This window comes from Macrobrachium rosenbergii, chromosome 49, assembly GCF_040412425.1.
Source record: "Macrobrachium rosenbergii isolate ZJJX-2024 chromosome 49, ASM4041242v1, whole genome shotgun sequence".
In the NCBI taxonomy this organism is placed as follows: domain Eukaryota; kingdom Metazoa; phylum Arthropoda; class Malacostraca; order Decapoda; family Palaemonidae; genus Macrobrachium; species Macrobrachium rosenbergii.
The window spans coordinates 14,961,591-15,033,679 of record NC_089789.1 but is presented as its reverse complement, the minus strand read 5'-3'; the positions used below and the strand labels follow the sequence as shown (position 1 = coordinate 15,033,679).

General features: G+C 35.5%; 2 long non-coding RNA genes across 3 annotated transcripts in view; one reads left to right on the top strand and one right to left on the bottom strand.

Annotated features, from left to right (window-relative positions):
* Positions 1-10,840, top strand: part of LOC136832118 (uncharacterized) — a 24,575-nt gene extending 13,735 nt beyond the window's left edge. Inside the window, exons 1-4 of one of the 2 annotated variants that reach the window (XR_010851067.1) lie at positions 1,327-1,444; positions 6,010-6,188; positions 6,529-6,618; positions 7,977-10,840. This is a non-coding gene — a long non-coding RNA (uncharacterized lncRNA). Of the gene's footprint in view, positions 1-1,326; positions 1,445-6,009; positions 6,189-6,528; positions 6,619-7,976 lie in introns of those variants that run through there. The other variant, XR_010851068.1, reaches the window with a different exon arrangement.
* Positions 10,841-19,071: 8,231 nt separating this feature from the next.
* On the bottom strand, positions 19,072-29,857 carry LOC136832117 (uncharacterized). The gene is made up of 3 exons (XR_010851066.1): positions 27,549-29,857; positions 24,813-24,947; positions 19,072-24,424 (listed from the first exon to the last, which is right to left on the bottom strand). It is a non-coding gene; the product is annotated as an uncharacterized lncRNA (long non-coding RNA).
* Positions 29,858-72,089: the final 42,232 nt, after the last annotated feature.

The following is a 72,089-nucleotide window of genomic DNA, read 5'->3' as shown; positions in this document are numbered from 1 at the left end:
CATGGTGTACCTAAAATGTGATAAGAAAGGAATTAAAGAATCAGTATGCCTAATGCCAAAAGTTGTATCACCCAGTGCATCGTGGTTTTATTCAGTAAACAGACTTACCAGCTATTCTTTCAATCAATGTATCCTTAACGTAACTATGTAATAATAAAAATAATAATAATAATAATAATAATAATAATAATAATAATAATAATAATAATAATAATAATAATAATAATAATAATAGGTTAGTCTCAGCTTTGTTTTTCTGGAAATAATGAAGAATCAAAACTGAACTTTTCCTACTTCTTGAGAATCATTATGCCCCTAAGAGTATTCCCCCCCGCCCCGTCATGCTTCCGTAACGGAACTCTTTGTCCTAGCCAGTCCTATAACGGCTGGAGTAAATGAAGTGAGTTTATACGATAAAATGGACCTTTTCCTTTCGTCCATGATATGAGGTGCCTTCATCTTGCTTCTATAGTTATTTACTAATGCGAATGCTGTCGTTTTGTTTTGGTATGTTTTGTTTCGTCAATGCATTCTCTTGTATAACTACCTAATGTTTATATTATTAGAGAAATTAAGATTTATAATAGCTTACTGGTGATTTTCTTCAGAAACCAAAGCTGAAAATGTATTATCTTCAACTCTGGCCTCTTCTTGGAAACTTGTCCATTATTGGGTGCAATTTCAGCTTCGATTTTGTATGAATGGAAGAAGTACGTTAAATAAACTTTGTAACTAATTAAAATTAGAAGATAAGTTAAACATAGGAAACAGAAGGTTCGAGAGTAAATATAATTAAATTTTCTTTTTTCATCCGCAGGCATTGTCATTTCCTCAGTCATAGTTGTATGAATATGCACCATTCTCTCTCTCTCTCTCTCTCTCTCTCTCTCTCTCTCTCTCTCTCTCTCTCTCTCTCAATAGCTTCATTTGAGGTAAGGAGCATTTCTTCTAGAGAGCCTCGTTCCAACACAAACCATAATTTGAGAAGGTAAAGGAATTCAAATTGTCGAAGACTTTTGGAAGTTACTTATTTCATTATTTTTATTCCTAAGGGTAAAAGTTTAAAGCATTCTTTAAAGGTGGAATCTCATTAGTTGATATCGTTTGAGTCGAAATAAAGCTGCTTCGTAAAATTTGAGCACCAGGGGAATTAGTTTTCCTTTTTATGTCAATGTTCACATCAAATAAAAGGAAAAGAAAAATCTCTGTAAGCAGTAACGGCATCGAAAATTGAACGCAGATGGCGTTACTTGTCACACAAGGACTGCTTAATTAACTCTAGGATCTTTCATGTACTACTTTCTTCTTCCCGCGTCCTTGTTTTCTTTTTTGTTATAAAAATGGTGTCGATTTGTCCGTTGTGACATATATATTTTCTTAAATGATTCAATCGAAATATATTGCAAATAATAATATCGAAGCGAGGACACTGTTGTTGAGCAAGGTTCGTAATTTTATATAACTAAAGTTCACAAAGTTAACTCGGTTACTTCTATTATTGTGTATTTTAGGTTGCTGGATTTACTTTGTTTGAGATAGCCCGTTAGTCAAATGTTCTTGATGGCTCAGAACGACAGCTGGTTTATGTATGTGTGAGGATTTTTTTTTAATCATTCCTTTGAAATATGCCGTCAGTAACTTGTGTTCGCTTGACTTTTTACCTGATTGGATGCTAGTCCTTTATGTTCTGAGAACTCTGGTAGGCTTCCTGTGTCCATCATGCCTGGTTCTGTATTTTCCAGATTCAGGTGTCTAGCCCCGTAATTCTGTCGATTTTATTTAATCGCCAATTTATACAATTTGTCATTAAATTCTTCCGAGTTTTGTTATGTAGAGGCATTTCATTTGTGCAGGTTAGGGCTTTGAAGGCCTCTGTGTAAATTTCATTTGAGGGTAGAACTATATAGTAGCTCCGCGCAGCCGACGGCGCTATAACTTGACTTTTTCTACAGTTTTTTGGTTGTTAATTATGAATTTACCTTTCATTTTCGGCGCTCGAGCCTAATTAACCTGTAATTAACCCCTGAAGTCCATCCAACAAGGGGTTTCCATACGCGATCTCCACCAGACAGAGCACGGGTACGTCTGTTTCGGACGGTTCATATCCCGTCCGGCAAGTGCAATAACTTCTGAACGTATGGGTACCCAACCGCCCCCGGGCCAGTACTAAACTCGGTGAAGGGACATTCCATTTGGCCGACAACAAACAGATGCACCGCCAGTATCAGAACCCTTAAAAGTGTAGAAAAAACCAGTTGAAAGGGTAAAAATAGGCGCGGAGCTAATGCATAGAATTACCGGCCTAGCACATATTTCATATTTAAAACTTAATTGCTCGAGGACGAGTTTATTTTTCACGAGGTTTTGGTGCTTTATAAATGAGAAATCTGGATTATAGTTTCATTACTCAGGATATACGTTGTGAATGAAATTCTTAGAATGTTTCATGAGAAGGCTAATAGTAAAGGATAAAAGTTTGTTTCCTTCTCAAGATTAAAAAGGATTAGGTTGTTGGGTGTTTACGTTATATACAAGTTCTCGCCAAAAAATGTGAACTATGTATTTTACAGGAGACACATACCTTGCTTACGCATTTCAGAAAAATATCTTTTTATAAACCTCTCGTCGTTATATAGTTTCTCTCCAAATATATACCTAAACATTTTTCAGAATGCTTCTCTTGTATGTTACGCATTTCTGACAATTATTCGTATAAACCCCTCATAATAATACCATACTTAATTGCTCCCCGAGCACATGTTGTACCAAATATTTTTCAGATTGTGTATCGTGTTTTATGTGAAATATGCCATTATTGTTAGTGTTAAGCACTTCTTTTCTGCATTGGCTCCCCATATTTAACAAAAAAGGTATAGGCTTAAAATACACTGTTCATCTCTAACCAGTATCAATCACAAAAGACGTTATGAAGAACAAGGAACTTACATGGCAGATGGCAGTGATGCCTTCCAACATGGCCTTACTTTAAACTGCTGGGTTGCATCCTAACTTTCTTGCGTCCAACCTAACCGAGGGCACCAAATGCTACATTGACCCAGGGATGGAGGGATTGGATTCTGACTTGAGGGAAGGCTCCATAAATCATAATAGTGACTTAAAGAATGCATCCCGATCTATCCTTGTACAAGACATCGTAGCGTGCAAGGAGGCCATTGTTGAAATGACTGTATATGGTGGTGAAAACTGGTAGGATTCAGAAAACATCCAGAAGTTTTCACAGAAGGTTGTGAAGTTTTTCGTGGCTAGTTTCTATTACGTAACAGAAAAATAAAGATTGCACAATAGACCTTGAACATATGCCATTTTTTCGTAATTGTATTTGTTAAATACATAAGTTATTCATCTGACACCCCTCATGTTCCCTATGGAAAAATGCCAAAATGACAATTGTTAGACGATTTCTGATATCAAGGGTTCATGTTGGGGAGATATAACAAAACTGTTGTCTGTGGATGGGGGTGTGTGGAAGAGCATGAAGGCTCTAAAGTGTAGGGTTAAGCAGTAGGATAGATATATGGTTCATGTCTATTATTGGTATAAAGCACACACAAAAAATGATAGGATCATTATCAGGGATCCCTCCTGACCTTTCGTAGATTAGTGTGTCTTGTCCTTCTGACAAGGAAGGCACGGGCAAAGCACCTGCTACCACAACTAGTGTGACTTGATGCGGAATCAGTAGTATCATATAGGGATGCATTCTAACCTCACCATCCATAACTGAAGATAAACTAGGGCACGACATTCTACCAGACTCTTGGCTTTGGGTCCCCCTTAACCCTTCCATCCTAACCTGACTTACAGTACCATAAATCATGAAAGTTAAGGTAGGAATGCATCCTAGCCTAACCTTATACATTGGATCCTAATCAGTGAGGGGTCCATCTTTGTCTTGCCCCCTGCCCCCCTTAGCACTGCACACTTGTCACACTTGACGTTTTGAGGGGAATTACTAGAAAACTCGAATTTGTGGAAATAAATTTTTACTTCACACTGAGACTGAACTCGGGACTCGACAGGAAAGGTAAAAGCAATGACCAGTCTGTGTCAGTAGGTAGCAGCCTTGCATATAGTTTCAGACTCCTGTATGAGGAAGAATTTTACTGAATTCAGTATTGGTGAAAAATAAAAAGTATTTTTTTATATTAAATGTTTTATACTCGGGTATAGTACTCAGATATTTTCTCACATTTTTTATGCCAGTGTTTTATTCCCATAAACCTATTGTACCCTAATTGAAAATCATCTAACCAATCAGCCACCCTCTAAGCCTGGAGTGAAAAGTTATAGTGTGTGTCATGGCAGGTTTTTGACATGTTGGTCATTGTTTTAGACACTTTATGTATAAGTAGGTTTCAAGACAGCCGTTTGAGTATAGCTCTTTAATAAAGTACATTGGTGTTTGGGGAAAGAGCTCTGTTACTTTGATAAAGATTGTTTGGACTGAAAATCTATTTGGGCAAGGGCCATGAATCCCATTAACAGGTTAGGTAGAGACAATGCCGCGGGGTGTGTTCAGTTAGGATCAATAGGATAACATTAAGGAGTTATCTGTTCCTGGCAATAACTGGTGGAGAATGTATAGAACTTATGGAGCAAGTTGTCAAAACAAACTCGGAACTGAAGAGTTATCTTTTAATTGTCTTGGATGGAAAAAGTGTAATTTGGTCTAATTAGCAAATTAAGACTTGTGAAAATGACTGTGGCCAACTGTGGCCAAATCAGCCAAAGTGATTCAAATGTGGTGTAATTGGCAGAATATTTTGCAGTGACGCATGTCAATGCATGACTTTTGGCATGGTGTAGTGCTATTTGTCTAAAATTGTCTAGGGGTTTCATTCTTAAGAAAAATTAATCTTAATGCTGAGCATGTCTTGGTACTTTTCTTTGAATTTTACAGCACCATCATAGAGCATGCCTAGAAAAAGTTAAGATTAGAATCAATAGGAATTACTTGTTAGTGTATTTCCTGTTCAAGTTATAATTTTGGTGATCTTGGAGATATAAAACTGCCAATGCCTGTTGGAATTTTAACTGGGGTAGTGTTTAGGCAGATAATCTCAGTGCATTTTCATTTATCTGCATTTTTAGAGAATTTATCTTCCCAACAGTCAAGCAGCAGGTGACCTTAAGTTTCAATTGATTGATTTGTTCCAGATGCCTTAGAGGAATTAGACTTCATGGGGCTTGTTAAATATTACTACAAGTAATTTTCACAAACGTAGATGTATAGTCAGTGACAATTAAAGGTATTTCAACTTCATTTCTTTGGAAAATTATAGGAGGCTGTAAATAAGCTGTGGACGAATGCAAAGAAAGGAAAGTTGTTGTTATTACTAGTGGTGAGATTCGCAGTCAAATTTTTGACAGAGACGCCATAGACTTTTACTTTTTAGAGCTTCTTTCCAAAGTACTTACTGAAACAATAAGATTTAAAGCATTTTGGATTATTTCAAACTTAAAGGGCAGTTTAGATTATTTAAGATTTCCATTTGCTAAAAAGCTTTAATATTTTTGGTGAAACATGGACTTCCCAAGGTATAAATTTAAATCATAACCAGATTTAATGACTTAACAGTCAACTGGTATTGACAGATTCAGATGACTAGGTGATACACTTGATTTTAACATGCGTATACAAAGCTGAGTATTTTTCAATAATGGGGATGAGGCAGACTGATCGTTATTACAGATTTTACAGAGACATATTGTCATGTAGATTCTATATAATTGTTTTATAGTCTCAGTAAATTGATCACATTTGTTATAGTACAAGATTGATGTTTATTACTCATATATATCCTATTTTGCTCTTTGTTTTATGATTCGATTGTTGAAGTTTGTGTGCAAAAGAACTGAATATTGGAGCTATGATTTATTATCAAACATTAATGGTGCAGTGTGTATAGTCATAAGGAAGAATTGTCAAAAATGAGAATATATTTCAATTCCCCAAATTTTGTAAGTCAACGCATTTTTCTTTGCCAGGTTTGAGTGGCTTGAGGTTAACAGGAGAAAGGACCGCGGAATCAAGTAGCCTGCACTTTACAGAATCCTAATTTGGAAGGTCAATAATTCAAAATGACTGTAGGTCAAGGGATGGAACTGGAAGGCCGGATTGATTGGGTTAGATTGACAGATTTTCCTATGTCAAGTCAGAAAATGAGGTAAAAACAGTAGAAAAGTAAACTGCAACACTTCAGTGGAGAAAACGAACCTAATCAGTCTTGGTTATAAATTTATTATTAATTAATTATGAAATGCAAATTTAAAAACTTGTGTATTGGCAAAAGTTTCTCCCTATGTGTATTTATTCAAGGGCTAAATTATGAAGATTATATAAGCTTGCTTACATGTAATCCTAAATTACTTTTCAGGACTTATCTTTCTGATGCCCATTTAGTATATTTACACAAAGTGGTTAGCTGCCCTATGTGTATTTATTCATGGATTGAATTATTAAGATCATATAAGCTTATTTACATGGAATCCTAAATTGTTTTTCAGGACCTACTTTTCTGATGCCCATTTGGTATGATTATACAATATGGTCAGCTGATGAAAACTAAAGGGTAAAGTATGAACTTCAGATAAGAGGTAAAGTGCGTTTGTGTTGAGCAGCAATTTTGCATAAGGGTAAGGTTAAGAAGTTTAATTATATTGCTTTTTCTCATCCCAAAAGCATATATTTTATATCTCAAAATGCTTAGACAAAGTGACTCAAATTAATGTTTTGGAGTAGCTTAGAGTGATATTTTAGGGGAAGATAGTTTAATATGCAATTTGTTGATAGGAACTGTTATTTTTAAATTTTAAGCTGGTGTAATTTAATACTGGAATGGGTAGTATGCATCAAAGTCTAGGCAAATGGAATAGATGGGAAGCTGAATTATACTTAATGGAACAACTCTCTGGTATGTTGGTTTGTTTTTGCCTAATTTCACGCTACTGCGTTATAATGCAGGAAATTCTTTAAAGCAGATTTCGTAGAGCAACTCAGACTGTTGCTACTTAATAATTTCCCATAACTCACTTCATCACTGTTGAATTAGTTTTGCTAGGGAATCTGTATTTTAATTATACTGAAGCCCTACACACAGCTGTTGTTAGGGCTTCATTTTCTTTTGCAGACCGAGTCACGAAATGTTTAGTTCTGATAGTCTGCAAACATGCATGAGTTTGCATATGTATTAATTAAGGAATTTTAGTGTCCATAAATCAACCAACTGCAACTTATCTATTTTTAATGTTGAAATCTTGCATACTTTTCAACTCGCGTTCAATTTTTGTTTTTGTTTAGCATTTTGAAAACAGTTTTTTTGTGTGCACATTAAATAGCTGATTGAATATTTAGTAATTAGACTTGATGATTTGCTCATGTGTAAGTTTAGCATCCGATGTTTTGCGACAAATTCTCCTTTCATTATTTTGGAATTGATATTAACCGAAGCAAGTTGACCAGCAGTTATTAGCTGTTTCTTTAGTTTCTGTGATATATTTTTGAATGCTTTGATTCCCATAGGTTATCTCCAGAGGGGAAGGAGATCTTCCCAAAAGTGAATTAATTTCAGTATTTTCTTCGGAGATTACTGAACTAAGAACATTTTACTATGTGCTGTAAATTCGATATTCCATCTGCCAGCTTGTTAGAAAACAATATCTCGCAATATTTTTGTAAGTTATAAACTTCAAGAACTAACATATGAATGTATTGGTAGTCAAACCTTTGAAGCTATTCTAAGAGGCAAGTTCATGGGGCCAGTGCAATACCCTCTTGCCGCCCTAAAGGGTTGCCCATTTATTTAGTCAATAGTTTACCTGGAAGAGATTTGCAATTTTGGTTTTGAATGTCATTAATATTTGGACCCAGCATTAATGTAAAGGTGGAGGAAGTAAATTGTTGGTCACGCTATAGGAAGAAACATTTCTTTAGTTAAAATCAGAATTTTTTCCAGGTGAAGTATTGTTCGACCTCGGGATTGTTCTTCAGCTCAAGCCACACTACTGCACAGATTCCCGTTTGAACCAAGCCGTAAATTCAGGAATCAAACCACTCCGTACTCCAGCAATAGTATCCACTATATCCGAGGGGATATTTTCTACCTAAAGCAATACAAGTGAAGATTAATGTTTAAAGTTTATTAATCTTAAAATTGAAAATACTTTCAAAACTGCTCTCACTTCATGAAATGAGCTTCATGTCCCCTGTATGAACATTTTGTTAGTATATGCGAACCTCATTCTGACGTACTGGCAACTGCAAAAACTTGAACAGTGTTCTTCAGCTACATTTATTTACCGTAATATATGCGTAATGAAACTGACAAGCGTGCAAAGATAGTACAACTCGTGCTGTTGTAAGAAGCAGGACCAATGCTGCGTTTGACGTTATGAGTTTTGATATTTTAAGTTGCTGCCAACTTAACTTTATGACACTGGTACATGGTCATTTCACAGGGTCCGTTTTGCACATAAAAATGAAACTTAAATGATTATCAGTCTTACAACCTTGGTTGATAGCATATAAAGGATTGAACTTAATTATGGTGGTTTGACAGCTACGATAATTTGGGCGCAAACTTTTAGATACTCTTTATTAATTCATTTTAATATTACAGTTAGCTTGTAAATCATTCATCATAACCTACTGAGAATACTTCCCAGTAAGTGTAATCAGTGTATTTACTGTATGTTTAAAATTAAGTCGGTTAGTTATTAGCTAGTTGGAGAAGACAACGATATGAATGCAAAAGATAAATTTCTCTCTCTCTCTCTCTCTCTCTCTCTCTCTCTCTCTCTCTCTCTCTCTCTCTCTCTCTCTCTCTCTCTCTCTCTCTCTCTCTCTCCAGCATTTCAGCTGCCAATGTCTTACATAACCCTGTTAATCTTGCTTCAAAACTTAGTCCATGACAGTTTTTCCTTTTAACTTCTTGTGCCATAAGTTGAGAGGTTTCTTGATAAGTGTTTTAAGCTCTTGTGAACTCATTTTTCATGTTTCAAACATGAGTATAGTTAGTTCCGGTAAAATTTAGGGATCTGGTCCGTCCTTCCAGACATAACAGTAACTAGTTCGTCAGACTTTTAACTTGAATTGGGAAACGATGTTGCTTTTAAGTAAACGTTATTATTATTATTTTCTTTTTTAGAATTTTACCAAGTCAAGAGTGAATTTTGTGGTAGCCGACATGAATTAGATAGAGGATTATACTTACTTTCACTTAACTTCATGTGTCAAGTAAAAATCTAGGTCTTAGCACAACAGCATTTCAGCACTTTCTATCAAGACTCTTTAGCGTTTTACCCGTCTCTCTTCCGTCTGTTGCTTTGTATCAAAATTTTTTTTTTTTTTTTTTTTTTAGAACCTAACTCAACTTCATAACATCATGCTTAACAGTGCCAATATTCTTCCGTTATCCAGTCCCGGTAAGTTAATCACGATACCTCAATAATTATGAATAACATAGCCTTGGGAGTGAATTAAGCATAAAATTTCTAAGCCTTCGTGTACTGTCAATTGATTTTTTAGGAAAAACTTCTAGATGAACTACTGACCTCTCCCACACGAAAAATTTGTATTAAATGTAGTAGTTTAATTACCGGCGATATTTTGGAAAACATTTCTATAAGATCTCTAATTTCGGAAATTAGAGAAATTGCGTTGAGTGCCATAAATGTGGGAAGGCCTCTCATCGAGGGAGTCTGTGTCCCTAAATTGAGTTTTTCTGTGATACTGGCCTAGTGTTCGACAATGATCATTTTCAAACTAAAATTTGCAGAAATAATGTGCTTAACTAGAGTAGCTCATACAGTTACAAGTGTTTCCTGTTTTTATTTTTGCCAGCAGACTTTTTCAGCTTTGAAATGGATGTCAGTTGCCAGACGTCAGTAAGAGGTTCACATTTTTCAGTGGTAACTTCTAGATCAAGGCCAGTCAAACCCACCTTCATGTAAATAGTAACGCGTGATATCCAAAGGCCCTGGAACTACTTCAAGCTTTATTTCTCTCTGTCGAACCTTCGCTAGCACAGCTTCTTGGAACCTTAGCTCAGCATCCCTGTTGTGTAATTTGTAGGTTTCGCCTTTTTTTCTTCTTGAAAATTCTCTCTCTCTCTCTCTCTCTCTCTCTCTCTCTCTCTCTCTCTCTCTCTCTCTGTTTTACCTTTTTCATTTGTGGGTCATTTATTTAATAGGCTGGCTTGCCCTCGCCGCCCCCCCCCAATTCCTTCTGTCTGGTATTTTACCTTTTCATATGTACTTCAGGTTTTTCAGTTCTCTCTCTCTCTCTCTCTCTCTCTCTCTCTCTCTCTCTCTCTCTCTCTCTCTCTCTCTCATTTCCTCGTAACATTGTCCCTAATGAGCGTAGCCTTCGTTTCTCTATCTCCTTGACATTTGCTGTTATCTTATACTGATTTCTCTCTCTCTTTCTCTCGTCTTAACATTGTCCCTTACTTATTTCATATCTTGTCTTCATTTCTTTATGGCTGCAGCCTCTCTCTCTCTCTCTCTCTCTCTCTCTCTCTCTCTCTCTCTCTCTCTCTCTCTCTCTCTCTCTCCTTGGCCTTTGCTTTTATCTGTTACTTGTCGCCCTCTCTCTCTCTCTCTCTCTCTCTCTCTCTCTCTCTCTCTCTCTCTCTCTCTCTCTCTCTCTCTCTCTCATTGCTCTTTGCTTTCATTTACCACTCTCGTCTTTATTCTTTCTTCAGTTTAATTTCTCTCTCTCTCTCTCTCTCTCTCTCTCTCTCTCTCTCTCTCTCTCTCTCTCTCTCTCTCATTGCTCTTTGCTTTCATTTACCACTCTCGTCTTTATTCTTTCTTCAGTTTAATTCTCTCTCTCTCTCTCTCTCTCTCTCTCTCTCTCTCTCTCTCTCTCTCTCTCTCTCTCTCTCTCTCATTGCTCTTTGCTTTCATTTACCACTCTCGTCTTTATTCTTTCTTCAGTTTAATTCTCTCTCTCTCTCTCTCTCTCTCTCTCTCTCTCTCTCTCTCTCTCTCTCTCTCTCTCTCTCTCTCTCTCAGGGCTATAAGATCACGAGACAACTAAAATCTTAAATACTCGTGATTACCTATACTAGTTCAGTGCTATTATGAAAGAACCCCCTCTATTTGTTTAATCATTGCCAAAGATTTTGTTGTAGATTCTGGCATTTTCAGAGCTCCATTCCCAACCCTGAATCCTACCCTCTCCAACAAACTGGAAATGTTTAAGCACCCAGTCAAAAATTATATGGCTGACCTTCCCTCCCCCCCACATCCCCCAACCCAACTCCCCGGCACCTAGCTCAGTGGGTTCCTTTGCCATACAGGGATTCAGGCTGTATGAAATAAGTTTTGTCTAAACTTTTCGTTTTGGGTTGCTTTTCATTTTCTGTGTACTAGTTTTGCTCAATTACTGGTGGTATGATAGCAAAAACATAAGTTATTGACAGTCATAATTGTCAACTGCCTTTGAAATACCGGGTAAATTTGCCACTTCATATGAATTGTCAGCATTCAGTAGACTTTATCTCGATGCATTTAGCTGTGAATATTTATGTACATCTCATAATTGTAATTTCTGTGAGCCTCATGATGATATATATATATGAAGATTAAGCTATAGTTACTGACAGTCAAAAGTTTTCCAGACTCTTGAAGTATTGTTAGAAGTTAATTTGCTTTAGGATTTACTTTTTCTTTATTTCTCAATTATTCAAGTCTTGTATTGTGGAAGGTTGGAGTGTTCAGCGTACGTACTGGTACTGGTTATCTTGCATGGAGTATTCCTTTACATGTAAATATGTAATATGCACGATTCTATGGCATAATTTTCAATTTGTAAATTGTAAACAGATTTGTCAAGGACTGTGTGTGAAATTGGCTTATAAATTGGTTCAGTTTTAAAAGGACATTGTCTGAGGAATAGTTTCAATTTACTGAAAATTACTCTTTGAGAGAGCAATAAGTAATTTTGATATTTAACTGATTTAAACTTCTAGACATCTAGCCAAAGAAGTCTGCAATCGTTTTCCTTCTATTGTACTGACACTCAGGCTCTCTGAAAAGGGGTCCAGCTGGGCTCATAAAAAGTCGCTGTTGTCTCCGATTTTGCATCATTAATGTCCATGACATAAAGAAAGGTAAATGTCGCGATAATCACATTTAGAGAAATGTGTGATAATTTTACAAGTTGTGATAAGTTTTCCTGTAGTGATTCAAGTTTGATGTTGATGGATTTGAGTTGGTTTGGTCTGCAGTTACCCTGTGAAGCTGGAACTTTCCTGTTCTGCTGGAGTGATGGTTTTGTTGAGCTGATGGGCTGGATTCTATATACTAGTGGAGGAATGTATCGGAATTTCTCTAGAGTTTGTTAGAAAATGAGAAAAATTACCCTGTTGGTGCGTTGTGCAAGGATTTTCTTAATACGTAACACCGGATTGTTGTTGTTTTAGCAAGCAACTAAATTCCTACTTTTTTTTTTTTTTTTAGAATGACACAGAAGTGCGCATCATTTTCTAGCAGTCTTTAATGTAAATTTACTACCACCTTTTGCTGTAACAATAAGAATTTAAAGTTACACTGTAATTTCCATCATATCCTTGAAGAGGCAGCAGTTATTCCACAGACAACTTGATAAGAATTGCAAAGTAAACTTCTCCGTTACTTCAGACTTGTACCTTGGATCCAATCAGATTGAAGCACCATTGTTCACACACTAGCAGTGTGACCTTTTTCGCTATAGTTGCATAGTAGAAGCTAAAATATCCTATTCCGAAGAGTTACCAGATACATTGATTATGTAAATGAGTGACAGGAATTTGTAAGCTCTGTGCAATATAGTAAATCTTAATCAGATGGAATATAGTTGTGGTTTCAAGGGCAATATTCATCTATAGAAAGGCCAAAATTAGTGCAAGTCACGATTAAAGCACTAAAATACACCCAAGTCAGTAAACTACTGACGTGTAAGTTTGAAAAGCTAGCAAGATAAGATTATTGTCATTAAAGTTAGCATGACGCTCAGAGTGCCAAATCTTTTGATGAGAAAGTTAGTAGAATCAGCTTGACCTTTGTTTGAAATATCAAAGTTTTGAAATTACTCACGTTTTATTTTATATTTTTCTGGAATGCAAGATTATTTGCTAATCAAAAATTGTCTGCTTAGCCTAGTGATGTTTTTCATTTGAGGGTATTAAATGGTATAGTTGTAGAACCCTGAAGAAATATCCACAGTTGAAGGGTTTACAGATAAAAGGATGCACAGGAAGTGGTAAGAATGTAAATGTTAGGTCGGAGTTCCTTGTAACCAGTGTATTTTCATCCAAAAGTCTTTTTCAGACTTTTAATAGAAAGTTTACTGATAAAGAACGGACAAAAATTTATGTTCTGGAATGCGTTTCCAAGACTCGCTAGCTATTCACGGATTATTGAGAGGAAGGCAACCGAGAGCGACTAGGTAACAGTGATTGTAAACAAGAAAAAAACAAATTCCGGCCCATAAGATGCAAATTTCATGCCTTCATTCAAAGCCGAGGGAAGACCATGAATTATTCATTATTCCTCTCCTATTACCATCTCCGTCCAGTAAGGCCTTAGTGTAAAATCATTATTTCATGCCCCCACCTAAAATGAAGTCGTACTGGCAGTGATCTCGAGAAGCCAAGAATTAAAAATATACCAAATAATGGTGAACCTCATGTCGGTAAGTCTTATTTGCCTTCGGCTCATGAGTTTATTTTAGGATTCTCAGTCTGTTGGTTTTGAGCTTCGTGACAATAATGTCAGCTGGGCAAACTTTAGTAAATTCCAGCAAATTTTAGCTGTTAATCAGATAGGATGCTGTTGATCAATGAACAGACTGTAATTATGAAAATGTAAATTGCTGGAGTTTGATTATATTATCACATCTGTACTTTAAGAGTATCAGTGAAGGCCATATTTCTCATATTTTTATTATCCCTTAAATTCATTAGTTACTATATCTGGTTTTGTACTAAAGCCCGTCACTGAATGATTATTGAATGATTTTAACAAGGCAATCCTTGCACATCGCTCTTGGTATCTGAATGGATGATTTCAAGGTTTAAGCTTGAATGATGACACTTGGGTCGTTTAGCGCAAGAATTGCTTGCTTTATTTTTATGTCTCGGACTTTATTCTGTGAACCTGATAACGTTTAAAGTGTGCAGTGTGGTTTTGATTATAAGCCCGTATCTTTCAAATAAGTATTTTTCTTAAACTGTTCTGTATCAAAATATTTTTTGATAAACACCATATCCTTGATTGTTGTTCCAGTCCTCAATGTTTCTTGAATAGTGATTGTTGCTGTTTAGATAGCAGTTTTTGGGTAATGGTGGTTGTATGCCCCATGTTTCCTGGTCACTGTAAGTTGCTTTTCTTCTGGATAGTAGTTGTAATGTAAAGTTTTAAATCCTTTGTTGTTGCAGCTGCTGAAAACTCTTAGGTGCTTTGGTAATTTGTTTGTAGCCGCTATATCCATCAGATAATATTGTTTTCACTTAAACACCATGTCCTTTAAGTACTTGTTTAATTGTAATCTCCTTATCCTCTAGTAACTGCATTCATAATAAGCTCCATATTAGTTTATATCAATATAAACGTCATCTACTTCGAATAGCGTAAGTGCAAGATTGATGTCCTTCACAGCCATTGACGTTTTAGGAATTATCAGTTTTGTTTGATCATTTGCAAGGCACCATCAATGAATCTGTCATCCTAAATACTTCCGAAGCCGAATGAATTGGCCTGTTGTATATTAAATTAATAAATTAGTTTACCAAGAGCACTTAACATGAAGTTTGTTAGACGAGTGAGAATTTATCAAAAGGAATGTGGAAAATGTGAAACAAAAAGCAATGCTATAACAGGTTTAAGTTGATGGAATGCTGTGGAGAACCTTAAGCAATAACACTTCAGTCTTTCATTGATTTGATTTTTTTTTTACTTTGATATTTTCTTTGATCTACTCTAACCTCATTACAGTATTCAGCGAGTTGCGTTTTGGTTTTCTATCCGTAGGAAAGGAGAGGAATTTGTTAATGGCCTATATAAAAAGATTCTTAGCCTGAAAATGGCTTAATCCCAGTGGTTCTAGTGGCGATCCAAAGTTCACTTAAATCTTGTACGAGTTAATGTAAAATCCCAGGTCTCCCTCCTGGTGATATAGGTCATTTGTCTCTAGTCCGGAAGAGCATAATAGCATTTAAATCTAGCGTCTGGAATTTTTTTTTTTTTTTTTTTTTTTGCTGCCTCTGTGCTCCGTGAACCGTTGAAATAGATCTATCGTTTAGGAACTGCCTTTCAACGATCGACCTTTATTCTCTTAACTTGAATTAAGGACTATTAAAATGATTTCAAGCCGTTACAAATAAAAAACGGGTATTCATTATCTCATTGGTTTATATTGGAACTATTTGTACTTGCTTCCAGTGCGATTTTTACAGGATTACATTCAAATCACTTAATTTTTTTTCTTTATAGAGGGCAGTCATATTATCCATCTGAATACTGATTAATGGAAAAATAAGATTTTGTCACGTGACATCAATCTTATATGAGGTTACCATTTGCAGAGAAACGAAAAACTGTTTGCTTAGTGTTCGTGGAGTCTGTTTTAATGTGGGGTGTGAGAAGGTCAGATTGAGAATATGAGGATAAACATTTAATGAAAGAACTGAGAGAGAGAGAGAGAGAGAGAGAGAGAGAGAGAGAGAGAGAGAGAGAGAGAGAGAGAGAGCTAGCTTATGCTGGTAAAAGGCCAAGTACCCATAAGAGCAAAAATGTTAATTTCGGTTATTCAAGTGGTGTTTTATGGTTATGTTGCTCTCGCGAGGGAAGTGTGGTTGTATTTTGTGCAAACTTTTATGTTTGGGGTTTTTACGTTGTTTTAGGAAAGGTGGTGAGTTCATGTCTGTATTGTCTTTTGGGTCTTTACTCGCGTGGAAAAGATTGCGGTTTCTGTACAGTATTTTCCATTATTATGGTCTCGTGATGGAGTTTCGAATCCTTGGGAATTATCACACAGATGAATCTGAAGTGATTCGGTGGTCCACGTGTACCGGGGAATGTGACTTCGGTCCGATCTGGCTGCTCCGTTGGGGGAGGAAACCAGGAGTGGTCGGGGCAGTACCCGTGCCCGTCTCCTTCTCTTTACCCGACTCAATCAGGGACAGGCGATGGGGCAGAGTCCAGGGACGCAGTGACCTTTTATGTGACCTTGTCTGCTTTTGAGGGGGCTTTACGTGTCTTCATTGTACTGTAGAATGCGTTAAAATTGCACAATAAGGCTTCAGAATGGCATTTAATGAGTTTTGAATTAAAGTGATATGTGCATTTTCAAGTTTATCGTAAAAGTAATAAAGTCTCTAGTGTTGATAATTTGTAATGTTAGTGAATTTCACAGAAAGTTGATGTTAAAGTTCTAAATGCCAATTTCCAAAGACCTTTCATCCTATTCCTATTGTCTTTTAATTCATTGTCGTGAATTAGTTATATGTAAAGTTTACAATAAATTTGTCAAAAAAAGAAGGAAAAGGAAAGTATTCAAGGACCTAGTAACTTTGCTTATTTAGACGCTCAATAGTTGCTCCAGTTTTCTGTTACTAGGCGGGACAGGGGAGGGCCTTGGCGGGCTTTCCTTTTCCTTTTTTTTTCATATAAAAGCTAATAAACTGCAGTCATGACAAATCTGATAAAAGTGATGAGCTGTAAGCATGATGGCACAAGTACAAAGAGAAAAAGAACTTTTCAGGTGCCTGTTTCAGTGGGCTGGGTTGCGGGGATGTTCACGTTTTCTTCAGGGATGAAAATTTCCCATTTTCTTTAAGTGGTCAGTTTTCATCGGCGGTCTGACGTTTGGGGTTTGTTCAGAGCTTCTAGAAAACTGAATCCCAATTTAATCTTTTGTCATGATCTTGTTTATCATATTTACAGTTGAACAATATTCCATGCAAGACTAATCGTACTTTGATGGCATAAAGCTTTCAATCTTCTACAATAAAGGACTAACTAATTCTTATACTTTTACTCCTTCCCATTTTTGGTTTCACTAATAAAGTTCTTACCCATGTTTAGCTTCTGTTTAAGAACAATAACAAACTCGAGTTGAAAAATAATCGAATCAGATTCAAATTTTGAGGCATCAGTTACCTTGACGATAGCACACATGACTTTGTAGAGATTTCGTTTTACCCGGAAGTAATTTTATTAGTGAAAAAGATAAAACCACTTATTAGCGGGGTTCAGTTATCTTGACTCAGCCGTAAAAATTAAGGTTCCTGCTCTCACACCACCAGTGAATGGACGAACTCTAGTGCATTTGAAGAGGAACAGCAGTTCTGAGTGAAAAATTTAAAGTATTTCATAACCTTTAGTCCTGTTGAGGCAGATAAGGGCACCTGCTTATGCTAGGAGGAGAGTTGTTGGCAGGAGGGGGGGGGGGGTGTTGATTAAAGAGAACACTCGGGCTCGCGAACTCTAACCTAGTGGAATAAAGGATTCCTGACTTTGTCTCACTTCCGTAATATATGTTTTTGTTCAGACTTGAATGATAAACAAATATATCCAGCGTTTGTTTTATTTTTCAAATCTCACTGATGGTAAAAGTATAGTACAAGAAGCACTAAAACTGTAAAAGTATAGTAAACATACAGCAGCAATAATATCATCTAAACACAAACATCCCAGAGGGTAATATACCAACCAAGTTTCCTAACTTACCTTTGGTTTGAGCAAATAAACCGTAACATCCGTAACTTTAATAACTAACGAAAATGCTGCTCATTTAGTTCTATATTCTGCTTATGTACACATTTCAACAGAGGCTTTGAATTTGTTTTGCCATATACAAATGCTTAAACTATTTTTAATGGCTATATGCAAGACAATTGTGCATTTTTAGAGCAATTCAACGCTAAAATTAAAAACTACTCAACCATGCGTTCTCAATAGCTTGCTGTGTTTTCTGGTTGAAGATGGGAACAAAGGATACACTCGGCTCTCTGCTACATAATTTTCAAATCCGACCCTTTACTACATGAAATAATATAGCAGACAAATCAGTTAACCGAACTCATGCTCTCAAGCAGGATTTCGTGTCTTCCAATTGGAAGCAAGTTTTGCCGACGCCACTACGATTCCCCAGCCCCCCTCCCCCCGTTCGTTAGTGCTACCATACGTTCCTACCTGATGTTTGCCTCGAGTATATTTCTAAAGGAAGCTCTATAGCACGTCAGTATTGATGAAAATTACTTTTCACGTGATGAATAATGCTTTAAGGATTAATAAATGTAACGAGTGATTACGTTATCATATCAATACTGACGTGCGATAAAACTTTCGATGGGGTCGGTCAAGATTTGAACTTGCACTTCTGAAGACAAGAGTTCAACCCTGCTTGAGAGCAGTAGTTCAGCTCTCACTTAATCGCCATTTATAGAATCCATATAAAAGTTTTAAAATGTTATAATTACGGGAATTAATTCTCTCGTTTTCACACTGGGAAAGTTGTGATGCATTTTTTGCAGTACATACCAATCAAAACGACCACTCTTGGAAATCTAAACAAGCATTTTACAATAGTGCAAACATGACACCTTTGCTTATCAAGTTTTGGCTCGCCATTGTCTCTTCATTTTCTAAATCTAACACTGGTTCTATTTATTCTTCCTACCGGTATTAAAGTGCAACTTATACCACAAAGTTTTTTTTTTTTTACTCAATTTTCTTTCTACTTGTTACTCTAGTGCTAATATTGTTTCCAGCTTCTAAAATGCTATTTTTCATAATTTGTTGAGTGTACCTTTAGGATATTACACTATTACTAAACATCGTCATGATAATTAGTCAAGATATGACATTACTCAAAAAACTTCATTACTAATACAATAGCAAACATGAAATATAAAGTTCAGACATACTTAAAACCCCGAGATCACAGACTTCAAAACGTAATGCTTAAGAAACATTCCAGCGGTGTTCACATTTCCATTTTAGGATTTGCTACTACTATTGATGACATATCCACAAACTTTTTTCGGTTACTTTAAACAAGACTTTTGAAACGTAAATTTTATTTAAATAAAAGTTGGACAAAACGTTCGTATAAAGAAAACAATTGAACAGGCAATATTTAGTTGAGCTTTGTAAAGTAGTGGAATTACTGTCTAATCTTAAAGAGAAAAAATTTTACAAGACAGACTTGAAATATACAAAATGCTCTATATCTGACACTACGGTTAGTCGAAACGATAATAAAGGTGTTAAACCTACGAAAATAAAGCTTGAATCAATAGATCTAAGGCCAGTTAAGAAGAATGAAGGAGACTGTATAGAAAACGATGTGAAAAAAAAAATGGAAATTTAGGTCTTGACTTGATAGTTAATAATTAAATCAAACACCCCATTATCTTGAGGATAATTATCTCGAAAGTTAAATACTTGACCACGGATTTACAACCGAGGAACAAAGCGCAGACGAGCTTCTTTGAACTGAAATTGGAATATGAGATTTAGGCTTGATGCCAAGCGCTGGGACCTATAAGGTCATTCGGCGCCGAAAGGAAATTCAAGAGTAAAGGTAGTTTGAAAGGTGTAACTGGAGAAAAACCTCGCAGCTGCACTATGATACAATTGTGAGAAGAGGGTGGAAAGTAACATGGGAGGAGGATGATATGAACGGAGGTACAGTAAAAGGAATGAATGGGGTTGCAGCTATGGGCCGCAGGGACGCTGCAAAGAACCTTAAGTAATGCCTACAAGAGCTGCTTGTAATTTTTTTTTACTAGAGAGCAAATAACTCCAGTGTATCTTCCTAACAGGTATGTAATCAGTAGCCTTTATAAATATACATTTCCCTCGTAATTAAAAATGCCTAATTTCCCATGCAAACAGTAAGAAGAGTGACAAGACCGGAAAGGATACTGTAAAATGCACGCAGCAAAAGATGCATGGAAATACTTACGAGTTGGGGGACATCAAACAAAATTCTTCTCGCGAAAGAGAGGGCCAGTAGTTGAAGGCAAGAAACGGCAAAACATATGTAAGAAAAATTAAAAACACCAAACGCACAGAAATGAATAGCAAAGCAAGTGCTGAAAGGTACTTTTCATTGTGTTAAGAGCCTATGTCAAAGAGAGAGAGAGAGAGAGAGAGAGAGAGAGAGAGAGAGAGAGAGAGAGAGAGGTACTTTAATTGGATTAAAAGCATGTGTCAAAAAGGAAGAGAGTGGTACTTTAATTGGATTAAGAGCATATGTCAAAAAGGAAGGAGAGAGAGAGAGAGAGAGAGAGAGAGAGAGAGAGAGAGAGAGAGAGAGGTACTTTAATTGGATTAAGAGCATATGTCAAAAAGGAAGGAGAGAGAGAGAGAGAGAGAGAGAGAGAGAGAGAGAGAGAGAGAGAGAGAGAGAGAGAGAGAGAGAGAGAGAGAGGGGGAGGCTACTTTAATTGGATTAAGAGCATATTTCAAAAAGGAAAAGAGAGCGCGCGAGAGAGAGAGATTGCACCTCCTAGTCTTTAATTATGACATACTAGTATGTTTGTAATGTATTTAAAGATACACGACAGACCCTTTTAATTATGAATTTCACTGACCCCTTTGAACAGTTTTAATCTTTGATATAACAGCTAATGCTAACTGATGTAAAGATGATGCCAGCTAAAGTAAAAGTCAATGTTAACGGATGAACAGTTAAATTTCAAGTAGGGAGAAACTAAAATGACGCGGTTTTAATGACAACTGAGGACTGAAATACCGGTAAAGGTTAAATGACTGGCCAACAGCCCCAAAATGGACTGTTGTTAAGTCAATATGACTGGGGAAAAATGAGGTAATTATATGCCAAAGAAAGAGGGTATTGACGGAGATTAGTATGGAAAAACTTTACTGGAAAAAAAAAAAAGAATGGCGAGATATTGAAAGGCGATGGAAGAACTGGTTGAAAAAATTAGAAGAAAAAAGCAGCGACTGAGAAACTGGAATCCTTCAATCAATAATAACGGATAAATAAAGCTTAAACTTTGAAAAGGCGTTTCTATCTGAAAATTAGAAAAAAAAAAAACTACTGGAGAATCTAAAGGTGTAAATGTACATTAACATAACTGAAAATTTGGTAAAAAAAAAAATAGTAGTAAACTGTGGATTGAATGTTGCATTGTGGGTAAAAAATATGGATTTATCCTGTCAAGGCTCACGTTAGCCAAAGCTTGTTTAAAGTAATGCATAAAGGAAAATGACTACCTGCAAATGCACAACACACGCAACTAATTTTGCCCACGTGAAGGTATGGAGCCTGGTTGCTTTGACTTCCTTTTATCATGCAGTCTTCGAATTCATGATTTCAGCATAAATTCAGAAATTATCTACGAACTTGACCCTAATAACCATGAAATTTGTTCCCCCTGAATGTAAAAACAAGAGAAGGAATACAAAGTTCTACCTACAAAAACTGCACGAAAGTTATTACATAGCAAATAACTTTATACGAATTTGAAAGTAAATTCTGAAACATACAAAATTTTTAATCGCTGCATAATCACCTACAAAAAGCGGCGACCAATTTTTACATTTCTTACACGATCAGGTGCTAAGTATCCTAAGACCAATTCTAACTACTTTGAATTTGAGGCACGTTAACATTTTTTCTCTTCCCATATCCTCAATCTTTAGATTTGCATCTAGAAGATAATTGAGTAATATTAAAATCATATATGGAGACAATGGCATGTGAACAGCCAGCCTGGTCTGGTTACTCCATCTAGTTTGAGTACACAATTTACTGGTGAGCCTGATTCTTGCTGAATTCAGGCTGTCTAGACATTTGTTCTTATGAAGCTATTAGATCAGTGGAGGCCATGTGAAGGATGAAATAGCATGGGACTGGGGTGCAGATATACTGCGTAATGAGATCAAAGCAGTAAGGAGGAAAAACATTTTTAATACTTACACCTACAAGGTAACTGCAATTATAACGTGTAATGGCTACCGTCAAGAGCCCTTCTACAAAACAAGAGAAAGGAGAATTGAGATATTAAATGCTAAATTGTAGTTACATGTAGTGACAGAACCCCCACCTCATAGACACCCACTAATTGACGGCAAACTAGACTTCCCCCAAGACAAAGACTGAGTTTAATCGATGCTTTATGTTGAAATACTGATTCCCTTTTAGGGCGCTGCTTAACGAAGCCCTTCACTTGGAATTTTACGAGTGAAGGAATAATTGTAAGCAACAATGCAGACAAATTAACTGGGAACAGAGGACAACAGTTATGTGCATGAATGTCCCAAGTTATTGCTCTTTTTTGCATAATCCTTTGGTCTAAAAAAAAACCTCTACCCCCTAATTCTTACCTTACAACTAAACTCACTGACGTTGTTTGCAATCATTTCATCGAAAAGATAGTGTTCTTAGAAACTGCCAGCGTCATAAAGGAATTTTAATGAAGTAATTTCTTGCGATGACAGTTTTGGACTTGAACATTACATTAGTGCAGCAAAGTGGACCACTTTCATCAACCCCTAACTAAAAAGTGCCCGTTTCCAGAGCTTTCTTATTTAGGAATTTACACCATAACGTCACAAGTAGTCTAATTTTGAAAAATTTTGGTGGGGGGGGGGAGAATCATTACATAATGCGGTCTCACTTCCAAGTTTGACGGACTCATTAAAAGCGGATAGAAACAATCAGTACTGGCACATCAAACAGTTCATGATCAATTACTCAAGAAATCCTAGGTTTCTGAGTACACTATATATATTCAGTGCACTACAGTCAAAACTGCAGCAAAACGTTTAGTATGTTGGGTAACCCCGATTTCCAGACTAAGTTAATTTCTCTCTTCTAGACCACTAAACTGATTTAATATACATTAAGTACCTTAAGTTTTTACATGTTGGGTGTCTAGACACTGGCACTCTTCTTCTAATTATTAGAAATATATCCATAATGCCTAATTTGTGCTTCATACCAAGAATGAATTCCTAAGCGTTTTCGAGATCTATGGGGGATCTTAGAAACTAAAGAACAGCAACCACGTATGGAAATCTGGACTGAAAAGCATTTCTGGGGAATAAGCAATCTACACTTAACAGAATTTAAGTTAAGATCAACGAGTCCGGAAGATCTGACATATTAACAGATACAAAAGTAACCTGAACATGTTAAGTCTATGAAAGAGAGGTCGAGTGGGGCCAAGTCAGGCCTGTTTAGGATACTCCTATTATTGATTATAAAGGGTATATTATTCACAGGTCTCCACTAAATCATGGTACCTGGCTGACTTTCCTACCCCATTGTCTAGATGCATACATTTATAAATACTTGGCCATTTATGTAGGTCATCCTGCTGGCTAGGACTCATTTTGAAATTCTTATACGTCTCATATTACCTCTAAAGTTAGTCAGTAAAAAATACAGTACAATTCTTAACTAAATCGCAGGCTCACAATTTATGTATTATTGTTATATAAAAATACATGACATCTCAAAATGACATTCTACATGGCGTTTCATCTTCAGCTGTGGTGTCGTTTCTTTAAGTGAAATTGCCTTCTTCACCTAAAATGAGAGCCCGGTAATGGGTTTTTAAACTTTACAACAGCACAGTAATAATTTTAACTCAGCCTATAGAAATCGAAAAACTCGGGAAATCCGATTTCACCTATGACACATGTACCAAAAATTATTTCAGTAATTTATATTACTACTTTTGCAATAGCTCAATTTACAATTGTACCCCCAAAAATTATATTGCTATTCAAGTCATTATCCAATAATTGATATGAGGGAATTTTAAAATTATTTTCATACAAGGACATATCCATATAAAACTCGTTCTTTAAAAAATACAAGATGGCAGAATTGATATTCAAGTTAACCATTCATAACGTAGTTTAAAATATACCATGTACAATTTATGAAACATGAATATTCCTAAAGTACTTCTGGCGAACTATTCAAAAGGGAATTACAAGCATTACATGTTTAAACATTTAAAGAAATAATCCATTTTGACGAGCTTAAGCAATGGTATCACGGTTTAATTTTCTATTTAAATAAAGCACCAACGAGACAGACTTTCATTCTCAGAGTATACTTTAAGATGAAAAACTACTTTAATACACGGCCATAAAAGCTAGCTTATTATCCAGCAGCCTTGCTCAAGTAGGATAACTTACTCATCACCTCTTGGAAAATAAACAATTATAAAATATCGATCAATATTTCTGTAAAAGTTAAAGTTTGCTGGGCAAGAAAAACCGATTTCTTGCTAATTTGCTGCTTCTGAGCACAGCTTCCAGTTGGATGAAGAGTAAGCCTGATTTCTTCGTAGACTGTTGCCCTGCAACTCTTATGTTGTCATGGCGACCACATCAGTCTTGATGGCATAGGTTGAAAGGTCATTTCCTGTAAAGAATCATTCCAATCAAAAAATTTTGTTACAACAATCTAGTCATGTAACATTTAACCGGCAAAATTTTCAGGACTATTGGCGTGAAATCGTTCATCCAGTTCTTAATAACTGAGATCAGGAAAACAGTATGATTTAATGAAAAGCAAGCAAATTAACCCATTATAATTTCCACTGGAATAATTTAAGTATAAGATTTTAAGTTCACAAAACTCTTGACCACGAACTAAAACTGTTGTTTGGACGATTTTTGTTTTGAATGAATCAGTACTTGTGTTAATGCTTTCGATTTATTCTAAAGGATGCTAGCCAATAACAGCCAAATTTCAATTACTGAAGTTTTTAATCCCTGCGAACCAGAGTCGTCAATGTGTTGAATCTTACCTCAGAATAATCCTTTCACTTCCTTTACACTATATAATAATGCTACAGTGACAAACTCCAGCCGGCACCTCGTACAAAGTCTTGGCGCTAACCCCATTTTTAAATTTGACATCAGCTGGAAGCGAGGCAGATTTTCTGAAAAAATAAATTCAATTATATTTTCTATACGACAGAACTACCATTACAAATAAAAACCCTCTTTAAATTTCCGACATTTGGTTATACTTCGTAAATTACCCTTCTTCCAGGGGCAACTTCCTGCCATCATTTGCTTCCAATTGGGTAAAGCATTTCAATTGGTTTCTCTAGAAGAGTGCCAAACAAAATCGAGTTAACCTACCAATTTGTATATACTCAGGGCTTCATCTTTACGTTAACTTAACCTAACAATTTGTGTATGCTCAGGTCTTCACCTTTACCTTAGTATAACTTTTGAGATCGTTATATTACTTTTTGCAAAATAAAAAGGCCTATGAGTTATACGTAAATATTAAATTATTCTCCTAGAACAGGCTAAGCAGACTTCATGATTACTGGTAATAAGTATTCTTACCAGTTGTCTCCCTAAAACGGGTAGCTATCATTCACCCAACAATAACCTTTATTCTTGCCTTTCTTCAACTTTCCTTCCTTCCTTCCTTCCTACCTCTCCCCCCACCCCTCTCTCTCTCTCATCATTCCCTATCCCCTCTTTCATTCCTTAATTTTCCCTTCCTTCCATCTCTCTCTCTCTCTCTCTCTCTCTCAATGGATATCCTTAAAAGCCAGACCGTGCTTACAATTTAATTCGGGTCAACCACAGACTACAGCTTGAGGTTAAAAACAAATACCAGAAATACAACATTAAGGAAAACTGCTGTCCAAGTTAACTTAGGAGTTACTGACTAAGGCAATGAGGGAATTCCTATTTAAATACACCTGAGTTTCTATAACGCTTACAAATGAATTACAGTAGTTGAAAAACTTTAGTTACACGATGGTGGCTATTAAAATTACGCCGATTTGCAACATAGTTCTCTAGAATGCGTTATTTTCATTATATTTCTTTGCTCCAACTATTCCGGATATCCAAATATGAATAGGGTTCAATTCATAAAACCTACTGGAAGAATTCCGTTAGACAATACTTGGGATGACTGTTACTGTGTTTCAACTTCTAGGAGAAAAATCTCTTATTACTCTCTGCTTTCTGTTACCCGTGTTTTAAATGGAGTTCTGTTTTTGTTACCATACAAGAACTCAAATGACCAGGCTGTTAAATATGTGCTGCACTTCTGATTTAACCATGAACAGAGTAATTTAACAGCCCCAGACGTGGAGGTAATGAAGCATGTTTATTTTCAGCTGCAGTATGATTTAGGATTTACTCAAAATGTCACAATTAATTTTAGGAACCATCACGAAATTCAGTACAGTAGTAGGGATACTAATTTAATCCTTAAGGCCTTTGACTAGAAGCGAAGACAGTTACTCAGCCTGTTCAACAAGTAAAGTATCTGATAGAACCTCCAGTTCTTAAATGACTTTTCCAAATCATGTCTAATGCATTATTTACCATAGGAAGGAAAGTAAAGGAATATAGAGTTTAGGCCAAAGGCCAAGCACTGGGGCCTATGAGGTCAATCAGCACTGGAAAGGAAATTTTGAGTAGGTAGGTTTGAAAGGTGTAACAGGATGAAAACCTCGCAGTTGCATTAAGAAATCATTGTTAGGAGAGGGTGGACAGCAAGATGGAAGAAATAATATGAATGGAGGTACAGTAAAAGAAATGAAAGTGGTTGCAGCTAGGGCCCGAAGGGACGCTGCAAAGAACTTTTAGCAACGCCTACCGTGAACCCTTGAGGTGCACTGATGGCACTACTCCCCTACGGGATTATCATGGGAGGTAACTAACTACCAAGCTAAACTCTAAAAATGTTGCATTTCAACTATCAACCTACGAATTCTGTTGGCAAGTAGTGTACCTTAATTCTTATAATTTATAACTTCTAATTTTCCTGGAAACATTTCTATCCGCTTATTTTCAGGTTAAAAAAATTTAAAGCAACGTATCTCCATTCCCAAAAATCCAAGCAAATATATGTACTCCACCATAAATTACCTTTTAATCACACGACTCATTCTATAAACTAAAGTTCCACCCAACACCGTATACATTATCTTTTGTACAATACCAAAAAAAAAAAAACTGGAAATCCAAATAAATAAAGCGCTGGTTTCTTGATTTAATACCGCTTTTAGAAAATTAATGTTGTATAAGAAAAACTAAATCAAATGAGGTTCACATACGTCAAGAAGTCACTTAAGGTTTGAAAAAATATAGCCCTTTCAAGTTATGCCTATAATTAGTTAAATAATAAAATCTTTGGCAAGGAAATCGGACTAGTTTGTTTTGATCAATAATATCTTTATTTTTAGGGTTTCGGTTTCCTACTAACCCACACATTCGACACTAACATTTCTATATTGACCATAACCTAAATTTTTGCTAGAAATCTGTTTTAATTTATATTTAGTCTGGGCTGCATACAGTCGACTCTGCCAACCTGTCAGTGTTGTAACATTTATATTTTCAAACAAATATCAACAGATTTAACTTTAGAGAAAAATTTTTTTTGAGTATCAAACATTGGAACAGAGCATATGCAATGGTTGAAATGTTGTTTGCAGCATATTTTCCATTACGGAACATGTAAGACAACATGCTAAAAGCTAGTGATCGCTTACTATACTTACTCTGGAAGTTCTCCAAAGATCCGTTGCATCTCAAAGTTATTTCTTGGGCCTCCGTTACCTTTTATACATCTTTGCCAAACTTTTTTCTTGTTAATAACTTACACAGATCTAGTGATTATGGTTACAAATTATCCCAAACTGCACTCACTTTCTGTAACGTGACATGTTCCCCAAGCCTTTCAGTATTTTACAGTCGGGCTAAAACTATCAAACAGCCAAATCTAATAAAATACCCAAAGTCAAAAGCTACGTCTAAAGTCCAAGTGCAATAAAATATGAGGGGGATGCAATTGCTCCGTTCGAAACAGACAAAAAGTCATGCATGGTTTTCCCACGGCCATGTTTTAAGATAATTGGGAAAAGAACTTCGAAGCATTGGAATTTTTTCATGGATAATTTAAGAAATTAGAATCGTGTATTCCCTACTTGTTGCTTTTAACTGCATAAGTGCACTCCCACCACAACATTCCCCTCATTCTCTGGCTACTGATGAACCACTACCTATGCCTTCCTAAGATTAAGGTAGAAAATATACTAAATATGGAAGGGTAAGGGTTGGCATAGAAGTGCAATGTTATCCACATAATTACAATGATGTGCCCTAGGTTCAACTGGAATATAACCTTTTTACCACTAGTTTAATTTTCAGTCATAGTTAACATGGAGCCCAGTGGGAAAAGCCCCTCGATGTAGGACACGGCACCCAAGGTTAGATTAGGATGTACCCTGTAATCACCATGAACGTCTTGCATTTTTTCCTTAATGATTTCCCTTGATTACACAATTCATACATTTTCTACACCAAAACCCGTTTCCAAATGGGGTGTCCCTTAATACTTAAAAAATGGGGACGCTGCCAAAAAAGACTGGGATGTTTCAAACAAGATTCTAAAAGTTGAAAATCTAATGCTTAATGTAGTTGGAGTTAAAAATTTATATTACCTGCAAGATGTGTGGCACCCAAAAATTTATCAAGTTGGTTGTTAAGACCGAGTACGTCACTTTACCTATTATTTTTCATACCTAATTTTATTTTCTGTATGCGCGCTATAGCAGCTACAAATCTGACTCGCTATACTGATTTACAGTTGAATTAGTTGCAAAATTTTATTGGCACCCATAGTTTATACAAGTTAATTTCTGCTGTAGTCGAGGTGGTTTAGCCTAAGCCTATCAAAAACATTATGAGAAGCCAGTAGAAATCAGTTTCCAATACCATTTTCAACGCAGCATGGCATTCTACTTCAAAAACCGTATGCGTTTTAAAAAATCTTTCATGTTGCCTACTATTTTAAAATAAAGTTTATCAAGAAACCTAGAGCAATTTCATACCATATCACAATGTTTATGAACAGTGAGAAGCTCAGAAGCTGTTGATATATAAAAAATATATAAAACTGCCTCCAGTTTACGCTACTTTCAATTAGTAAAATTAAAGTAAAATTTTCTTACTATGCCCTAGGGAGATTTATGGGGTAAACAGTTCAAAATTTCTGACACGTCAAATTTCGATCTATGCATTTCAGATTAATAAGTAAAAAAATTGCTGACTTAAGCTTGGATTCATAGCACTTTCGGATACCACACGTGCATGAAATGCATTTCACTTACAAAATATGAGTTACGGGCATTACATGTAGATCTCCGAAATTATGCTTTCATCAAGTAGCTTTCCGCTAATTAAGTCTTTTCAAAATTCTCAGACTTCCAACGAAAACTGACAAACACAGCTGGACAAAGCATTTGGGAATGGAGAGCCACCAGAAGCAAACATTGAATGTGAACATCATTATGAGCGATGTTTAAACGACTGCTGCACTAAACCAATCAATGGAAGTGAAATTAAACGAGAAAACTGAGTAAAATCACCTTCACAAAAACCGACTTTGCTGAAACCACAAAATCTTACAAGTTGTCCCAGTACTAACAGGCTTACTGATAACACAAGACTTAACACAATACACATCTTCCTTCTGAACAGATTTTCGGCAATCATTAGCAGTTTAAAACTTTTCATGAAACCTTTTAATATTTGGCTTACCAACTAGATGTAAAATCTGGATACTTTTCTTTGCACTGAACAAGCCCTATCACTACACAGGCTTAATCCAACAAAATGGTGAATTACAAGAACGAGACCTATTTTTCACACAACCAAAATTCATCAAAAACCACAATTATTCCCGAAATAAAAATACCTTCACGTAGGTGACGAACCACCGATTCCACAAGACACTGGCACAAAGAGAACATTGGAACTTTCTTGAACAACTTTCAACCCGTCAAAGATATACGAAATTGTCCTCCGGGCCGAGGAAAGCGATAATGACGTCTGGGAAGCTGAGAGACCAACAAGGACTCTCCAAAAATAGCCTACTTTCCAGTGAAGGTGACCACAGGACAAACGACTCTGACATCTGGTGGCTAGTGGTTAATTACGGTGAACAAAGGAACGCAGACAAAGCAGGAGCAGAAGTAAAGAAAATAAAAAAAAGATGAAATAAGAGGAAAGTTAATACGATATATATATCTCCCTTGTTTCTTTTACTTAGGACGTTAAAATTCGCTTACATTTGTCGGGTACTTTGATAGATTTATAACGATTTTCTTCCAGGAAACTTGGCAGCAAAAGAGACTTTATCAAGTCACACTTTTCATGATTTTATGATACCTAGTCAACATGACAGTGATTATATAAATCCTATGGTTCAGTGATTAGATTTCTTTATGATAATAAGAAAATTCATCACCCACCCTCTCCCTACCCGCTCCCCACCTCCTCATCCTATTATTACTACTGTACTACTGCTACTGCTACTACTACTACTTTATCCACATACACTACCTAATTTTCATTTCTATTCTCTCTCTCTCTCTCTCTCTCTCTCTCTCTCTCTCTCTCTCTCTCTCTCTCTCTCTCTATGCTTCCGTGTAGTGGGCATTCAAATCTTTTGAGAGAAAGATTTATGGAGGAACAGATGAGAAAAGCCTGGATAAGTTCTAAGAATAAGTAAAGTGACGGCCAGTAATATGTGAAATGGCTAATGTCATGAGATGGTAAAGTTTCAATTACTGATGATAAGAAGCTACAGAGACCTGTGGCAGACTGAAATTTCATCCCTCAACACCGTTACTACATTTTTCATTCCCTTACATTCATTCACTATATATGGCACTTCAGTTTTTAGTTTTCTTAAAAGAAAGCTGTTGTGGCGGGTTTGTCTGTCCGTCCGCAATTTTTCTGTCCGCGTTCAGATCTTAAAAATAGCTGAGGCTAGAGGACTGCAAATTGGTATGTTGATCATCCACCCTCCAACCATCAAACATACCAAATTGCAGCCCTGTAGCCTCAATAGTTTTTATTTTATTTATGCTTAAAGTTAGCTATAATGGTGCGTCTGGCAACGATATGGACCAGGCCACCACCGAGCCGCGTTAAAGTTTCATGGGCCGCGGCTCATACAGCATTATACCGAGACCACCGTAAGATAGATCTATTTTCGGTGGCCTCGATTATACGATGTGCAGAAAACTCGATTGCGTCGAAGAAACTTCGGCGCATTTTTTACTTTTTTTTTTTCTTGTATTATCTTCACCGATGCCCATCTCATATGATGCCATTCATCTAAATTCTCATCCTGCCCAACCTTCATCTTTTCCTCTGTCGGATCTCCAGCTGTTGCAAGTCAACGTTTCGCTAATAATAATAATAATAATAATAATAATAATAAAATGCCCCGAAGTTTCTTCGGTGCAATCGAGTTTTCTGTACAGCTTATAATGCTGTATGAAATTTTCAGCTACGGCCCGTGAAACTCTTAGGCCATGAAACTCAGCCACGGTCCAATGGTGGCTCAGCCACGGCCCATGAAATTCAGCCACGGTCCGGTGGTGGCCTGTGTTCTTGGTACCTATAGCGCTTCCAGAAGTACGATTATGGCTAACTTTAACTTTAAATAAAATAAAAACTACTGAGGCTAGAGGGCTGCAATTTGTCATGTCTGACGACTGGAGGGTGGATAATCAACATACCAATTTGCAGCCCTCTAGCCTCAGTAATTTTTAAGGTCGGAGGGTGGACAAAAAAAGTGCGGACGGACAGACAAAGCCGGAACAATAGTTTTCTTTTACAGAAAACTAATAATAATAATAATAATAATAATAATAATAATAATAATAATAATAATAATAATAATAATAATAATAATAATAATAATAACAGTAGTAGTTTTAAGAGTGACACTTTTCTCCTGCAGTCTCAAAGTGGTTCCAAACGCATCTCCGAAGCCCTCAAATTCAAGGTCTCATTCATCCATCAGCTCATGTTAATCGATGTGAGTCTTGGGGGAAAAAACGGGAATATTAATTTTCAGTAATTGATAACCAGTTTTATAAAAACTTCATCGGATAAGAAATTCAATTAAAAATGGACATTGGTTCATTACCGTTAGAACAATACATTCTGAAAAAAATACGCTTCTGAAAAAGAAAATGATTAAGGTACAAACGCTTTTTATTGAAACTTAAAAAAGCGACATGTGAACAAAGGGAAATTTTACACTGAGATCAAAGTCACGATCTTTAATACGATATACATATAAAAATATCATACCTTTTGAAAAGAATATTAATGGATTATTGCCGCCATACAAAAACTAACATATGAAAAATGAAAAGCAGAAAATTCTAGAGTGAATTTAGAATGCTTATCGTATGGGAAACACATGATTTTATGCAATAAAGAGTTCACATGCTAAAATTGGACATTTAAAATGCATATAGTAATTTGGGCATTTTAGTGAACAGTTGCCAACAATGTCGCTCTGTCAGCAGTCTCCACAAACATCATGACTTTTAACTGAAAGTTGCTCTCTTATTATGAGTAAATGTTTCGAATGAAACCCCCAGTAATATCAGTGGCAACTGTTAAACTTACAGTCTCTTAGTAGTGTGCAAGTATCCACCCGTCATTTGCTTAAGAGCCCTGGATGTGAGTTGTGAGGTAAACCATCAGAATAAAAACTGAGAAGGAATTTTAAAGACGACAACATTTTTATCATCGTCGTCGTCACCACCACAGAAATACCAAGAAGCATAAACTTTATATCAACAACAGGAACGTCAGCCGGAGTAGAAGTAATAATAACCTTGATAAGAATAACAAGTCTTGAAAGCCTGTCGTGCTGAAAAAATCCCGGCTCTTTAGAATACGGCACTTTTGGTCACTTTTACTGAGACCATGGCACTAGTTGACTTCGTAGCGGAAATTGCATGTGCTCTCTCTCTCTCTCTCTCTCTCTCTCTCTCTCTCTCTCTCCATAAACAACATATATAAAATCAAAGAACGCAATTTTTCAAGTCAATAAACGTGTGTTTATAAATCCTCAGGCATATGAATACATATAGTACGATAACCACATGAAATGTATGAATACCTGAGTGTCGGTATTTTCTGAACTGGGATTCTTTATATTTCTTTTAAACATCTGAGTATGATATGAACTACTGATGGTTAAAAGGGTGAATTTATTGTTTCCATCATGGTTAACTGTATAACTGTCTTCTGTTGAGACGGAATTATGAAAGGACAGATTGGCCTGCATTCAAATAAAAAGCAAAACACCGAGAGCACCTATTCCTGACTTGAAGAAAGAAGTAATAGAAAAAAGAAAGAAAAAAAAAACACATGGGACGTGACCGCATGAAAGAAACAAATCCTCTCTACTTACGTCCCGATGAATTTCTCTGCTTCCTTGAACCTCGGAGTTTCTCTTATACATCTCCTTCTGTCTCTCTTTCGGGAATGTATCTATATAAAACATATGATAAACCAAACAGAACGGTATTTCCAACTTGATACTTTCCAAGACATTGATACTCATCTGAGAGCACGTACACCGAATGTGTGTGCTGAGTGGAGACATCTACAACTTATTTAGTTCTTTAGGTTAATGGACTTTAACGCTTTGGAGCGAATACCATATAATTACCAGTAAAACGAATGAGTCACCGGAGGAGTGGGGCTTATCATTCAGTAATCACATTTAATGATTCTTGTACAACACTTGAGTGAAAAATACACGCTGAACATGAGGCGGCCTTACAAAGAATTTACAATAAGATGCCTCATTTACGTAATATAGGTAACATTTTCCCCTAAAGTTGTGGTAGTCCTAAATACCATTGACCGATAGAAATGTGTAAATCAGTAAACCCCCTCAAGGTAAGCCAGATCTAAAACAAATTACCTGAACTATAACCACGTCAGTTATATATATATATATATATATATATATATATATATATATATATATATATATATATATATATATATATATATATATATATATATATATATATATATATATATATATATATATATACATATAAGGTCGAACATTCATAGGTCTGTGTCAAGCTCACTGTCTAATCTCTTTAGTCCACATTTGTGACCTAGAATTCTAGGTTTAATTTATGCTGCATAGTAATTTAAGTAATTTAGGGTTTTGAAACGGTGGAGAGTATATTTCTCATTTATACTTTTCTTACTGAGGTTTATCACAAAATATTATTTCATTCAGAACTGCGAGATACTTTCTATTGAAACTTGAATAGTAATTAGCTGTTTAAGAGAGAGAGAGAGAGAGAGAGAGAGAGAGAGAGAGAGAAAGTTATCCGATCAAATTGCCATCTAGAAAAAAATACTAATTTCCTGAGCTTCCATTACTATGATGCCTTTGATGTCTTTATCGTCATGTCGTTGAATGATCATTGGTTTTCAAGTCAAAGCGGATTATCTCATTTTTTTGTGTCGTTCGAAATCTTGGCGATTTTCGCAAAATGCGGTATTTTTGAAAAGTAAGAGTAAAGTTATTTTTTCCTCATTCGGTATGTTTATAAAAGCTTGTAATTTGCTGTTGGGATGTAACGCTTAACGTTCGTTTTACAACGCGGAAATGCTGGCTTGATCAAAATTCACGTAAAGGATATTAATAATCATTAGGAGGAATGGACATTTGCTTGGAAATTTTACCAAAATAAACATAATATTTGAAGTTTTAAATTCTTATATTATGTCCATGCTGACTTGCCTCCTTTGCAAATTTATCAGTTGCGCACACGAATATGAAGATCGAAAAATACAATATGAAACTCACCTCTGCATAAATCAGAGGAACCAAGGCACTGTCCGAGGATTGAGGTGATCAGAGTATTGTCTTCCAAACTCTGATATCAAAGAGCAGCCGACAAAGAAAGATAGAGCGTTGAAATTTGTGATGAAGGAATAATCAAAATCCCTACTGTACTGGACAATGTTTCTACTATTTTACTTAGCCAGTCCAAAGCCTGGTAGTCTGGACTTGGAAAAAGGTTTCTAGATGAATATAGATGGTTAGCATGCGGAAAATTCTGGAAGTTCCCTAATTGTAACTTTTTAGCTTTCCTTTTTTTTTTTTTTTTTTTTATTTCCAAGGTTTTTTTTTTTTTGTAGTTGTAAGTCATTTCAAAAGTGGAGCTCTTCTTCATTTACGTATCTCAGAAATGTCAACTGTAACTTTCGGTTAGCACCTGTTTTTGACGGGCTGCTCTAGGAGAAAGAGCCCGTGCTGGCATAAAGCCAGCTTAATCAAAAACAACAACAGCACATGCGAAGTGGCAGCAGGTTTTTGAGACTTAATCACAGTGTTTTTGCTAAATATTTGACATCGTTGTGAATATTTTCAATTGTAAATGGGAATTTTTTATGTCAGATCTACATCACTTCCGGCATCGAAATACCTTGCATCTGTTCATGATTATTTGCTTGCTAAATGAAGAATTGTTTTCTTATTTAATTTTGTTGTGTTTAAAAAAAAGGTAATCATTTTTCCTCTTCAACATCAGACGAACGCAAAGATAGTATATCGAAAATTTTGCTCATGAACCCATCAGTGAAAGAAACTGGAAAGAATTTCTTTGCATTTCCAGAGAGAAAAGGATACGGAAACCCACCTGGGTCGGATGCGAGGGCATCGTGCTTGAAAATTATGCCGATAAAAACGGGGACGGGAACGGGAATGGTACAGAAGTTGTTCTGGATGATATATGGATGGACCCTTAATTCGAGAGCAACACATTCACTGAAAGGAAAATATAACTTTCATTTTATTCAATATGTTACAGGTTTTGTCCTAGCCTCTACTGTTAGTAAGGAATGTGTGTGTGCGTGTGTGTGTGTGAGCGTGTGTGTGTGTGTGTGTGTGAGCGTGTGTGTGTGTGTGTGTGTGTGTGTGAAAGAGAGAGAGAGAGAGAGAGAGAGAGAGAGAGAGAGAGAGAGAGAGAGAGAGAGAGAGAGAGAGAGGAGCTTTTCAAATATCTTTCTCTTAATATAATCTTCATGGACTTATAATATGGCAACATGACATCCAATGGGTTATTATACTGCCGGCTAATGATACTAAGTACGAAAGTTCATGAATTTATATTAAGAGGCAGAATTACAATTTATGGGACTGAGTGACATTGCATTCACACGTACGCTGCTGTTCAATATATATATATATATATATATATATATATATATATATATATATATATATATATATATATATATATATATATATATATATATATATATATATGTATGTAATGTGTGTGTGTATATATATATATATATATATATATATATATATATATATAAATATATTATATATATATATATATATATATATATATATATATATATATATATATATATATATATATATATATATATATTCTAATTCACTGTTACCCGAAAAGAGCACGATTTTAGTCTTCATTCGTTGCAGTCAAAGGAAATAGATTATATCCAGTTCAGCTCCTCTTAACTGGAACATCTGCCATCGTAAAAATGACTTTAGTTAATGAGCTCTAGTCTTTGACAGAGCCAATGATGAAGGATTCAATTATTCTCCTCATGGGGATGACACAGGACGAATCACTTCGGATGCAGAGACTCTGACAGCACAGCTCACACAAATACTTTACCAATTTGTGAACTGACAAGCGAATGTATGAGCTTGATATCTACTCTAAAAACGTGAAAATGCACAACATTTACCCGCTACACACGCACACACACACATATGTGTGTATGAAAAAAGCATATTGAACCCTTGAACCCTTCCTCTTCAAACAGCATTACTTCACAAACGTACACACATACATACACCCATATATATATATATATATATATATATATATATATATATATATATATATATATATGTATATATATATCTATCTATCTATCTATTTATCTATCTATCTATCTATATATATATATATATATATATATATATATATATATATATATATATATATATATATATATATATATTTACCTATCTATCTCACCGATGTGTTTAGTTGTGTGCATACGTATGACTATTGCAACTGAATACAAAGTATGTTGCGCTGAGTGATCCATATATGAATTATGCTGATATTCCGTTCCCTCCCCTCACCCAATGTGATTTTTCGCTGCAACATTTTTCAAATTGTATAATTTTATTTTAGATCTGGTACAATTCATCCGCATAACAACGCTAGTTAAATCCATTACCAATCTAAAGCACGCTAAATTTTGTACCGCATCTGATGAATAATTTGGCCTCGTTCGTGGACCAAATTCCATTATGCCCAGAATTTTTGTAGCTGGAAATTCTATTCCATAATGTTAATCACTGATATTACGATATATTGTGTTTTAGTCAGCGGTAAAACTTTCGAAAGTTATTTACCTACTTCTTTCGAAAATTAACAGTCGAAATGACCTCTAACCTTCACGAGTTCCTATCACCTATTTGGATACGCTCCTCAGTACAAGCCACGGAACCAAATGAGAAATAAATAAATTTACCCCAGCTTCCGTTGTGAGATTCTAACCCACGAAGCAAAACGGACCAAACACTCTTTGGCGGGGAAGGTAGTTCCTCGTTGGGCGGTTCCGTTCTCAGCTAGCACTCGGCTGGCCGCGAGTTCGAATCTCCGACCGGCCAATGAAGAATAAGAGGAATTTATTTCTGGTGATAGAAATTCATTTGTCGCTATAATGTGGTTCGGATTCCACAGTAAGCTGTAGGTCCCGTTGCTAGGTAACCAATTGTTTCTTAGCACGTAAAATAAATCTAATCCTTCGGGCCAGCCCTAGGAGAGCTGTTAATCAGCTCAGTGGTCTTGTTAAACTAAGGTACACTTAACTTTGGCGGGGAAGGAAAGCTAGAGTTTCTTCCATTACTTTCCGTCGCATCATGAAGTTAACAGATCATTGAAGGTATTAAATACATCTCGCACTATACACCATGTATGTGACGAAATCACGTTTAGGGACAAAATTTTCAGGATCGCGTGATACACGAATATATACGTAAATTACGGTTCTTTTTTGATGCTGTGTATTTCTGAGTTTCACATAAACTGTGATTGCGCATTTACGGAGCAAGCTTCAGTTCCGAAATCCGAAGAAGTCCCAAAACCGAAACACGGCTGGCCCCAAGGGTTTCGGATAAGAGATTGTGAATCTGTTTATATATATATACATATATATATATATATATATATATATATATATATATATATATATATATATATATATATATATATATATATATATATATATATATATATATGTATATATATATATATATACATATATATATATGACTGTGAAATATATTCTGTTAAAACAGAATTCCGTCAAATATAAGGAGCCCATGCAAACGCCAAAATGTGTAAAATAAAGGCAGTTTGGTCGCTGAAATATAGCCTTTATTTGCCACATTTTGGCGTTTGTAGGGGCTCCTTATGTTTTATAATATATATATATATATATATATATATATATATATATATATATATATATATATATATATATATATATATATATACTCGTATATATGTGTATATATATATATATATATATATATATATATAAATATATATATATATATATATATATATATATATATATATATATATATATATATATATATATATATATATATATATATATATATATATATATATATATATATATATATATATATATATATATATATATATATATATATATATGTGTGTGTGTGTGTGTGTGTGTGTGTGTGTGTGTGTGTGTGTGATGTGTGCTTGTTTGTGTGTGGGTATACACAAACACACGTATTTAAAATTTATTGTTATGTTTTGCTGGTTACCAGAGTAAAGTTTGCTTGTTATCTCAATTTCTTCAAGTCTGTGGACTATTTACTTCGATGAGAACAAATCTGTAGGTGTAAAGATGCAACTGTTATAACAAATAATGGCTCATATCATTATTATAGAATAATTCCAAAATCTGGTTAATGTAGGAATAGAATTTATATATTCATATACAAATATATATCAAGAGAGGTGGGCCCTAAATAAATATATAAGGAAAACAGAAATAATACAAGAAGAGTATGTATAAAGGGATTAGATAGGATGAGTTAAGTTTGGATGGAGAAAGAAAAAAGAAGGTTGAATCTTTCAAATATTAGGAACCATTTTATCTAGTACAGGCTCTCTTGACTTGCAATTTAGTCAAAGACTAAACGAGGTCATTCAAACGGTGGGAGTTTGAATATGATTTGGAAGCTGAATTCACATGGCAGGATAACGTTAGAAATGATACCATACGATAAATAACGGAAGTTCAATATGAATGTGAGATACTGAAGAAAGGGAGATGGTTTGGACAAGTCTTTTGCGCAACCACTGGAAGAATCGCCTGCGAGAGCATCAGCGGGGCTCTTGCGGGCTCCCAAAGACCTGGAAGACCCACATCTACTTCGCTGACAGCCATGAGAAAGGAGGCTGGAGAGGAGTGGAGATTCATGGACGGTAATGCACAGGAATGACGAGTGGAGAAATTTCATAGAAGCCTTATGCATCACGCCGCGGTGGAGGCACTGGTTATTATTATTATTATTATTATTATTATTATTATTATTATTATTATTATTATTATTATTATTATTTATTATTATTATTATTATTATTATTATTATTATTATTATTATTATTATTATTATATGTTGATGCTCTGTTTTTCGGCTGTGGTATCTATATCTTTATCCTATTGGTGCACGTTTCGGAACGAAGCAAAATATGAAAGAGAGAGAAAAAAAAAGAATAAATACAACCGGCTTATGCATCACATTCAAGCGTAATGAATGTATATTCACGCTCAATAAATGGCGCGTCCACTCCAAACCAATTGCTTTTTGTTTTAAATAACTTGTCGATGCTTCCTAGAGTTTCCGATGATGTATGGTGATAGCAAGTGGACCTCAGTGATTGATGCTTTTATGCATACCATTTTTGGCTTTGGTAAATCCTGCAGCTAATAAATTACCTCGTGATGAAAGGTCATCCGACGCTCTGTGAATTTGTAACCTGGATTTTTTTTTATGCATAAGACATAATTACTGATTTCTGTGAAAATGTGAAATATATTTTTGTATGCAGCTTTCATGTGAATTTTCCATAGCATGATGAAATATATTATGGCAAAGTGTTCAAATAAAGTTGTAAACGCTCTTCACCTATTGAGATGCACAGTCAAGCACACACACACATACCCGTGTGTGTGTTTGTATGTATGTATGTATATATATATATATATATATATATATATATATATATATATATATATATATATATATATATATATATATACATACATACACAAGAGGTATTGTTACAGAAAAATATGACTACATAAGATCGAAATAGCTGAGCGCAGATGAACTGTTTAAAAAAAAAATTAGAGGTATTTGAAGAGAAAACAGGTTACTTAAAAATGGGAGAGATTTCGACAGAAATGCCAGTTAAGCCCATATTGGGTAAAAGACACTAGGAAGCAAATATGTGAAGACATAATTGCAATTTAGTGTGGAATATCAGACAACAGAAATGAGTCCCGGAAATATTGTACAGAAACTACATTGGCAAGGCAAAATGAGAGGAGAACATGAAAACGCCCTTACCTGTAATAGAAGAAATAGACCTTCTATCACTATTTAAAAAACAGGAATATGTCTACTTTTCTCATAAGTTGCAGATGTTCTAGTAAAAAAGAGAGAAAATACTGGGTTCTTTTTGAAAGAAACCTGAAAGTTGGCTTCTAGATAAAAAAAAAAGGGCTCCTTCTATCTCTCTTTCTTTCGAGAGATAGATGGAACTAATCATTTACTATCTTATTGGTAACATAAACCCTTAGGATAACAAACTACATTATTCTTCGCTTATTAAATGAATACTGTTAGTAGTTCATTAACGAAATCACATTTAATCCCGTAAACTTCATCTTATAACTAATTGAACAAATCGATCACAGTCTTTCCCTTACTTTAACTATGTTAAATGACATTCTGTCGACTACAGAAATTTCCTATTTCTAAATAAGGACTAGCTAGAATATATATATATATATATATATATATATATATATATATATATATATATATATATATATATATATATTTTATATATTCCGTGCTCATACTTTATTGGAGGTGTCTATAGTTGACTATTTGGCCATATTCTAATATTAGTTATTCTCATTTCATTCCATTGCTGTGTCGTTCTCAAGTCCTTGGCACTTGATAATAAATGCCTACATTTCGAAGAAATCCTCTAATGACCTTCAATGCAAACGGGGGGATTAGGGGAAAATACCTAGTTCCTCGTTGGAGGGGTGGGTAGAGCTGTCGCCTGGCACGCTGTGGGCCCAGCGTTAGACTCTCCTACCGGCTAATGAAGAAATAGAGGAATTTATTTCTGGTGATAGAAATTCATTTCTCGTCATAATGTGGTTTGGATCCCACGATAAGCTGTAGGTCCCGTTGCTAGGTAACCAGTTGGTTCTTAGCCACCTAAAATAAATCTAATCCTTCGGGCCAGCCCTAGGAGAGCTGTTAATCAGCTCAGTGGTCTGGTTAAACTAAGATATACTTAACTTAGGGGAAAATACCACTGTACAAAAAGCTGAAAGCAAGCATTTGAAATAAACGGGAAGACAAGACTTGGTGAAGTATATTCATCCCTCTGATCGATTAAGCAATATTGGAAGACAGCAAACTGAAATTCTCAAATTACAAAATTCTAGACCATTTTTAAGGCAGGAAAATACTTCAGAAAAGGAAGCGTTTATAGTAGATGCCAGTGAGATAAAAACCAAGGTTATTACCATTTCATAGAATTGATTATTGTTTACGTTTACCACATCGAAGAAGGAGCGGGTATCAATAAGAATTTACTTTTTGATACCTAAGCTGATTTCTTAAACTGAAGTCCTATACACAAAATACACGTGGTTACACGAAATGAAGAACTTTAGCTTTAAATTCTTATTGTGCCATTCAGAATAAAAGGTGCGCCTTAAATATATGTTTTAACTAATTTCAAAAGTAAAATATTACATAAACAGGCGCTTCTTAACTCTCAAAGGGGTACTATATTCGTTGTATCACAGACTTTTTATTCTTATCCCTAAGAATCATCTCAGCACAACCAAAAGAAGCTCATCTAACTGGAACACGTCTCTGCACCTTTGATATCTCCCAGTATCACTGATTTCACTGTCAAAGGTCCTCCGGAGCATGATTATTTAAAGGCACGCGTCGGATATATGGCTGAACGACCTGGTCCCCCATCAGGTATCGCTGCTTTATTAATGATATATATGGATAAGAGGAGCTCTGTTGCAGGAGTGAAGAAGCATCACTATTATATTGATCCTTTTCATCCAAATAATTGAGCTGAATATACAATTCAGGCCAAAGGACAAGAACTATGAGGTAATTCAGCGCTGAAACGAGAATTGACAGTAAAAGGTTTGAAAGGTTTAACATGAGGAAAACCTTGCAGTTGCACTATGAGTCAATTGTTAGGAGAGGATGGAAAGTAAGATGGAAGAAAGAGAATATGAAAGGAAGTACAGTAAAAGGAACGGAATGGGTTGCAGCTAGGGGCCGAAGGCACGCTGCAAAGAACCTTAAGTAATGCCTACAGTGCACCGTATGAGGTGCACTGACGGAACTACCCCCTGCGGGGCTTATCTAACTAGTGATTGCGCTTCTTAAAGATCTATCCTCATTTTTCGTTCAGCATGAGAGGTTTTGAGCACTGAGAGGAATTCAAGCATACACATGAGAATAAGCACACGCTCGCAGAGAGAGAGAGAGAGAGAGAGAGAGAGAGAGAGAGAGAGAGAGAGAGAGAGAGAGAGAGAGATAGATTAGCTTATTTTTATTGTTCTGGAAAACGGTTCACAATGGTGCTGCTTTTGAAGTCGAGTAAGTAAAGTTTGTTTTGTATTTCTACAGATCTAGATTCCGTTCATACACCGGTAAGGATGCACTAAAAGACCGCACATCCTTCCCAGATTTATTGCACAATCCTTGCCCCCGTTCATTATAAGTGAATAAAAAATACCTGTCTCAGCAGATCATTAAACGACTGTTTCGTGTGACGATTACTCCTCAATACTTCAGTGGAGACGCTGTTGAAATACTTATTTCAGTAATTATAATTACAGTCAAATTCCGAGGAGAATTTTACGTCACTGATAACTTTTTAACAAGTTTTCTGAAAAGAAAAAGTAGCTAACTATTAAACATGATAGAAAAAACACTTAGGAACTTTGGGAAATTATTTATCAAAATATAAAAATAGAATAACGAGTTTAAAAGCCATCTCTTTGGGGAATTTAGTAAATTGTACATATGATCTTAAACATAAATAAATTAAAAAATTCTTCGTCCTTTTTCTTTATTAAAAATTCCAAGACCCTTTCTTTTAACACAAATGTGCAAGTGATGCTGCAATACCGCATCTCATCATTCCTAAGCTGAAATGGATGAAGGTATTTGTCTTGTCAACCGATATGAAGCCATTATTCCAAGAACACATCCCAGTCAATTTAAATAGATTCTGGAAAACATCTAACAAAAGATTTCTTTTCGACTTAATGATGAGGCTTATATGTAAAACTAACAAAAATGTAATAATAATAATAATAATAATAATAATAATAATAATAATAATAATAATAATAATAATAATAATAATAATATATTGTTATAATAATAAGTAGAGGTAACAGAAAAGAAACAGTGATAACAAGCGTGGTCATATTAGCAATACAACAGCATAGAAAAAAAAAATTGTTTAAGTAAAGGGTTTTCCCTTCATACGCGTGATATGAGAGAGAGGCGGAGTTTATATGGAAAGAGAAAAGGAAAAGAATTATAACCCAAGACAGAGATGGATGTTCCAAAGGAGGCAGTTCCTACCTGAAAACGTGGGAGCAATTGTCCGCAATAAACCATTCCTATCCATACTCCCCAACTTACACACTTTTAATTAAAACAAAAGCCACGCTGTCCGTAACCTTTTTTTTTTTTTTTTGGTATCTCTCAGTCTTACGCTTGTTTTTTTTTTTATATGGGATGCTACTCTGCTGAATGTTCATTTGCTTGTTATCTTTTCTGTGAGGCTGTACAATTTTTATTTTATAAAACAGAATAATAATAATAATAATAATAATAATAATAATAATAATAATAATAATAATAATAATAATAATAATACTTTCACCAGATGCATTTATTAACTAATGATAATGATGTACTCTGTATCAGTCTTTCCAAAAAAAATTCTATGCACGATTTCAAAAGCCAAAGACACTGTCTATTCGTTCATATTTCTCAATTACACCTGACATGCCTTACCGTAGACTGCGCATAAAACATAAACATCATTCTATGACGTAATTTGAAGATCCATTCCACAAAGATAGTTTTTATTCACAACAATTAATGTATGCTATTGATTAAAGGAAAATAAATGTTACGTGCCTTTCCCGGTACGTGCACGTAAGTGAAATGTACTGTACATGTCTATATGTTGTGTTTTCTAAGAGTAAATCAGTTTTTTTTATAAGGTTATAAACTTCTACAAGCCTTTGCAGAGAAATGTATTTGGTATGTGAATTGTAAAACTACCAGAATACAAGAATAAACCTAATCAACTTCTTCAAAGTATTTTGGAGACATCAGAAGTCGAGGACTTGCCCTGCTCTAATCCAGATATCCAAGCCCTCTCTCTCTCTCTCTCTCTCTCTCTCTCTCTCTCTCTCTCTCTCTCTCTCTCTCTCAACAGTACAAAAGACAGTTGTATTCATAATACGCCAATTTTAAGGTGCTGATAAGTCTGAAACTAAACGCTTTGTCAACTTCAGCGTAAAGAGACGTACCGGACGAAAAGAAAAAGAAAAGTGTTCACCGTGGTGAAAGGTAAATCATTTCGTAGCCTTATCTAGCCGTTAAGGCCAGTTTAACGTATTGACTAGAATTTATATTAATCAAAGTACAATTTCACACAGTGGTGATTCTACTCACAAGAAAATAACCTTCAGATGCGTTTGGTCAATGACACAAATGGCAACAAGTTCATTTATTCATCGTATTGAATTATCATTATTCATTGATCCAACAAAAATCATAAAAGCTTGGTATCCGTAAATCAAAGTGAAGTTTCATTACTGACAGAAGCATCTGTGTTTTATTTAATTATATCTCTTTAATCAAGGATAATTTTTCCTTTGTTATATTTGGGTATGTTTGCTTGTTGAATACTAGAGCAACAGTAACAGTTTCTACTATTACTACTACTATTATTGTCAATAATAATAATAATAATAATAATAATAATAATAATAATAATAATAATAATAATAATAATAATAATAATAATAATACTGTTACCCCTTCTGGGTAAACCATGAAACAGTTAATTAACAGGTATGGAAGCCAACAAAGGGGAAACACGTCCTAATTGTACTAGGAACCTTTTCTTCCTTATTAATTACTGATGTGACAATAACGCATTTGACGCACAATTGGTCTCTTGATCAAAGACGTTACTGAACAATACATCAAGTCAGTACGTGGGTTCGTGTCCATCACTTACAATTGGCACAAGCTCACAAGATTTAACTGTATCTACCTAAATCTTAGAAAAGACTCTTAAAAAGTTACAACAGACCTGAGGAGTCTAGTATGAGCTACACTGGGGTCATACTAATGACCGTGATGCCTAACCAGTGGGCGAGTAGTTAGTTACAAAAGCCTATAAGTTACAACAGACCTAAGGAGCCTAATGTGAGCTACATTGGGGTCATACTAATGACCGTGATGCCAAAACAGTGGGCGAGTAGTTAGTTAAAATATCACTCTTGGGGGTAATTTTTGCCAAAATATTTTTGATGAATTTGGGAACTTGAAGAGACTCGTTCTCCTTGACCGGCAGTCGCTCTTTCGAAGTTATAATTGGATTTCGCAAGGGACGTCTACAAAAGTTTGTGATATGAGTGATGCTTTTTAAAACCTCCCGTCTAATTAATTTTATGGTGTTTTTTTTTTTTTCATGTGAACTTGGAGATTTCTTTCCGGCAGTATGTTTCATCTTCTAACTTGAGGATGAATACCGAGCTGGGTAAAAGATCGTTCTCAGTACAGCGTCCTTTGGCTTGGAATAAGCTACCAACACGTATAAAAACAATAGTTAATATCAGTTCTTTCAAATCAGCGTTAAATAAACATATTTTGCCTGCAGGTTGATTACTCTTTATACTGCGATAATATCACTGCATTTCCAGAATTGTAACAACAGGGGTACAATTTTCTAAATCACGATGATGCTTAATTTACACATGTAAATAAAATTATACATACTACTACACTATGTATTACAGGGATGCGTATCGTTTTGTATTTTTAAGATGTTCATTCAGGTTTGTGGTATATAGTAAATTGTAAGTTGTATGAAATGAAACTCTTGCATCGAAATACATTTTATCCATGTAAGACACAGAATAGCCAATGTAAATGTTGGAAATAAAGCTTACTATTACTATTATTAATGAGTGAATCACGTTTTATTCGAATGTATTATCTTGATTCCTAAAAGAGTTTAAAGAAATATTGCTGCCGTTGTAGTCCCGTGTGCTGAACTATTGAATGTTACTAGTGTTATCTGCAATAGCTAATAGCGTACAGAGAGAGAGAGAGAGAGAGAGAGAGAGAGAGAGAGAGAGAGAGAGAGAGAGAGAGAGAGAGAGGTTCTGGAATGTTTTGGAATTTATACACTTTACTATTGCCCGTTTTTAAATCCAAGCTTTGTGGCTTCCCGGGCAGGCTGCCACCAAATTTGCCGGCGAATTTCACCCAACTTCCGGCCCAGCCTCTCACTTGAAAGACAAGGATCCGGTCTCGATGTGAGTCAGAAATTTAGTCCTGTAAAACACGTGCTCATGTGTTCGTTATTTCTATCATATTCACGACGAAGGGGTAATTCGAATGAATTGGTACTAACTGACTCGCTACTGGGTCGAGAAGTTGGGTGAAATTCGTTGGTATGTAAGTGGGCTGGTATATTATGATTTGTGCAGGTGAATTGGTAACACCCTTGCCTCTCGTTTGAAAGACCAGGGTTTGGTCCTCATGATAGTCAGAAATATATAAATATAAATATATATATTCAATATATATATATATATATATATATATATATATATATATATATATATATATTATATATATATATATATATATATATAATATATATATATATATATATATATATATATATATATATATATATATATATATATATATATATATATAAGAGATTTTGGGGAAATGTGTGGCACAGGGCTGCTTCTGAATAGTTTTCGTACCAGCACAAATCCATGTGTCTTTCATGGTTCAGTCTTGGACGGGGCTGTTGAAAAAAAAAAAAAACTCTCCCCAGCCAGAAAATTGTGTTTATGAACTTGTTTTCATAGTATATGCATATGAATATATTTCTTATAACATACTTCTTCAGTTATGCTGACAAATTCAGAAGTGTGTGGATTGTTGTCTTGCTTTAATATGTAATGATAGCTGGGAGAATATTAGTTAGGAATAGAGTAAATATAAGAGAGAGAAAAATAAATGAGAGAGAACCAGTGATATAGAAAGAGAATGAATAATAAAGAGAGAGAGAGAGAGAGAATGGAATAATAATGAAATGAGACAGAGAGAACGAGAGAGGGAGTAACAGCACTTTCTGGGCCAGGATTACATAGCAAAACACTGGCAAGTTTAATCTAAACGCAAATCGTAACAAGGATATTTACCCACCTCACCTGTGAAGCTTACCTTTTAATTCTCGCTGGTAACTAAGACTACCGGTGACGTCATTAGTACCCTCCTTCATAGGAGGGATTAATTCATCTAATTACACCCAAAAGGACGTCGTTAGATAAGTTCCAACCACTTAGGACATCTAACAAGGGCGGGACAGAAGCTATTGCCCGCCTATTGTGGGATGGGTATTTCCTTTGAAAAACCTTGAAGAAGGCAAGAAAGACAGAACAGGAGAGAACAGAGCAGACAAAAAAGGAAGCAGATAGAGGAGGGAGAAGCAGAGGAGTGAGATCGAGGGCCTCACCAGTCGTGGGCTGAGAAGAAAGCAAGACTCATACTTCGATTCACTTAATTGTAAATAATATGTATATCTTCATTGGTGTGTTAATGAAGTAAAAAAGCTGCACTGTGTCTTCCAAAAGCCTCCTGGGACTCAAACACTATTATAAAAACAAAGCCAGAAATGATAAAACAACTAAAGGAAATAATAAACTTCTTTACATGGGCAATGAATAAAATAAATAATAAGAAAGGAACTATGTAACAGAAGGTGGTAAAGAATTACAAAAAGAACAGAACATCACATAAATAAGGTGACTAAATACGAGGTAGAATTAATCCACTAAACTTCACGAACAGTTTAACAATGTAAGTTACAAGTTGGGTACAAACCAATGGCAACACATTGGTTATAACCCAGCCATTATTAATGCATGCGATGTTTACATCAGCTCAAAAAAGAGTTAGGAGATAAGACGCCCACTTCGTAAAAATTCATAGTCTGTGTGTTTCTATGTTTCTGAAACTGTTTACCACACACACACACACACACACACACACACACACACATATATATATATATATATATATATATATATATATATATATATATATATATATATATATATATATATATATTTGTTAAAGATTTCTATTCCTCCCTCATCAGACAGCTAGGAATTAATTTATTCAGGGAATAATTTCACCTTTCATTTGACTGTTGGACCAAGAAAACATGGCAGGCCAGGTAGACCAAGCGTATTTTGAACTAAGAAAGGACAGTTAGCACCTGTTTGAACTCATGTAGGGAAAGCTCAACCTCAGCTGACCTGGGGTAACACAATAACCAAACCCCCTCACCCCCATCACGTGATGTAGGAGCGGCCTGTCCGCTAGGGGATGGGAGGCAAATCTAGGCTGTGAGATAGATAGGAACTTAATCTCTAAGTACTTAATCTTAAGACCCACTTTTCTCCACTCCTTTGCTGGCCATATGACTCTTTGCAGATTGACCTAGGCCTAGACTTCGAAGCAAACACCCTGGAAGGTGCGCACTGGGGTTCCTGAGAAACAAGCAGTCCGCGCAGGACCTGCACTCGAGATACAAGTGCCCATTTTCCTTCCTTTACGCCGGTGAAAACTAACCACGGTGACTGGCCAAGCCTCACACGTTCATCGCAAAACATCTACAGGCCCCAGGTACATTGACCTCAATTAGTCAATAAGCCAGCTCTTTCCCTCCCTGTGAAATTCCTTGGTTTTTCCATTCCTCCAAAATTCAATTTTCTTCCTCCTAAAAAGCAGCCCCTTTGTTAAGTCACCCTACTTCGAGCAGCCTGTGAATTGCCCCATGACTTGCTGTGAAGTCAACTTACTACAATTCAGTGATAAGTATTCAAATATTCCCTCCATAGTGTAAATTAAGGGCATATTAATTTAAGTAACTCAAGTGATCAATTCCTCCCTTGTGTGTAGATTCATTGTGCTTTGTTTAGTAACAAGGGAGGTTTCCTTTGCCCCCCATGCTTGTATTAACGCTGGAATTCTCTTCCAGGAGCCATCATACCCTGCCCAGTTTGCAAATCTATGCCAGGATACCCGTTAATGACTGCCATCCAAATTTCACAACCATTCCTGGTCGCAGCCTGATCGCAAGAATCCGTTGCCCACACAAATGATCCTGATTAACTAATGTCCATTATCCTGGAATTTACCCATTCCAATGTATTACTGCCTGTGAATTGATGCATTTTAGCATAACAGAATTACTTGTTTTAACGGGGATTGTTGTATCTGTGGCCCCTCATATTTACATTGAGTGTCTGTAACTTACTGCATTATTGATTTATCATACGTGATTTATGTGTCTGTAAATCGTTGCATTTTTGGTCTCACATATTTGCCCCAGTCTCTGTAAATAAACCCCCTTTGGTTGTAAAAGAATTCTAATTCCAGTTCGGCGACCTTCAGTATTTATGTAAATCAAGGAAGATTCTAAGGTAAGTTCCAGTAGTTTTCCTTTTGTTCATAATCGTCGACCCCCCTTGGTACCGAAGGCAGTCTATAATTATAAATTGTCCCAATTCCCATCCACACCAAGGACTCAGTTTATGACATATATATATATATATATATATATATATATATATATATATATATATATATATATATATATAGAGAGAGAGAGAGAGAGAGAGAGAGAGAGAGAGAGAGAGAGAGAGAGAGAGTCTTTGTATAAAGAAAGCCCCACCACTAAAAGCAACCGCGTAAGCTCACATCTTGCAAAAGGTGATCCTTAATGGAAGCTTCCCGTCACTGGACAGTTTATGATTTATGAGATCCACGATTCTTTACGAAGTGTGCGTCTTATCTCCTAACTTTCTTGAGCTGATGTAAACATCGCATGCATTAACAATGGTTGGGTTATAACCAACGTGTTGCCGTTGGTTTGTACCCAACTTGCCAACTTGCGTCGTTGAACGGTTTAATTCTACCTCGTATTTAGTCACCTTATATTAACGCAAGACAACAATCCACTCACACTTCCGAATTTGTCAGCATAACAGAAGGGGTGTTTTATAGAAAATATATTCATATGCACATACAAGGGCAGCAAGTCCATAAACATATTTTTCTAGAACAGACATTTTTTATTTAAATTGCCCCTTCTAAGACTATATCATAAAAGACACTGGGGTCGCTCCTATTAGAATCAACGTTGGATTTACCCGAGTACAAATACTTTATTCAGAAGCAGGTCTGTACCACACATCCCCTCCTTTCCATTTCGAATTTCTGGTTCGTAGGCCAGAGTCAATTTCAGTTTCTATACCCCGACATCAACAGAAAAAAAGATGAAAAATAATGAACTAGATAGTGCAAACCCAGCTGTACATAGGGGTGTAGTCAAAGGAAAAATACAGCATTGTTTAAACTATAGGAATGAAGAAAGAAGTTTTTATAAGTTGTTCCCTGCACAGTGCATAAAAGTTTTACCTTCTAAATTTTATTTGTATTTGCATGTACGTGCTGTATATCTGTGAACGTAATGAAACCTGAAAACCTTTTTGCAGAGAAAAGTAACTATTTCACCTTAAACTTAGCTGTATGTGTGATAATATTAAAAACAACAACATAGTGGAATTCCTACGTAATTAACTCCGTTTCCCTGCGTTTGGCACCCCACAAAACACCACCCACCCACTTCCCATCTCTCTCTCTCTCTCTCTCTCTCTCTCTCTCTCTCAGCCAGGGAACATCTGCTGCGATAGGAAAACAAAAGAGCACATCGCACGCTATAACAATTCTTCGCATGATCCATGGCCATGTTCATATGTCAAAACAAGACACTGAACCAGACTTTCAATTTAATTTCTACCGATTGGACAAGGACGCCCCAACTCATACGTACCATCTTCTTACTCAGGAATAATGGAGGTCTATTTCTTAGAGGTAATAATACTGAAAACGTATTTCAACGCGTACAGTTCAATTCCAACAAAACAGATGGGTTCCATTAGCCCTTTATTTTGGGTCAGGGTGCAAGAAGGGCGTGACAAAGAGCGAGTTCCCTGAGGGTATTCGTTCACATTTTTTTTCTACTCATTGTGGGTAAGGTGTCCTCATTAACAAATATGTTAAATTTGGATGAGGATAAGAACCTGACGGAGTTATTTGATAATAAAGCCAATCATCTTATGAGTCGTATTCATGGTGATCGCCTTTCCCTATTTCTCCCGCTATTCCCATTCACTCGAACTTTTTTTTTTTATGATGGCCTGTTTATGATCAGTAATACAGAGTTATAAATCTTCAACGTCTCATGTTTGCCTGGAGCTGCCTATCTAACTGGCAATGAAAATGCAGATGTAAGAAGTGGAGGAACTTCCTGTCTCAGAGATAAGGATTTAATTCTTCTTCTTTTTCACAGGGTTATAGTGGTCACTGCCCAGTCAGTCTCTTTTTTTATTGAATCTGAGTTGTCGTTTGACTGAGATGATCAGTGTTCTTTAAACATTTCACAGGGTGTAAAAGCAGACACTATTTATGGAGTCATGGAAGCTGAATAGAATGAAACTACATATGAGGGTGGAAGATAAAGCAGTGGGCAGTAAGGAGATTTTTTGGAGACTGCGAGAGAGAGAGAGAGAGAGAGAGAGAGAGAGAGAGAGAGAGAGAGAGAGAGAGAGTAGGGGCAAAGACAGAAATATCATCTTGAAGCAGATCTCAATTATTTACTGTAGTAAAGGGCACGGCGTCGGAAGAAACTCTCAGAGGAGCAGGATTGGAAGATTAATCACTATCTTCAGACCTTGAATAAGGCTATCACTGTTTATTAGCACATGCTGAACAATTCACTGGCATAGATGAAGATAGGATACCTCATGAATACAATTTTCTTTTTTATTTTTATTTTTATTTTTATTTTATTTATTTATTTTTTTTTTTTTTGCGCAGCGTAAAGGCTGAAACCTCGAGGAGCTCTTCTACCTTTTTGGTTATTTCGTTTTCTTCTGTGAACGATTTCCCGTTTCACAATAAAAAAGGCTGGCGTCGCTCCCGGAGGCATTTAGCAGGGATTTTCTCTTAGCCTGGAGTCAAATCTGCAGAGACTGTTCCGATTCTTTTTCGACGAATTTGGTTGTTCCCAGACTGACTGCTGGAAAGGCTTCCTTTTACCTTTCTTTTCTTTACGGGTTCATCTCTTTTTCCTCCCAAGATTTTGCACAGCAAAAGTTTGGCTCTCTGATGGAAGGTGAAAAAAATGTCCATAAGAACTTTCAAGTGGGGTAAAGGAGTTAGTTTGTTTTTCGATGGAAGGTGAAAAAATATCCATAAGAACTTTCAAGTACGGTATATAAAGGAGTTAGTTTGTTTTTTGATGGAAGGTGAAAAAATATCCATAAGGACATTCAGGTAGGGTAAAGGAGTTAGTTTGCTTTGATGGAAGGTGAAAAAAGTATCTATAAGAACTTTCAAGTGGGGTAAAGGAGTTAGTTTGTTTTTGATGGAAGGTGAAAAAAATATCCATAAGAACTTTCAAGTAGGGTAAAGGAGTTAGTTTGTTTTTGATGGAAGGCAAAAAAAAATCCATAAAAACTTTCAAGTTGGGTAAAGGAGTTAGTTTGTTTTTTGATGGAGGGTGAACAAAATATCCATAAGAACTTTCAAGTAGGGTAAAAGAATTAGTTTGCTTTGATGGAAGGTCAAAAAAATGTCCATAAGAACTTTCAAGTAGGCTAAAGGAGTTAGTTTGTTTTTGATGGGAGGTGAAAAAAATATCCGTAAGAACTTTCAAGTGGGGTAAAGGAGTTTGTTTTTGATGGAAGGCGAAAAAAAATATCCATTAAAAACTTTCAAGTGGGGCAAAGGAGTAAATTTTTTTTTTTTCGATGGAAGGTGAAAAAAATATCCATAAAAACTTTAAAGTAGGGTAAAGGAGTCAGTCTGTTTTGATGGAAGTTGAAAAAAATATCCATAAAAACTTTCAAGTGGGGTAAAGGAGTTAGTTGTTTTTTGATGGAAGGTGAAAAAATATCCATAAGAACTTTCAAGTGGGTAAAGGAGTGAGTTTGTTTTTGATTGAAAGTGAAAAAAAAAATCCATAAGAACTTTCAAGTGGGGTAAAAGAGTTAGTTAGTTTTTGATGGAAGGCAAAAAAAATATCCATAAAATCTTTCTTGTGGGGTAAAGGAGTTAGTTTGTTTTTTGATGGAAGGTGAAAAAAATATCCATAAGAACTTCCAAGTAGGGTAAAGGAGATAGTTTGTTTTGATGGAAGGTGAAAAAAAATGTCCATAAGAACCTTCAAGTAGGGTAAAGGAGTTAGTTTGCTTTGATGGAGGGTGAAAAAATATCCATAAGAACTTTCAAGTAGTGTAAAGGAGTTAGTTTGTTTTTTGATGGAAGGTGAAAAAAATATCCATAAGAACTTTCAAGTGGGGTGAAGGAGTTAGTTTGCTTTGATGGAAGGTGAAAAAATATCCATAAGAACTTTCATCTAGGGTAAAAGAGTTAGTCTGTTTTTGATGGGAGGTGAAAAAAAATATCCATAAAAACTTTCAATTAGGGTAAATGGGTTAGTTTGTTTTTGATGGAAGGTGAAAAAAATGTCCATAAAAACTTTTAAGTGGGGTAAAGGAGTTAGTTTGTTTTTTGACGGAAGGTGAAAAAAATATCCATAAGAATTTTCAAGTAGGGTAAAGGAGTTAGTTTGTTTTGATGGAAGGTGAAAAAATTTCCATTAGAACTTTCAAGTAGGCTAAAGGAGTTACTTTGTTTTTGATGGAAGCTGAAAAAAATATTCATAAGAACTTTCAAGTGGGGTAAAGGAGTTAGTGTTTTTGATGGAAGGCGAAAAAATATCCATAAAAACTTGCAAGTGGGGTAAAGGAGTAAATTTTTTTTGATGGAAGGTGAAAAAAATATCCATAAGAACTTTCAAGTGGGTAAAGGAGTTAGTTTGTTTTTTATAGAAAGTGAAAAAAATATCCATAAGAACTTTCAAGTGGGGTAGAGGAGTTAGTTAGTTTTTGATGGAAGGCGAAAAAAATAGCCATAAATGTTTCAAGTGGGGTAAAGGAGTTAGTTTGTTTTTTGATGGAAGGTGAAAAAAAAATATCCATAAGAACTTTCAAGTAGGGTAAAGGAGTTAGTTTGTTTTGATCTTTGTTGAAAAAATGTCTTAAGAACTTTCAAGTAGGGTAAAGGAGTTAGTTTGTTTTGATGGAAGGTGAAAAAAATATCTATAAGAACTTACGAGTGGGGTAAAGGAGTTAGTTTGTTTTGATGGAAGTTGAAAAAAATATCCATAAGAACTTTCAAGTAGGGTAAAGGAGTTAGTTTGTTTTGATGGAAGGTGAAAAAAATATCCATAGGAACTTTCAAGTGGGGTAAAGGAGTTAGTTTGTTTTTGATGGAAGGTGAAAAAAGATATCCATAGGAACTTTCAAGTGGGGTAAAGTAGTTTGTTTTTGATGGAAAGCGAAAAAAATATCCATAAAAGCTTTCAAGTGAGGTAAAGGAGTTTGTTTTTTGATGGAAGGTGGAAAAAATATCCATAAGATCTTTCAAGTGGGGTAAAGGAGTTAGCTTGTTTTGATGGAAGGTGAAAAAAATGTCCATAAAAACTTTCAAGTACGGTTAAGGAGTTAGTTTGTTTTTGATGGAAGGTGAAAAAAATATCCATAAGAACTTTCAAGTGGGGTTAAGGAGTTAGTTTGTTTTCATTAACATTCCTGTTAAAATTTATCAGAAAAGAAATTCCGTTTTCATTAAGGTCCCTTTAAGGAATCACCTTTCGAAAGGATTCATTTCTCCTCATTTATTCAAGCTGTACTTGGTACACTTCATCAGTAGATTTTCGAATTTCGAAAGTCCTTTCCTTCTTCTAGTAGAATCGTGATTCCCCAAACATGAATAAATAGTTCTCCAATGCAATGCAATCTTTAACAAGGAAAGATTTAAAAGAAGTGCAGTATATATTTGAAATCTCTCTGACCCTGCCTGAGAAAGTTCCACCTTTTCGCAACAGAATAGAAAAAATAAGTTTTTGTCTTATACATTCCAGAACCCAACAGCAAAAAAAAAAAAAAAAAAATTTTTTAGTTTTGTGTGTTAGTTCTTCAGAAAACCTCCATCTTTTTTTCCAGGTGGACGTATTAGGTGTCTGAGAGCTTTGATACTTCACTCAGTGATCTTTCCTACCTACTTATTTTTTCTTCCTTATTTCTTCTATTAACGGGGGCAACTATCCCCATTTGGCAGGTAGAAATAAATACCTTCATTTCCTAAGATGCTGATAAGACACTGTTCTATATATATATATATATATTTTATATATATATATATAATATATATATACATTAAAAACACAACATATATATATATATATTTCCATTATATATTATATACATATATATATATATATCATATTTATTCATATTTATGCATAAATATGCATATATATATATATATATATATCTATACCATATATATGCATCATAGATACATTGCTTGTTCCTGTGTGTGTTATATGTGTGTGTGCTGAGTGAATGAGTGCATGTATATTTTTATTCCATTAAAGTGTGTTGTTGTGTTTGTTTTTACCATTTACATCTTGAGAGATCTTTGTTCTTTTCATTTATTTTGTTTCATTTTTTCCAATTGACACTTTTTTATAAGCCATTCATTTGATGTTTGTGATTTTACTCTTTAGAGTTCCTGAAGTACTTGAAAAAATGGTAAAATTATATTCAATGACAATTGCAGAAATAAAAAAAAATTGCCGATAATACAAGAAAAATGTAAATCTATTTCCTGAGTGACCAGTAAAGTGACGAACAATAGCAAAACATGCACAAATGCAAATTATTATTATTATTATTTTTCTTTTAATGAATACAGAAAAATCTCTTTACCATAAGCCTCACTGCTCTTTCGAAAGATGGTATTTTGCTAAAACATTACATAAACCAGCCATAGCTTGTAATAAGAAATAAAACACTTCATATAATGATAATAACTGAAATGTGGAAAAAAAATTAATGTACATTATTTCAAGTTACTGTAGTTTCAAATCCATCCAGCTAAATCGAAACAAATAAGTGAAGTCAATTATCCTCCTCACGTTCTTTTGCTTTATGTTTTTTTCCCTTTCGAAAAAATCGAATCGATAATAGTGGGATTGAAAAATTTGGAATAGTTCCAAATCATCCCTAGAAATGGAATATGTGTCAACACTAAACTCCAATTGCGCCAGACACCTGTAACACAATTTCACAAGCTCAGAAATGAAAAATCTTTTTACTCTCTTCAGTCTTATTTTCTTGGGACATCTATTTGCTCTTCTGACATTCTGAACTTGAACCAGCGCCATTCAGATCTTATTCATCTTCTTCATACGCGATTATTTCGATACTTCATGGTCGTTCAATTGAAAACATTCCCTATTTTTCCACCATACTGGCCAGTTGAAAACAGATGAATTCGCGGTGAAAACAAAGATGAAAACTTCATTTCGTAAAGAAAAAAAGATTTTTCAAAGTGAGCCGTTAATCTCCTGACGAGAACTCACTCGCCCAAAACAACATGAAAGGAGGTATATTCAGGTTTTTGGATTTACAAGCAAAATACCACAGGAAAAAAGTAAAAATGCCGAAGTGTTCAGGCGCAATCGAGTTTTTGCCTATTGCATCGAAAATAGAATCTATAGGTGGTCCCAGTATAATGGTGCATGACCGGCCCATGATTTTCTTTGATGGAATGGTGGATTTTTGTTGCGTTGCTTTATAAGCACGATTTTTGATAACTTTAACCATAAACAAAATAAAATCTACTGAGGCTAGAGGGCTGGAATTTGGTACAGTTTGATGATTGGAGGGTGGATGATCAACATACCAATTTCAAGCCTCTGTCTCAGAATGATTTAAGATCTGAGGTCAAGAAAAAGTTAATCTCCAGATCAGCAAACCAATACTTTTCTTTTCAGAAAACTGAAAATAAAAATGCAAAATAGCTCCAACCAGTTTAATCAGTCTGCGAGAAAAAAAATCTGGAAAAATAAACGCTAAAATTGGTATAGTTTGAAAGTTCTGAGTGAAAAATAAAATGACATTAATAAAACACGACAAAAAGCTATGCCACCTTTACCACAACTTCGATGTTTGTAAAGTCAACGCCAGCGCTGTGGAGTTATCTCTTGACGAAGTAATTAACTCCGTCCGAATTGTATTTGGGACGTTTTTTGTGTTTCGGGTAGATTATCCAGACCATGAAAATTAGTGAATGATAGAATGATCACATGGCAGAAAGAGAGAGAGAGAGAGAGAGAGAGAGAGAGAGAGAGAGAGAGAGTGGGGTGAGGCAATTTTCATATAAAAGGGATATTCAAATAAACTTTTGACTATAAACAAGGTTCATTTATGTGCAGAAATATTTATGCAAGCTTGTCAGTCAGACTACATGGACAATATTTTTTTATTTCTAAAATTTCTGCCACTCCTTAAAACTAGTACGTTTAAACCGAGGCTGTTTACTTCCCATGAAAACTTTATAGCAAGACACCAAGTTCTTTAGTGCTGTTTATAAAATTCCGCTTTTTTATTAATGGGTTATGCGCAGAATGTCATAAAAAAATGAATTAACGTTAAAAGCTTCCAGTCAATAATAATCAGTTTAGTGACAAAGCACGCCCTTGAAAAAAGCGAGCACACATGCACACAGTCACAGACACAAAACGCTCACTTTTTACTTGTTCAATAAGGTATTGGGATGAGATGAAAAGTATCGCACCTTCCTGCAGCAGGCGATCATGGGGGCCATTTCTTGCCGGGTAGCAAATTCCTTAGATGTAAGCTAGTACTGCACCAGCCCCGGTTTTTTTGCCATGCCCCTAGGTTAGGTTAGGTTAGGTTAGATTATTGCCAGTAGGCTAATTTGAGTGTGAGAAACAACATGAGATTATTTTCAAGAAAATTCTATGGTTAGTTTTTAAGATATGGCGTCTCGATTTTTTCAGGGAAAGGTCCTAGTACTCGGTTACATCTCGGGAAAACGCTGCCGGGTAACCTGTACAAGTACTGGTCAGACCGAGAGTTGTTGAAACTTCCTGTTTTGGGCTTTGCTGTGAATAAAGCAGTCGATTAATATTAAGAAATATACAACCAGAAGGTTGCAAGTATGGACTATGATTGTGGAATCTACAATAAATATAAAGGATAAAATATCTAAATGGTGTTAAAGCAAGTGATAAGAATAGCAATTGTTGTGTACTGTCAAACGTAAAGATGTCTTAATCCATGAAACGCTCGTGTAGATTCTTGTTTTATTTGTAAAGTCTAATATGTAATTTGTATTCTTACCTTCTCTTGCTCTCTCTCTCTCTCTCTCTCTCTCTCTCTCTCTCTCTCTCTCTCTCTCTCTCTCAAAAATCATTTATATTCTGTTTGAATTTGCTGCGGGAATAATGGCCGTGATGATTGTTCAATAACAATGAAGAGTCAAAATTAGGAATACTGCAATAACCCTGCTCTGCAATTCATTACTTCTGAAAATCCTCAAGATAAACGTATCAGCGAATTCCCCAATTAAAGTAATGGTTCCGTATGGTTTGATCCTCGCAATCAGAGTTCATTCATGTACTAAATTGCATTGAGCATGATTTTATAGACGAGAGACCCCATTCTAAAACAGCCAGGAGTGATCGGCAACGATATATTTTACGAATTTCTGCATAAAGCCTAGATTAAATTCACGGGGCAAGAGAATCATCAACGTATTTCTCGATTAAAAAAAAAAAACACACACACACACACGAAAGAACAATTATAATCTTCTTTTCCTTTAAATGGAATGCTGTTATGCTCGGCTACCAGGATACGCATTGCTCGCGTAGTATCCATTAGCGAGTGACTCGTTCGTTTGTTTCATATCAAGCCAGTCAAGTGCAAGAACGGGCTCTTGTTCTATGGCAACCCGCGACCGAGTTATTCTGTCAAAATGGCACATTGTGCGCCTGCGTCCCCTGGCCAACAGTTGCCAGATACCGCTTGCTGAATACTGCCAGATGCCCTTTGTCTGAAACATTAAAGGAGCTGATGCAATGTTTTGCATCCCAATGGTACATAACAGATAAAAAATAAAGAGAAAGAAGACAATTCGTCAAGGACCACCAAATATCCTGCAAATATACAAGAAGACCTAACTCCCCCCTCCCCCGCCTTCCTTCCTCAAAAAAAAAATCAAATAAAGAAAAAGGATACACCGAAAAATACACCGGAGGTAACATACATGCCCTTGGGGCAGTAATGAATGTTGTAGAATTTATATGGTATATATATAGTAAAGAGAAAAGCAAAGGGCAGACGGGCAGGGGGGATCCCCCCGCCCAACTCTCCCAGGTAATCCTTAGGTAGGAGGCGAAGGAACTCAAAGAGGAACGGAGAAATATAAATTTAAATGATTCAGGGGCTTTCCAACTTTCACTAAAAAAAATTGAGACTAACTCATACACAGAAAGAGGGAGTGGGGAGGCTCACCATTAGAGAGAGAGAGAGAGAGAGAGAGAGAGAGAGAGAGAGAGAGAGAGAGAGAGAGAGAGAGAGAGTCTCCGTGGAACTTATCACTTAGCACAACAGTATGGAAGTTGATAACGAGGCGTTTGCATAAGAATGTATTATCTTTCATGCCACCTGGGATGACAACAATAACAAACGCGACGCAGATTGGTAACAGAAAACCTTATCTGTCAAAGAATTTATTTCATCATGTCAAATATATCTTTGTGTCATGTTTCTTGGTAAATACATAATATTATATATCATATATATATATTTATATATATATGAAATAAATATATATATATATATATATATATATATATATATATATATATATATACATATATATATATATATATATATATATATATATATATATATATACATCCGTGGTTTTAGTTTAAATAAATGAGACAAGGCAATGATTTGCATTTAGCTGATTCTGACAGTGGGTACAGGAATTTGTAAAATTCAGGAAAACAAAGGAGAATTTCATACGAGCATAGGGCCTTGTTTAGGGAAATAAGCCACGTGGGCAAATTTTAAAGAACGTAAATTCTACGGAAAAGGAACTCTAGATTTCTGATTTTCCATGCGGGATTGAATGAAACGGAGCAGATTAAAAAGGTCCTCTGAAATGAGAATGCATTATACGCCAATAATGAAAATAGACAAAAGAATAATGAATTTGAACCTGCACAGGGTGCCAAAGGAGTAATAAAGACTTAATACTGCTGATGCAAGAGGCACGGACATTAGACAAGGGATTCTTTCTGGCTTTACAAATGTTACGAGAAAACAGAACAAATGGGCTCTTCCAAGGGCATTCCTTCCAAGACAAGCAGCGAAAGACGCGTAGAAGGGGTCCGTGGACGACAGGCCACCTACTTCCAGTGGTGAGATGCAGCACGATGGGGACAAACTGAATGGCGTGTGGGAGGAGGCAGGCCAAACACTTGAATGGAAAAGAAAGTATACTTTGAAAGGGCCACGTGGGGTAGGATGCAAGGGCATCGATGGGGCCAGGTGTCTTGTGTCTCACTCCATATCTTCCAGCTGTTTGTCGTGGGTTTCTGCTTTTATCCCTGGGGCAGGGGTTTTGAATTATAAACTGATGCCCCGCAGGGGAGGCTTTTGCCTGTAAAGTTGTATATACAGATTACTTTTGTTATGAATACAATCTGTATTAAAAGGATTTTTAAACCCTTGTATTTTTGACCATGCTAAGTCGATATAAACAGATGGTCTTTCGATGAACGGCAAATTAAATGAAACAACCACACAACCAACAACAAAAAGGGGGCTGGGGGAGGCAATATAGCGAATATATAATCATAATAATATATATATATATATATATATATATATATATATATATATATATATATATATATATATATATATATATATATATATATATATATATATATATATGTATGTATGTATATCTTAGATTAAGCGTGTGTACACAATGTTACTCATTACCGGGATGGAAAATTGTTAGCTTAAATTTGAAAATCTCATTACCAGCTTACAGAACAAATGGCTTTTATTGATAGGAACAATATACACAGAAAAAAAAATAAGCACTAACATAAGATCGAAATAAACAGACAAATACAAGTAACTGCATCTTTACGGTAACAAGAAATGGAATAAACGAGAGAAGGCTGAAGAAACGGCGATGTTGCTGGAGATGGATAAAGTTGAGGCAACGGAATTCGAAATATTCTGGTCAAGACTTTGCAAGTGAGGAAGGAGGCCATAAGAGCAAGCCAACTTTCACTTCGTCTCAGAGCCATGAATTAATTGTTTTATTAAGTTCCTCGTTGGGAGAGTGGGTTCCGTTCTCAGCTAGCACTCTGCTCAAACGCAGGTTGTTTTGTTCGGCGAATTTTAGAATAAGAGAATTTTATTTCCAGTGACAGAAATTCATTTCTTATAGGTAATTTTAGTTCAGATTCAACGTAAGTTGTAGGTCCAGTTGCTGGTAACCAGCTGGTTTTTCATTAGATTAAAACATCTAATCCTTCGGGCCAGCCCTAGGAGAGCTGTTAATCAGCTGAATGGTCTGGTACTAAAGTATACTTAACTTTTTTATTAATCTTAAGGGTTAATTCTTGATTTCGAGCCTTTTGAAACTTTGTTCAAATATTGATTTATTTTGTTCACGAATTTTAATAGGTTCATTTGTAACTTCCAGTCTGGATGATGCTGCATTAAAGGTAATTTTATCAGGCAACGTTATTAAACCTCAGTTTGATGTAGGATTGTTTTCAATTAGATTAAAACATTGTAATCACTTCCCTTCAGGCGTTATTTCGTTCCTTATGCTATGTGCCTTAATGATCGAGTACTTTTATTTTCGAAGGTTCTGTAGCATATGCCTGATCAGACCCTGTGAGTCATGGTTGGTGAAGCCCAAGTCCAGGAGTCTGACTTTCCTTTTTTTTTTTTTTTTTTCGAAGACTCGTCAGACGTGCCAGTTCACCCTCTCCTATACGAGTCTCGGACTTGTGACTGGTACTGAGAGAGAGAGAGAGAGAGAGAGAGAGAGAGAGAGAGAGAGAGAGAGAGAGAAACAAGGTAACATATCACATGGCAAACGAAAGTGTATATATGTATGTATAATATATAATACATATATATATATGTATACATATATATATATATATATATATATATATATATATATATATATATATATATATATATATATATATATATATATATATATATATATATATATATATGTGTATGTCTACAGAAAGTTGACAATAAAAATTCATTCTTTTCTCATTACTGAAAGGAGTAAGTATTTCAAGCGTTGCTAATCTTGCAAATAAAGCTTCCTGAATCTCTATAGATTAATTAGCACACTAAATGAACCGTTCGCGAGGGATACTCAAGCTAGAAAACTGTCCGTGATGTTCTTTACGCAATCATGAAGAAGCCAAACACTCGCTTACTGAGGGTTATTATTATTACACAAAATGAGTACGCGTTGTTGTGGAATAACACTCCGTAAAAGAATCTTAACTTCTAAAAAAAAATCCAGACACGACACAATGAAAAATTACAGAAAATCACTAACATAACACTTGATAGGTAAACAGGGCAAATACACAGGTAACCAAACTTCTTAGGAAAGAAATATAAAATTGCTTAACAGATTTATATAATTGTCATTATATCTTAATCGCAGTCCTGAAAAAAGCAAGAGAAGAAGAGGGAAGGGAAACTGCAGAGAATGTCCCCAAAGGGAAATTGCTCAATGAGACGCAACTGTTGAAGAGAGAGACTTACCTCGAGATGTCAAGTCGATTTCCGATTCTTGCTCCCTGTCTCTGCAAAAAAAAAAAAAAAAAAAAAAATTCGCTGAAAATAAAATCTAATATGATTGTACCAAGAATGTGAAATTGTGGGCGGCTGAATGTTGCATGGCTGGTCCTATATTCGTCAATAAAAAAAAAAAAAATAATAATAATAATAATAATAATAATAATAATAATAATAATAATAATAATAATAATAATAATAATAATAATAAAGGTTCATTTATAATGAATATTATTCGATTTACGCTATGACTTTTCGAAAAATTTATAAAGTCCTTTAAATCGATTTGGATTGGCACAATATTATACGGCGTATCTGGAGCAAATGATATGAGCACTTTTATAAGCAAGTTATAAAAGGTACTTTGCAAAAAAAAGTAATCAAAAGAAAAAAAATCATCAAAAACTAAGAGTAAACCAACGTTATAATAATCTAATTTATATTTATGATGTGAAAACTGATGGTCAAAAATACGGCAACGCCTTTTGAAAAAAAAAAAAATAACTAGTATCATTAAAATAGTTACATGAAAGATAATACCACTGTTTTGTCGATATTCAAGCACACATTATATATACGAGTATATATATATATATATATATATATATATATATATATATATATATATATATATATATATATATATATATATATATATATATATATGTGTGTGTGTGTGTGTGTGTGTGTAAGTGTAAGTGTTAAATATGAAAATTTACATATCTCTCTCTCAAATACATTCAGTAAAAAAGAAGTAAAACTTGGTTCAACTTCTCTTTTATCTTTGCGAACGACTTCTTTCCTCCTGACAAACAAGGATCATAAACAAAGAGATAAATGGTTTTAATGCTTTCCCACTCCCTGCTATTATCGCAATTTCATACTTCTGGTTCGTTTATCCTTTATCTCGGGATAAGAACTGCCACTCCTTGAATTTTCATCAGTAGTTTTCAATTTCTGTAAAATAAAACTCTTGTGCCGGCTTTGTCTGTCCGTCCGCACTTTATTCTGTCCGCCTTCAGATCTAAAAAACTACTAGAGGACTGCAAATTGGTATGTTGATCATCCACCCTCCAATCATCACACATACCAAATTGCAGCCCTCTAGTCTCAGTAGTTTTTATTCTATTTAAGGTTAAATTTAGCCATAATCGTGCTTCTGGCAATGATATAGACCAGGCCACCACCGGGCCGTGGTTAAAGTTTCATGGGACACGGCTCATGCAGCATTATACCGAGACCACCGAAAGACAGATCTGTTTTCAGTGACCTTGATTATACGATGTACAGAAAACTCGATTTTGCCGAAGAAACTTCGGCGAATTTTTTACTTGTTCTTTTTATCTTGAGGCATAGGAATAGCCAAATTTCGCTTGGCAAACTTTCCGTTAACCTACGACTTGGTAAACTGTCTTAGCCAGTCCCTCTAATTTCTTTTAAGCATTAACTTTGCTTCTTGTTATGGGTTTTTCTTGATTTTAAAGGTAAAGGCATCATCACATTTTTTTATAATCTCGATGATCTCAAGTGTATATAACAGTTACGGCAATTTTCTGCATTTCATTTGTATGCCTTTCTATTCGACGACGAAGTAGAGAAAATATAACACCAATAATCATCAACATGCCCTTTCTACCGATGCCACTACTTTTAATAATAATTCTTACTCTTATATGTTGGAAGAAAAATGCAATGTTAAATTAGATAAAAAATTCCACTTTTAACTTTACTTTGCGATTCCGTGACCGTAACCCAAAAGATATGACTCTGTTCCACTGCCAATTTTCTCTCATTTTTACTTTTCTGAAAAGAAAATTATTGGGCCAGCTTTGTCTGTCCGTTCGCCCTTTTTAAATCAGATCCTGAAAACTGCTGAGGCTAAGGGAAAAATTGGATGTTGATCATCCACCTCCGATCAAAAAAATTGCATCTTCTATTTTATTTAAGGTTAAAGATAGCTAATCGTGCTTTGGCAACGATATAGACAGGCTACCACGGCCGCCCGAGAGTTTTCGTGACCATTATACCGAGACCACCTAAAGATAGATCAATTTTCGGTGGCCTTGATTTTTCTATTTACATAAGAAACTTCGGCGCATTTTTTTTTTATTTACAAAAGATTTACAGCGACGTCCTTCCTTCTTTATGAATTCGCAAAATGGCCTGCTCAGTATTTCTCTTTCAAATTATTATCGATCTGATCCGCAAATGCACCTGGAAGGGTTCTTAGGAATCTCAGTCGAATAAAGTTATTCCTGCTTTAATTCGGTCTTGATGTATCCCTTTCACTTCCTTTTCTTTTCTCTCCCTAACTTTCATTATTCGCATCATCCTTAGGAAAGGTGGAACATTAGATCACCGTATCATTGGCTTCTGTATATAATGAAAACGCACGCTAACTGTACCAAGATGGATAATGAACTAATTGATTGACTGATTGATTGATTGATGCAGTCAATCTTTGTTCGGTATGACGACATAACTACGAAGTTACTATACAAAACTTATTACGAACTTTGCTTCCTTAAAACGAGATATATCATCGGAAACGAGCTCTTCGGGATGCAAATTCTCCTCGAAAAAGCCTTTGACTTAAACTGTGAAGGTTATTCATGGCATCGATTTCCGCTAAGCACTCGGTCCATTTAGATTTTAGATCAAGAAGAAATTGACTTTGCATTTTGATTTCTGGAAGATTTTCATTTATGTTCTTTCACGTTGAGTTCTTACCTTAGATTGCATAATAAAACTGGCTATGGGCGTATTTTATACTAATAAAGGTTATCAAAAGTAATCTAACCTTTATATCTACCATTACAGTGGAACTGCATAAGTCGACCTGTAGAAGTAAAGCGCTTTCTAAACTTAGGTCTCTTATTTAGGCAGGGGATGTTGACGCTTATAAAGATGTTTTTAAAAATGCTGATTGATGCGAATTACAATATTGCTAAGAATACAGTTCGTGATAAGCCGATATTTATTCTTATGTTATTTAATTCACATTAGTCATCAGCTTTCTACTTACGGATATTTACCGTCAGCCAAAAGAAATAAACTAAACCGACTAAAAATACAACAGAGTATTGTATGCACTTCTTATCGTTATTTTCTTGTGATTCTACAATTTTTGTCGAGTCATGAACTGAGTCAGCACTAAACTGCTGGAATAGTTCTTTGACAAAGTTTTCTTGTGGGGTTCACTTATATAGTATTACCATCTAAATGTTACAATAAAATTACTTTGATTAATGTAATTTCTTGCCCACCGACTATGCACATTCATCTTATTTGACTTATCCAGTAAAATACGTATTCCTTCTTCCTCTTTTCTGGAAAATATGACAGGCGGATTCCATACGGTGTGAAGACAATACAAAAATTTTGTTTGACTTCACAGTTGAGTAACTGTCTTCATGCCATCATAAATTCCCTATTTAACTACACATGAAACTTTAAATAATTAAACTAAAGCTCCGAATACCAGGACTAAAACTCTGCCCTTTCATTAAAAGGTTAAATAGTCTTTTATAGTTTAAGGTTAGATGTACTGATAAAAAAAGTCGAGTAAAATCGATACTAGAATGAAACTTGCAAAAATGGAAAAAGATATATATGAAATATATGTTATATATATATATATATATATATATATATATAAAATATATATATAAATATATATATAGAGAGAGAGAGAGAGAGAGAGAGAGAGAGAGAGAGAGAGAGAGAGAGAGAGAGAGAGAGGGGGGGCTTTTAGCATGCATGCCTGCTTTTAACAAAAACATATTTCTATTAACAAAAGGCTAAATGGAATACTTGAGGAAAAACGTTGGGAGAAGTCTTTCAGTACTGGAGTGTAAGGTATACGGAATGAGAAAGGAAAAACATGTTGAGATTCAGCTCCTTTCGGAAGTTGAAGAAATAGTTTTACGTTGTTGGGCAACTTCGTCGACAACAACGACAGCAACAACAATGACTAAAAAAAAAAAGTCAGGACTCTCTGAAGAACCAAATCCAAGAAGAGTGAGCTTTTGCTACATAAAACTCGGCAGCTTCCTGAATGGATCGAAAATATACGATGATAAACAAGGTAAGTTTCAGAAAAGTCTTCCGAGGGAAGATTTTGGCCACAGTGCAGGACTGTACAGAAGACATTTCGTTTTCAGACAATTGTCTACTAGAAAGAACAATTATCCTTCAACTGGCTGGATGACTGATCAAAAATGAACAGTCAATGAACTGAACTTTAGTTCCTCAAATTTTGCTTTTCTCAGATACTTACTTTATATCAGTCAGTTCCGACTTTCGTAACTAACAACAAACACAGCTGGGTCAGCTATCCCTCAATGTATACCCACCTTCTCTTCTGTTGGCAATTCACTCCTCTACATACACACACCTCTTGGTTCCTTTATTCTGTGCTTCCCGTTGGCCCTCTTTAGTAATATTTCAAAAAATAACTACCTTAAATCAGCAACTTCCATTTTCTTACCATCAATATTACACACACTATTCCATTCTTCGGGGCTCCATTTACTCTCATAACCTTACTCCTGCTTGCATTTAGTCTCAAATTTCTCCTCCTGCAAATATTTCACATTCTTTTGCTAACCACCGCAGTTTGTCATTATTATTGTCAATTAGTGCGCATTATCTGCATCATATGCATCATGTGTGCGCACGCACACATGACTGGTGTAATATGCAAAATGGAATAAATGATTAAAAAATGCTTCTGATAAAACATACCTTCCAATATGAAGTTCCTTAAGTATCAACATAAAAAAGAAAAATAAACGATATAGCGAAATAGATTTTAATAAAACTATGGCCAGAAATTATTGAAACATTTTAACCTAAAAATGAATTCTTTTCACGGATTATTACTGGTCAATGTGAAACCTCATTTTTTATTGTTACTATTCCATACATAAAAAAAACTTCACGTAGTATAAGCAATGCGGCTCCAGACACACCATAGGTTACCGTTAGGCAGAATGACGACGATAAAATGCTAATTTTATTGAAATTGCTGTTTGGTTACATCGCTTCCTCGCACTTATGACTTTAAGCAGAATCTTTGCTTGATCGATTAAACTTTGAAAAAGCTTACCAGCATATTGCAGTAAGCCACTCTATAGTTTATGCTTATTTAGCTGATATCTTTTTTTTTTTTATTCCTTCCCCGTCAGGTGTCGCGTTTAACGAGTGCTTATCGTGATGAACGAAGCAATAAGTCATTCGCAGGAAAATTGCAAAACGATAAACCAGAGACTCTCTTCAAGACTGCAAGGTCGACGTGGTGCACTTTAGGTTTGCCTGTTTCATATTTTCTGTTTATGAGCCCCCTGACTAAGTTATAACCTGAGATAAATTAGTCATTTAGAATGTTTTCGAGGCAAAATGAGAGCGGTTTGACGCAAAGATTTCAAATAACATTATTATGAGGTTAATTGTGCATTAGCGCATTAGCATTATAATGAATTTTACCAGTACTTCTAAGGGTATTGACTTGTTTGGTTACCTGATAACATCATATCTTAAAATGAACGGTGAACTTTTCCTGAACGAGAGCAGCGGTTTTACCTTGACCTCCTTCTTCAAAACTCGGAATGAATCACGTACTGAATGAACATTACCCAAGGGCATTTTCATTGTTAGATTAGTGTCCCTATATCATGCAAGACTCTTGCTACTTAAGTAAATGGGGAGCAAAATTAAACAAATTGATACAACAACGAAGAAGAGGCTGGAGAAAATATTTGGCATTAATCATTAGAATGAAAAATACCCATCGCTACTGAAATTAAAATAAAAGGGGCGGGTATTTCATCGTAAACGGGACTTTGGCTCTTTTTCTGTTTTTATGGGGATTTGGAATGCGAGAAGTCAGTACGGAATTTCCTAAATAATTTTGTATGTATTTTTTCCTTGTTATGCCCAAGTGACTCCGCGTGAGATCTAGATGGGATGGCGTTACGTCATGCTAGAAAAAGACATTCAGTTCAGGTCAGTAAACTTTAAGTACATTTCAGTAAAGTATGCTAACGATGAAATTTTAAAACACTGAATCGTATTCTGATTCTAAATGCATAAATGTCCCTACTCAACAAAATCAACGCAAATAATACTATGCAGTCGTGAATTTGAGAACCGCCAAGCTTAACGAGTCATTAAAATTTTTCCCTTGCAGGTACAAAACAATTCCCACAATTATAGTCAGGATAATAATTTATGGGACTGAATTCTCCCATTTACGATTTTTTACACGGAGCTTTGCCACATTAATGTTTTTTAGTTGGCGTTTTATGGAATGCTTAGAAAAGTGAAAGAAAAAGATTTGATTTTCGTTTGCATTTCCGATGTATGATTTGTACTTCAAATGGGTAAGAAGAGCGCTAAGTGAAACAGACACGCAGGATAACCATTTATTAATATATCAAAAACGCTTACAGTAGGTACGACTGACAAGAAAATCTCCATCAAAGAAAAATGCAAATGACTGCCTAACAAGGTTTTTTTTTTATTTTTTTTATTTTGTGTTTTTATTTTTTTATTTTTTACAAACGAACCAAACCGTAAAGCATCCATACCTCCTGAATTGGAGTCTGTATCTCGGATTTTCGTAGTTGCAATGAAAATTAAAAAATGAATGGTTAACCCATCAGTAAGGCACACAGTTAAACTGGGATCTTCAATCTACTCTACTGCAATGAAAGAGAATAGAAAACAAGTAATAAAATGCACAGAAAGTTTTTTAGCGTAACCAGTTTTCTGTCCTACCGAAAATGGATCTATTTTTCGGTGGTCTCAAACGAACCAAACCATGAAACTTTAACCATGGGCCATCCTATATCGTTCCAGAAGCACGATTAAGGCTAACTTTAACCTTAAATAAAATAAAAACTACTGAGGTTACAGGGCTGCAAATTGGTATGTTTGATGATTGGAGGGTGGATGATCAACATACCAATTTGAACCCTCTATCCCCAGTAGTTTTTAAGATCTGAGGGTGGACGGAAAAAATGCCGACAGAATAAAGTGCGGACGGACAGACAAAGCCGACACAATAGTTTTCTTTTACAGAAAACTAAAAAAAAATCATGTTTTTGTAATGACGGGATTTTATCTTCAAAAGCAGCCTTGGTGCAAAAGTTATCTCTCCCAAAGCTAACATTACCATCACAGACCTAACAGAAGATCGGTTCAACGAAATCACCGTTAAGGATGTCTATTCAGTGTGTTATCTGGCCTACGCCAGAGGAAAATAAGAAAGGTTCGTGAAATAACGTCCCTTCGCACCGAAAGTTCCTATCTGACCTGCAAGCTCCATGTGGGACCTTGATTTTACACGGCACAAGGGCTTCCTCACTGGAAATGGTATGCCAATTGCAGTATATCTCTATCACGCGTAGTCCCAACAATATTGCATAAGTAAAATAACTTTAATCAAAGTGACAGTATAGACACAGAGGGGCCGGTACAGGGAGACACACAGCCAGACGAACAGACGGTTCAATTACCAGATGCCAATGGACGATAAACCGGGATATATATATATATATAAAAGTAAAACATGCACCAAAGTTTCTTCGGCGCAATCGAGTTTTCTGAACATCGAATAATCAAGGTCACCGAAAATAGATCTATCTTTTATGAGCCGTGGCCCATGAAACATTAACTACGGCCTAGTGGTGGCCTGGCCTATATCGTTGTTAAATGCACGATTATGGCTAACTTTAACCTTAAATAAAATACAAACTACTTGGGCTAGAGGGCTGAAATTTGGTATGTTTGATGATTGGATTGGAGGGTGGATGATAAACATACCAATTTGCAGCCCTCTAGCCTCAGTAGTTTTGAAGATCTGAGGGCAGACAGAAAAAGTGCGGACAGAAAAAAGTGCAGACGGACAGACAAAGCCGGCACAATAGTTTTCTTTTTAGAAAACTAAAACAGAATTCACTCCTTATCAAATCACCAGTTGAGAAGGAGTGATGACAGGAAACCAAAAGTTTCTTAAACATGAAGAGAACAGCGAAGCAAGGAAACAGTAACGAAGAAAACGTCTGGTAAATAGACAGCCCTAAAGAAAAACAGATCACTTGAGCCAAAAGACGCCCATCACGCAAGACGGAACGTGGCCTGACGAAGCGCGCGCACTTCTCAAAATTTCTCTTCCGAGAGGAGTTTTTCCTTTGGTATCACCATCAGGGCGAAGTTACGCCGCAGTAAAAGTAGCCTCGGCTCCATATTTTATTACAGCATAAAGAAGATTAGTGTCAGTTCCACGAAGTTAGGCCTTACTTGAGCGCGTATGGAAATGGTTTCTTAGTTATGACTTCGGTGTCATTACAGCGGGAAGTTTGAGAAGCCACCCTACAGTCTTCTTTAAGTATGAGGAAAAGAGTCGGGAGGAAGTGGACGTGAAAATTAATAACATCGTATTTTGTTGGCTTTCAGTTTGCCTAAAGTTGTCAGAAGGTATATGAAAAAAGGTTCTAAAGACGTGATAAGTAAATTTATTACTTATCAAAAATCTCTCAGTATGTTAATAAGAAATTATGTCAGATGACCCACATGCACGCATATGCACGCACACGCACCCTTTTTGAACGGTTTATTTCAGC